The sequence below is a fragment of the Thunnus maccoyii genome, chromosome 6 (assembly GCF_910596095.1).
Source record: "Thunnus maccoyii chromosome 6, fThuMac1.1, whole genome shotgun sequence".
Lineage (NCBI taxonomy): Eukaryota > Metazoa > Chordata > Actinopteri > Scombriformes > Scombridae > Thunnus > Thunnus maccoyii.
This window is the reverse complement of record NC_056538.1, coordinates 15,396,876-15,468,964: the sequence shown is the minus strand read 5'-3', so window position 1 is coordinate 15,468,964 and position 72,089 is coordinate 15,396,876. Positions and strand designations below refer to the sequence as shown.

General features: G+C 38.4%; 2 long non-coding RNA genes across 3 annotated transcripts; both read right to left on the bottom strand.

Moving 5' to 3' along the window:
- Positions 1-11,623: 11,623 nt before the first annotated feature.
- Positions 11,624-15,040, bottom strand: LOC121899563. Its single transcript, XR_006096753.1, has 3 exons — positions 13,337-15,040; positions 13,181-13,251; positions 11,624-12,584 (listed from the first exon to the last, which is right to left on the bottom strand). It is a non-coding gene; the product is annotated as an uncharacterized LOC121899563 (long non-coding RNA).
- Positions 15,041-28,336: 13,296 nt separating this feature from the next.
- Positions 28,337-60,291, bottom strand: LOC121899562. 2 transcript variants are annotated; one of them, XR_006096752.1, is made up of 3 exons: positions 60,253-60,291; positions 28,862-32,106; positions 28,337-28,714 (listed from the first exon to the last, which is right to left on the bottom strand). It is a non-coding gene; the product is annotated as an uncharacterized LOC121899562 (long non-coding RNA). The 2 variants fall into 2 exon arrangements; XR_006096751.1 differs by lacking the exon at positions 60,253-60,291 and having other exon boundaries at positions 28,862-34,516.
- Positions 60,292-72,089: the final 11,798 nt, after the last annotated feature.

Here is a 72,089-nt window from a genome sequence, read left to right as displayed (position 1 = left end):
GAGAAAACAAAGACAAAATCTCCAGGAGCTATTGTGACTTGCTAGCGCTAGCTCAGCTAGGTCACCTAGCGAGTTAGTAGTTAGCTTGCCAGCTACAGCAGTTCACCAACTAGTGGTAGCAAGTAGTCACTACGTTCCCAAGCTTCTGGACCTATCTATGTACGTAAGAGTCTAAAGTAACACTAGCAGCTCCTTGAGGCTGTACTTAAGCATAGTGGTGTCAGCAGTATGATGCCACTAGCATTACAAAATAGAACTGATACAGCCACAGTAGACAAATTAAACTATCAGTACTGAACTGTCCAGGGATTCCAGTGTCAGAGCTCTATACAGCCAATTATCACAATAACATGCAAGATGTGAAGTGTATATCTATTCTTCTAATTAACGAAAAGGGATCTAGTTATTTATAGAGAGGCTGCAGAGAAAAGTTTTAAGAGAGAGAGCTTGGGGAATTAGTTCATGTAAGAAGCAGGGCTGTGTGTGAATTTAGGAATACTAAGGTCATGGCTCCAAAGCTCCTTAACAGAAAAACCCCCCTCAGGAAAATCTGACCGGGAATATATTTTTTTTAATTTTAGGTTGTCGACTTTAAATATATTAAGTAAAAAAAATATTGAAATACAGATGTCAAACTAAGAAATGGTCATTTTTAACTGGTCTGTGTGAATCAATGCTATTCAACTTGTTGTAACACTTACAATATGATTTCATGTGCAAAGTAGGTTTGTCCTGAGCATATGTCAGTGTGTACAACGTGTCGTGATATGTAGTTTGCATCCACTTTACATTCTGCTGCTGGAACCTTTTGTTTTGAAAGTCTAATCTATCAAAGGACACAGAAGGGTTTTCATTTCATGAGTAGCTCCTTCGTTCCTTTCAGGCAATAACTTTGATAAATGCCAGTGAGGTCTTGAACAAGCAACATTACAATGAAAGCAAAGGAATAGTCTAGTTTATAGTAGTGCTGATAGATGTAAACAGGATTTGATACTGAAATTTTTAGTTTTTTTCTCTTAAAACCACTGTATATTTAACTCACACAGATATGGGAGATTTTATTATTAGCTTGTTTTAACGTTGGCAGTATCAAAGTAAACTGGAACACTTTTGCATCTGGGAGCTTTTTACCCCTGCTGTGCTCCCTGTTTGCATCATTTCAGCATCTAAAGTGTTTTTCTGCTCACATGGTTATCTTTATCTCATATCAAACCACAATTGGCTGAGAAACATTTAGTACTCATTCATAATGCCAAGAATGTTAAAATGTTATATTTCAGATATTGAAACATTGCTTACTATATCAGTATGGCAACCTTATGATAAACTTTCAAGTTGCTGTTTTAGTGGCAAACATATTCCTCTCAGCCTTTTAACTGATAATCTGATGCTTCCTACTACATGAAATTTGCACCAATTTAACACTTACTGATCATATTGTATACAAAGAGAAAACTGCTTTATTATTTGCAAATTCCTAAAAAGCCATAACAGTATAGTTAAAATGACACAGTCACAGCAGTCAGCTAATTTTGGTGATGTATGCTTTGAAGGATCACAATATAATAACAGTGTAGTGCAGCTGATGGCATGTTGTAACACTGCTTTGTGAGATATAAAGGCTTATGTGGTAATGTCAGTTGTTAATGGAAGTCTTGGGTCTTGTGGTTCACTTTCTTATATTCCAGATTTAAGTGAGAGTCAAATGGAAATCTCTTGTTGTTTATCCAAAGCTGTGGCAGGGATTTTAGATTTTCTGAGAAGTAGACTGATACTGCAGAGTGCAGTATCAGTCGGAAGAAATACAATACCATACAAAGTTCAACTGTGGGAACCCTGAAATAATTAATTATTTAATAATTAATAGAATTAATGATCCTTTCTATGTTAGAAAGCAAACAAAATTGACTTTAAAAAGCAAAAGATAAATAAATAAATAAATAAATAAATAAATAAGAGAAAAAGAAAAGAAAATATTTTCAAATACTAATGAGGCAAATTATACAGAAATGAAATACAATTCATGTTTCTTACATGATTATGAATGATTTTCCTTTTTACGTTGGCCACATCATTTTATGCATCATACACTCAGTGTCAATAAAGTCCTTTCAGCAGGCAATTTCCCATAAGTATCCTATATCATATGCTGGTTTCATTGATTGTGTTAAATTCTTTAATGGGATTTGAAATTGCAAATTTGCATAAATGTAAAAATCTATACAGAGTACCCAGTTGCTAATACTGCACATGATCTCATTTTGCAATTTATTTAAAAAACAACAACAAAAAAACCCAGTAGCAAAATGGAATAAAAACAAAAATGGGGAATGCATTCACAATTATTTAGTGACATCCTCCTGCATTATGTCTCTCTAGCCCCCTTTACACTGCTTGTTCAAGTTGGGAATGTTGCGCTGTTATTCTGCCCTGCCATTCTGTATAAAAGGTCACATTGCCGGATCAATGTCTGTGTAAAAGGGACAGCCAGCATGGTGGGACAGTCAACACTAGACGCCGACACTGTTGTGTTACACATCACACCTCTTGTTACATTGTATTTGGTTACCCATCAGATTCTGTGACCTGCAGTGTTGGAAGAAGTACTCAGATCCTTTACTTAAGTAAAAGTAGGCTATCAATCACACAATGTAAAAATACTTCATTACAAGTAAAATCCTGCATTTAAAATCCTACTTAAGTAAAAGTATACGTTTTACCAGCTAAATTTACTTAAAGTAGCCTACTAAAGTAAAAGTACTATTTTTTCCACAAAATTAGTACTTTTACCTTAGTACTTTAAGTAGGATTTTAAATGCAGGATTTTTACTTGTAATGGAGTATTTTTACATTGTGGTATTGATACTGTGATTGATGATGTAACACACCAGCATGCTATCTAAAATCACACACAGGGGCAGCATTATGCTGGCTTTGTTTGGTTCAATGTAAAAAAGCAAAACCGGCATAATGACGGGTTTTCTTTATGGCAATACTGCAGGATCTCTGTATAAAAGGGGCTTCTGTCAAATGCCTGCTTGGTGTATTTAAAATGTTCCTTTTGTTCAATCAATTTGAACAGTTATTTTTGTTGTGATATAAATTGTGTAATTGTCTGATTTTTCTAGTAACTGTGTACTCATTAAGTGTAATCATTTGAGACTTCACCTGCTACTCTCTCTCTCGCTCTCTTTGCTTTAAATAATTTATTATCTCACAGTGGGTGGGGTCCCTGCTCTCTACTGAAAGGCTGATATACTCTGGATAGATATAACATCTCTTGTGAATGTTGATGTTCTACATAATTTATTGTAATTTATTGAAAACTGTCTGGTACAGGATATAAATCCTTCAAATCAGACTACAACTCAAAACAAACAAACTATACAACAAAACAATACCACAGTATACTTGTTTAAAATAACAATAATTTAAAAAATAATCACAAATCAACTCTATAATCATACAAAATATCATTTGTTGACCACAATTTATCCATTTATTTATTTTTAAAAGAGTTAACTGAAGTGCCTGCACTACATCCTCTGGAAGCTCGTCCCATGCTTTTACAACACGAAGTGCGAAGAAGTTTTTTTTTTCTCACACTTCAGTGGGAATAATTTTGAGGAGTTCCCTCTTAACTCATACCTATTATTCCAAGAGTGGATGACAGGCTCAGATGTGATATTATATATTCTGTGAACCTCAATTACGTCTCTTCTACAGTATGTCTCCTGTATACTAGAGTTGGTAATTGTAATTTTCACATGACCTCTCTTTAGTTTAGTAGCTCTTCTCTGAACCCTCTCAATTTTTTCTATATATTTTATTTTATAAGGACACCAGACTGAACTTGCAAATTCAAGATGAAATCTCATCAATGATATAATGGTAAAACAATTTCCTTGCATACATTTTGAAAAGTTCTACTGATTATTGGCAGCATAGAGCTTGCTTTTTTTGATTTTTTTGTGTGGAATTTAAATGAACTATCAACCACTACACCTATATCCTTTTCCTCTTCCACTCGCTGAACCAATTCTCCAACTGTATAATTAACTATGTTATCATTTGATTTCCCGTTGTGTAAATGTTTACATGTGTCTGTATTTAATTTCAGTGACCACCAATCTCACCAATTATTCATGCTATGGGGATCTTGCAGATGGGCTGTGTCAGTGTCCTTAGTAATTTTTCCAAATATTTTTGTGTTGTCCACAAAAAGACATGCATCAGATTGTATCACACTTGGTAAATCATATACACAGACAAGCAAGAATACAGGGCCCAGCACAGATCCCTGTGGAACTCCAGAGTTCACTGGTTTCCAGTCTGAAGTGGCACCATCTACCACCACTGTGCACCTGTTTCCTATTGCGTAAAACCTCCTGTATCCAGTCTGTAACTCTGTCGTCTATGGAGGAGTTAGTTAGTAGTCTTTCATAAGGAACTATAACAAAAGCTTTTTGGAAGTCCATATATACGCAATCAACTGACTGTCCTCTATCCAAAGCTGCTGACCACTTATCAGAACTGTGAGAAGATGAAGTGTAGTGGATCTTCCAGATATGAATCCATATTGCTTATTGCTGAAAAGTCTGTTTGACTTCAGATGGTCAACAATATACTGATTAGATTTTCCATTGTCTTAGATACTACAGATGCCTATAGTTTCCTGCTAATGATTTGTTTCCTTTTTTGAAAATTGCACTGATTTGTGCCTCTTTCCATTCAGGGGTAAAATTGATTATTCTAACGATTGATTATATAATACTGTTAGAGGTTTAGCAATCACAAAAGCCAATTACTTTAAAATCCTAGGATGTATCGCATCTAGCCTTGGTGATTTATAGACGTTAATATTCTGCAGAAGCAGTTTTTTTATCCTCAGTAGTTATCATAAAACATTATATTTGCTGAACTTCCAATCATGGCAATTTAGGTTCACAAATACATTGCCGAAATGTTCTGACAATATTTCTGCCTTTTCAATATATTTGTCTGTTTGGGGGGAGTTAGTATTATTCTGATTGGTATATAAGTCTCCTACTGATGTTTGAATTTTTGTCCTCTTATTGATATAATAACCTTTGGTTTCTGTTAAGATTGTCTTGCTAAGTCTTCCTCGTGTATTTTTCTTAAATATCATGCTCTTATTCTCACATAGTTTCTATCTCTCCGATACCCCTGTTGTTCCTCTGGCTTTTTACTTCTTATTGCCTTTCTTGCAAGATTATTCTTTAAATTTCCTTTTTGCAATACTGTCCAAGGGGATGTTATGTTTTTTATTCAGAGGCCTGATGTTGCTGATTGGTACAAACTTGTCCTCTACTTCGTTCAACTTAGCTTTAATTAGTCTCCATTTGTTGTCAACATCATAATTAGATGCGTATTGTATCCAATCAAGCTTTTCCAATTCCCTACATGCTTCCTCAAAATTAGCCTTGTTGTAATTTTTCATTAATTTCTCAACGTTATTGTATAACAAATGACGTTAAACAACAAGACACAATGATCACTTTTACCAAAAGGGCTTAAATACTGAACATCAACTATCATGTGTCCTCTTAATAAAGTCACAGTAAAGTTATTACAGTGTGCGGTGGTTAATTTTGATTTTCACCTTATATGTTCCTGCGACCGACCAGCACCTGTCTGAAAATACTGGCTGTGCATGGGGAGTTCTGTCCTTTTATATCATGTTTCCTCAATTGTAACTACAAGATTCAACACATGTGGTGTGTCGCCACCTCGCCACCTTTACTGGTTCTTGTACAATACAGTCCAGAAACCTATTATCTAATGATGTAATAATTATTCCTCTTTGCATTGGTTAAATTCAAATCTGTATTTGGCAAATTAAAAACTAAAAACACCTATAATTAATTTCTGTGAGTACTTTTTAGTTGACACATACTCTATTAGAACCAAAAGATTATCATTGTTAGTCTATATATTGCTATCAGACCTTAAATTAAAGTCACCATCAAAAACTCTTAGTTATTGCATTTAATCTCCACAAAATATTCTCTTGAAACTCTGCCACTGTTACAACTTCTTTAACTTCTCATGATTTATGAATATAAAGCAATAATGCTCTACCTATATCATTATCTATAGTCCTTAAATATGTAATAACATTCTAAATCATCCAAATTAAATTCTGCTGGGATCATTTTCTGTTTCTGATTTATGGACTTAACTTCTTATAATATGACTATATGACTAACTATAATATGAATGAGTGGGAGTGCTTTCAGATGGGCAATAAATTCATGCATTTTGTTATGGAGTTGATCTGCATTTGTACATAAACAAACCTCTAAAGGTGGAGATTTACGTTCATGTTGTGATTTAACAGAGGCAAGCTAATGTTCAAGTCACTGAGTTTTGGGGATTCTCACCACTCTCCTTGCCCAGGAGGGGCCACAGAATTTATAGGTGAATTCCCCCCCAATGATTATCTCTGCTTCCTTTGCTTCTTCATACAGCTCTCTCTCTTTGTCTCTCTCAGTCGTCGTAAGATCGTTCACAATTCTTACGTTTTTACACTTATCTATTTGATGCAGTGCAGATATCTTCCTAAACAAATTGGCCTTTAACTCCATGCTTTGCTGTTTAGCCAGAACAATCTCCCTGATCTTGCTGAATCCTCCATGCCTTCCTCCTGTTGTATTTTCCGAGCCAGGCCACCGTCACAGATGAGTCTGCGGCCGTACAGACTTTGCATGTTTTAAATATGTCTTTTACAGCAAATCCTTTTGATGTCGCTCTTCTCTGTTGTCCAAATTGTGCTCCTTTATTCCAAACAATACAATATTCCATTGTCTTTATTTCCTTTCGTCTAATTAAAGGCAAGTGTATTTTCTTTTAGGTCGGCGTATTTCACTACATCAACCCAACTTGGCATGCCTTTTTCTGTTGTTCTTTCAGCTGCTTCTGTATGATTTCAACAACTCTCTTCTCATCACACTTATTCTCCGGCTTTGATTCCAACTCCCGCATTCCTTGTTCAAATAATTGGATAATAAGCTGGCATTTCTCTTCAATCATCTGCTCTGTCTCAATGCTCTTTTCCACAGTTTCTTCACAATATGAACAAAAACCACATTATGCCTGTGTCTCGTGTCTGTAGGATCACATATTCCACTTCATCTTTTTTTTAGGCATTTTATGCAGTAGTTCTTCTTATACCCTTTGCAAATCAATATCTTTGTTTCCAAACTGCCCAGTTTGGCACACTTGACATGCACTTTCTTTGCCCACCTCTGAGCCACAGCTGATCGGTGTTTTATCACTCTCCACCATGTTGATCCCAACATTACTTGTTCTTATTCCAACATATCTCATACTCTCATCTCCTTTAGTATCTGCCATAATTGTCCTCCAGTTCTAATAAGTGCTATGTTTTTTTTTATCAGTTCTTAATACTAACTATGAACATAAGGAATGGTTTCTGTGACCTCAAAGACATTACACACAGTATATTGTTATCGGTGATTATCACACACCCTCTCAATTACACATTTTGTATATGCCTGTGCCTTTGTAGAAACATCTGCACATGAATGCAAACACAAAAGTGGCTCTCCCAGATTACAATGAAACCCAGTGGTTATATTATACATATGCTGACATACTCAGATCAGTATGTCAGCGTAACGTTGCAGTGTGACAGAGTGTGGGTAGATAATTGCCCAAGTCAGAAAGCTTAACGTATCTACAGCAACAAACACCTATTATCAGCTGTCAGCTTGTTATCCACATATCCAATTATGGGTTGTCATGTTATGGTGGGTAATCAAACAAAATGATATGCGATTGCTCCCACACATACATGCTTGTTGTTGACACATATCACCCTCTGACATGGACTTTCATTTATTTTGCCATCACACAGAACTAAACCAGTCCAAACCTGGATAAATATAGCATAAGTGTTGCTATAATTGCTAGAATCTTGTTGCATTTGACACTTTTCCTCTCCCTGAAGAGTTAAACTTGGTTACAGCACATGGTGCATTTTAAGGAAAAGGACACATTTAGGTTACTAATAGCGCTTACATGAATACATATCAATGATTACGGACACAATTCAGAGGGTTATGTATCATTAATTGTGATGAATGCTGAAAATTCCACAGTGCTTATGCATGGATATCTTCATTTCCAACAAAGAAAGTTGGTTCTACAATGAATCAAGTGTTTAGTTCCTCTGCAACGGGACAGATGCTATCACACTTGTGTCATTAAAACCTCAACCTGATTGCTGCACTGTGCCCCCTTCATCTTTGAATTGTTGATCAAGCTTTGTTTTTGTTTCGTATTCAGTGGGGTGCAGCTTTCAAAGTAGCCAAGGCATGCAGTTAGGAGTGTTTGTACACCCCAGACCTTGAAAACATCCCAAACAGCTTGTGCATGCAAGTTTGTGTTGACTGTGGTAAAATGTTGATACCACAGGAAGATGAAAAATTCATTAATTTGGTTTTTAACAATGTAGATATTACATAACTACCAGCCCTGACATCCTCTCATGAGGCAAAAAAGACATTGTTGTTAGACAGAACAAATGTAGCTCAGTATTTCCTTACTCAGCCAAGAACCCTGCTCTTTAAGTGATTGCAGATTGGGGCTTAACCCATCATATGCCTAAATTAATTATCATTTAATCATGACATACAGCTTGGTTTTGTCTCTTTCCTTTAGGGTAGTGAGCCTCTCTCTTTCCATCTGTGCTTACTTTGCCATTTTTCTTGTTTTAAGTTGTTCTTTGTCTCTCAGGTGCTGGAGTGTTGGCTCCCTTCACCATAGGTGGTCCGCTCATGTCATTCATAATAAATGACCACAGGTTTACTTCCTCCTTAACCTGCGTGACTTTCACTCTATTTATATCTGGACTGCCATTTCACAATCATTCACACACACACACACACACACACACACACACACACAGTACACACACAATATGTCTACAGTTGTACCGGCTGCTAGTAAGGATTCAAGTGACATTGCTCAACAAAGACGAATATTCAGCAGATCTACCTTGTTCTACAATGCTGTTGCTGTCCTCTCATGCCGTTACAGTAAAATCAACACACTACATGTATTCCTAATTCCCTCTTACTCTTATCAACAGTGTGACACCCAGAGTAATCAATGCTAATATGTACAATACAAAAGGAGACACTCAGAATTTCTTGAACTGATCACAGATGGGTATCATGATTTCCTAAATAATCAAAGACATTGCTCATTTATTAGAAAGAAAAAAAAAGCGTAATATGCTTTCTTTGTCAGTACAATAACCCAATCTCTATTTCTCTCCTTTGGCTATTGATAAGAGTTTAACAAAAATAGTCAAAGCAGCAGAACAGTAAAGTCAGAATTATAGAAAAATTCTCCATATTTATTGTTCTTCTGTCCTCCATGTAGTTGTGTCTGTTCATTAGATAAGAAACAGCAAAACTAGACCAAACAACAAACATTAGTGCCAAAAGTCTGTAAAGAGAATAAACTGATTAGTTGTGGTGTGTGTATTCTTATCTCAAACTAAGCTAATGTTCTTTTTCCCACTTTTCCTCACACTCTACTCTTTTATTCGTATTAGTTCAATAGATAAACCAAATTAACAAACAAAGAAGTCCAAAAAGTCTCTCACTGGAGGCCTTTTAAAGATTGCTTCTTTAACTGTCTCTGCATCTAATTCTTATTGACTCTTACTCACTAAAGTTGTTAATATAAAACTGGAGAAAATGGAAAAACAGGAACGTCTTCAGCATACACACACTGATAATATAAATTTAAATAAAGCTTTGTATTTACATACATAAATCGTAATTTAGCCAATGATGATAGATAGGTAGATAGATACATATTGACTTTTTTGTTTTATTTTTGTTTTGATAAACACAGATCTTTTTTAAATGTATTGCTATAAATTAATGCTGGTCAAAAATTCCAATAAACTCTTAATATCTAAATGACCTGAATGAGCATTTTGCTGATCATTGGAAGGATACAGACACACGAGTAGTGCTTGTTAATACTGAATGTTAAAAATGTTAATACTGAATGTTTTCTGGAAAAGTATTCATTTGTTTTCCTTTGATATCTGCTTGTGGAAACCAATGCATGACTGATGTTCATGTTTCCATGGTTATGTGTAGGCAACTCTTGGTTAAGGTTAGGGAAAGATGCAAGTCTTTGTATTAGTCACAGTCTGCACAGTCTTAACCAAAGTGCTTTTGTAGCCCTGACCTAACCCCCGAACACAAACCTCTGTCTCTGGTGTCAAAGTCCTGCAGTCTAAAAATAAACTTACAAGAATACAACACTTTCTGGGCTGGAAAAAACATTCTTGGTGAACATAATCCAGGCAGCAATTACGTTTCCACCAAAACGTATTTGCGCATTTAGCAGTATATCAACTTTACTTTAAGGAGACAGGGTTGTTTGGTGAGTGTTTAGTGGAGCATTTCTCTAATATTCCACAAAAAGAAAACAAAACTTCATGCATTGATTTTGTTGAGGCAGATTAACATGTACATGCATATCTCACATGCAGATACATGTGTTCCTGTGTTTCTGTGCATGAGGTATGCAGGTTAATTTGCTGAAACATTTACTTCCCTCTTCCTTTTGTTTCCTTGGAAAACAACACATAGCAGTGAGTGTAAGATGTCATAACACACGCACATACACGTGTTCATGAGCTCACACACATTTGCAGGCAGGGACATACACACACGCATGCATAGGCCAAGCCTACATGACACTTATAAGCACAACACAGTCTGATTACAGCCATAAGGGATGAGCTTATTAATTATTCATGATGAGAGGGGTTTGTTATGTTTTATCTTGTTTTTGTTTTTAGCACAATTGCTTAACTTGATATATAAGAGCATTCAGAGGACAAAGCGCCTTAAAGGATAACTCGCTAAATTTCTGTATGAATTGAAACATGTGGTACAGCTATATTTAAAAATATGCTTAAATCACATATTTCTTTCTTGTTATTGGTTTAAAGTTTAAAACAAGGCTATAGTCCACAGAGGGTTGGATATAGCTCCCAGCAGGAGCCACTGGTTGTCAGCCTTGGTCAAAGCAACAGCTTCGAAAGCTACAGTATGAACTCTGCTGCTCTTGTAGTGTAGTTATCTAGCTGCGCTGCCTCATTGACAGTGGGGGTCAGGGGGGCTGAATCACCTTCATCACCATCTTTGATAAATGTACTTGCCAATGAATTATGTGCCTTTTCCATGTTGGAAACTAATATGAATTTGTTCATGTACGGTAACAATAGTTTGAACTTTTATAAAGGTACATTCAGTTGCCAGTTTATAATGTACACATAGTCCAATACAAGAGCCCTGCAATCATTTCTACCTTCATGAAGTGTGACAAAGATTCCGTCTGTGATTGTGGACGGCACACGGTAAAGAAGACACTCAGTAGTATACTCACAAATGGTCATCCCGATACACATTGTTCCCCTCTGTCATTGTGGTGACTGCACAAACCACAAGAAAATCTACAGTCACAACTTTACATGCATCCACTGCAGTAATATAGTATGTTCGGAAGCAAAAAAAAAAACACACTTTGTCACAGTTTACTTGGATCGATTTATTAATACTCATCTCACGAGGAAGTGTTTTGCTCAGCAGTCCGAAACAGGGCCGATGCATAGTGCTGTTTTAAATAGAGGCTATAGTGGTCACGTGCATGTGTGCCGATGGCGGAAGATACCATGTTTAACTAGATCATAGTGTAGCACTCGGCTCCTAACACTACTATTTAGTAAGGATTGTAATAATTCTGGACCAGAATCAGATGATACCAGATTCGGACAGGAGGCAGAAATGGATATTTGCAACATTAAATGACCACACGAGACAAGAAGCTGTAAACTGGTACCGTGTATTATTTTTGAAAATAAACAAAATAAATTAAATAACTTTAAGTTCAGCAAATAGTTAAATTCCACAAAGATATCGCAGTTTCAATTCAGCAACAAATGATTTCTTCTGTCACCCCTTCTTTTGGTTTTGAACCACTGAGTTTTACTACTACTTCTCTGTTTTGACTGGGTGAACCCTTCTATAGGTAATCTCAATTCTCAATATTTCGATGTGATGAACCACATCATGTTCAATATTATCACTTCACAACACACTTCAACCTTACAACAGTTCACTTTTCACTGCTCCAGCAATAACAAATGAATACTTTGTCCACTCATTTTAACCAGTGCTGGTCATGGCTCAGTTCTTCCACAGGCACAGGGAATGCGTTTGAAGAAGAATGAAGAAGGTAAGTGTCTTTTCCAAGTCGAGTCAAAAAATAGAGAGTTAAGTCAGAGTCTGGGATTTTGGATTGTGCAAGTGGGGCTGGGGGTTGAGCATGAAAGTGGTGCTGGCCTTGTGCAGTTAAGATGTTTGCCCTACCACTGTGGCAGGAGAGAGGTAAAGTTGACAGTTCTCGGCTCTGGGCTCTCGGTTCAGGGATCTTCAATCCAGGGATCTAATGGTCTCGTCTGGTTTGGCTCGCCATCAACTTCAAATCAACTCAAAAAACCTGACCTGCAGTCATTGACATGGCCAGAAATGATCATTAATCAACTGCCATTCTGATTCATCAAGAATGATTAATTCTTTAAACCTCAACAAAATATATACATATAATGTAAACAATCAACACATTTTAAATAACCCTTACAGTAAATGAATTTAGGAGTAAAATGAACTAAATTACTATTTTTATCTTATACTGGTACTTTTAAATTAAAACAATATTACATGAATTACAGTGCGAACTTTACACACTATATTCTTATGTCTTCTGTTCTTTAAATCAGATTCACTATACCAATGAAATATAATACCCGACAAAACATAACTTAGTATGTTGCTTCAGTATTAAACAGTTCAGTAGCTTTACCAGCCACAGAAACACTGAGCAATTAAATACTCCACATGTCACATCTTTATATTTTTTCCAGTTGAGTTGTCAAACAGTTTTAGTTTATTTGAGCTCTACAACAATCGGCTAATTGCACTGTTCAGCACTAAATGCTAATTTTTGTTAGCTCTAGGCTCATTCACTTGAACTAGCCGGCTTAGCCTTGCATCGAGTGGCGCAGAATCTAATTTAATTGTTTACTTTTACTACAACTCACCAATGCGGGATTTCCTCTGTGTCACTCGGCAGGTTTCAGTGAGCAGCATCTCACACACACACATCTACAAGCTTACATCAAAGTACAGGCTGTTACCGTTCTGTTTTGACAACTTTATATGGTGTTTTTACTGTTTTATCTGAGTTATCTGTTTACCGTTCAGCAGTGGGTCCTCTCTCAACAGTGTCACCCAGCGTCTGACTAGCGTACGCTGTGTAGCTTGCCTACGGTGCTGCGGACCTGCGCTCTGATTGGCTGAGGCACTTCCATGTTGTTAACTCTTTGTTACCCGGGTTACAATAGATTATGTTACCTTATTGATGAAATTGTGTCAGAGTTTTGGGCTTTATTTAAGGTATTTGACTAGGAAGTGATGATCCCTTTAATGAGTTATATTTGTTCAATGTAAGAACTGGCAGTAAAATTGCTGATTGTGTAAACTGGAAGATAAGCCATGCCGGTGATTACCACCCCATTTAAATGGATTGCAATGGACATTGTGGGGCCCCTGGAAAAAAGCTCAGCAAGATATCAGTATATTCGTGTTGTATGTCAATACGCTACTGGATTCCCTGAAGCTTTTCCTCTGTAGTCGGTAACCACTCTAAAATTGCTCAGTGCTCTTGTCCAGCTCTTTTCTCACGTAGGCATCCCAGAGGAGATCCTGACCGACCAGGGAATCAACTTTACATCCCGCCTGATGAGACAGCTGTATAAGGAGTTGGGCATTACCGCTATCAGGACATCTCCTTATCACCCAGACACAGATGGCCTGGTAGAGAGGTACGGTAGACATGCTTCCGAGCACCAGAACGTTTGGTGGAGGTGCTGAAGGGGGAGATCCGTTTGATATTGGTGACACACATTATTCCCCTCTGGATGTCCAAGTTTTAGTTTCCTCACTGTATTTATCTATTTTTGCAACTCAAGCCATCTTGTTATCTTTTCCAAGACAGTTGACCCACCGTTTTTTGGGTTTTTTTTTACATGAATGTTATAATATTCAGTATTTTTTGCTAGTCACTGCATAGCATGAATGTAATGGTTTAGATGACTTGGCTTCATGGCTGTCACAATGGTGGATATAAAAATACCTTTTGATATAATGCAATCCAGAAACCACTAACCCCAGCTTCAAATGCTATAATTGAATGAAATATTCTCTATAACAGTCACAGCAACAACTAAACTCACAAATGAATGCAATGCAGAATTGTTTTATTGGATGATATTACTTTATACAGTGTTGTTTTTTTCTGTTTACTGAGTGTACAATGTAGTAGTTTTCTTGATTTAACTTTTACTAAGCTCCTTTTAAACAAATGGATGGTTTTCAGATCCCGCTCATATCACTTGCACTAACTTGGCATAAACAATCAAGTTGCCACAAAATTGCCAAAATCTTGCTAAAGTAGTTTACAGTTTAGTTTAGTTTTAATTCTAATTATCTGGGAACCTGTTATCATGTATTTTCCACTTAACCTGTTAACATACAAGTTTCAGTCATCATTTAAAAGGCTCAATAATAAAAACAAATGCATTACTTTGAAATTGCAGCAAGAATAAATACAAAATGGAACACAAAAGCTGTGTGGAATCTGAAATAGAGAAAGTCTGTCATGAGCGCCTCTTTATACTTATCTTGTACAGCTAAACATAGAAATTGTCATATATTACACACACGCTCACACTAATGCATTAACCATGTTCTTTGTATTTGAAGGTTATTGCTGCATATTTAATCTTAAAATAGACAGACAGAAGCGCTTCAACTGAAACTCCATCTTCAGTGGCAAACTCTTGAGCGCATTTGTATGTTACAAAAAAGTGGGTGAGTGTTAAAGGATGACTGAATGTGTGTGTCAGACGGCCATAAAAAAAAAAAAAAACACAGAGACTGCTCACTGATGGGACAGGAGCAGGGTGTGGTAATCTCACACTATTTTCTTTAAATATTTGAAGTTTAAAATGCATACACATTCATATTGTTTCAGAATTGCTGTGAAACTGCACTTCTGGAAAGAAAAATCTACTAGCAGTACTTCTGAGGAAGATTACAGATGTCTTTTTTATTTCAGTTAAAAATGGTCACATGAAATGGATGATGATCCATATGCTAAGCTAATTCTAAGCATACACACTACCACTACTACCACCACTGTGACTACTACTGGTAATAAAATTTAAGTTAAATGGTTTAGGCCATATGAAGCACACATCAATGTTCAAGAAGCCAGAACGGGCACCTTACGAATGTGAACAATAGAACATTTAAGTGATACTCCACTTGAAATTGTATGATACAGTAGAACATTTGTGTTTTGCTTCGCTGCAGGGGAAGAAAGCAGCTTGGATCCTTGTCAGTTAAAGATATCAGTACCTTACATATACTTTCAGTGCTCTGAGAAGGAATCAGTGTAGAGGTCTTCACATACCTGCAGTGTACGCACAGATCTGCTCCTGTGCTTAAAGGATTTGGCTGATGATTTTCCATAGTTTGTTTTTTTGTCAACAAAGCTCATGTGAAAAGCCAAACCAACAAAGAATTCGTCCTTCTGTACTTGCAAGTATTGTGTGTGTATACAAAACCCTCCATTGTTGTCCAAAAACGATTAAAAACATGTCATTGAGCCACACCGTTGCACTGGGTGACATGTTCCATCGTCCTTGAAGAGAGTGATTACCATAGTTATTTTAGAAATGGCTCCAAAGAATAAAAACAGCAATAAGATAGTAACCCTCATGAGTGAGGTTCCTAGTATAGCAGACAAAACTGCCTTATTGCTGTTTTTACTCTTTGGAGCCTTTTCTAAACAAGCTAACCATTAACCATTCTCTTCAGGGATGAACGAACATGTCACTCGGTGCAACAGTGTGGCTCATTGACATGGTTTTAATTGCTTTTGGACAACAACGGAGGAATACAATATATCAATCAGGCTGTGGATACACGCACAATACCTGTAAGTATTATTGGTTTGGCTCTGCACATGAGATTTGATGACAATAAGAAAAATATAGCCAGCCAAATCCTTTAACACACTTGAACACATGAGCAGGCCTTCTGCTCTTCCATTGGTTAATCCATCATGCAACTAATGAATGAGCAACGATAAAGCAGTTTGGACAGTTCCAAAATAGTTACTATCAAGCAATCAGAATTTTTAACTTAGATCTTATATACTTAATTCTTAACACATATATTTCATGTATTAAATAATAAAAACTATAAACACCAACATACACACATACAGTATGTACACTCACATGTACAGACAACCACAAATAAACAGACTGTTTGACCCTGTATAGTTGAAACCAATGTAATGAGACCTCACAGGCTTTAATGTAGAATTATACTCAGGTCACCCACCGCCATATCAGACGAAATTAGCCTTCCCCTTCATGCATGCAGCCCTGCTTTATCCATTCCCTGTCAAAACAAGGCTCAAAGGCTTGCTCCATACTCCTTCATTAGGCATACACACACACACACACACACATATACATACACACAACTTTTTACTGCTGCGGGGAGCTTGATTATAGCCATTACCAGTGTGACAGCAGTGCCACAGTTAATGATATCTGTGTTATATACGGAGGAGAGCTTTGTGGTGAGTTATTAATGCTAAGATGCTTCGTCTTTTATGGCCTTATCAATAAAGGCTGTTCTGCAAGTCGATGCAGCTGCTTCACACCAACAACTATTCATCCACAACACAAATCGACCCAGCATGATCTGTGTCAGCACGCGTCTGTGTGTGGGAGACTGTAAAAAATGCATATACATATTATATTTTGCAACACCTCACAAATTGCACCTTTTTTTTTTTTTTTTTTTTTTTTTTACAGGTGATGTCTTAATGAAATGCCTACTTTTGTTTCTGTCTGTTGGCATGAGTGTCTTCCTAAATCTCAATAATATGTGTGTCTGTAAGGACTCTGAATTATGAGGAGCCTGAATATTTTTAAATGCACACTTTGCTTAACATGGTAAATAAACAGTTAAAATACCCAACAACTGTTCTTTTCACAGCCATTTAAATCATCTCTGATCACACTGACTGTAAATAAATCCTCAGTTTTATCATATCTATTTGGAAGATATTAAATCTCAGAAAACAAAGGCAAGCATTAAATGTATATATCACCCAATCTGTCCATTATAAATAACCATTTTGCAGACTGCTGCAATAATAATTATATAATATTTAAAGTAGGTGGCATTTAAGAGATAGGAAGAAGAGGTAGGAGAAATTTGTCTGCAAGGGAAGCAAAGATTTGGAGAATGATTGATGAGATTGATGAATGATGAGAATGAAGAGACTTTGTGCAGGAAGGGGAGTGTGAAAAAAACAAGAACATGAAGCAATGCACAGAAAAAAATGTAAGAAAGTCAGACAGGTGAGCTGTACAGAGATGAGTGAAAATGACAGCAGGTGAAAAGAGCAGGAAGGACCAAGGTAGGTAAACTTCAAATATAAGTCAGTGTACTTTAAAAGCGAAGAAGGGGATATTGCAACATTTAAAAAAGATTACTGAGAAGAAAGAAACATAAAGGGAATCAATAAAAATGTGATTTATTAAAAGAAAGAAAAAATACAAGACAAATGGAATGCCTTGGATGCCATTGTAGTGACTAACATGGATTAGATGGGCTAAACTGCAAGGGATTCATTCTCACTGAACAGTAATCCAAACCCACAAACCCACCTATGTGTCAGCACTGGCCTGTTATGTCTCTCGCTGGTAAAAATAATGGTGTGTTTAAGTCTCAAGAAACTGGGGAGCCTTTGCTTCTCCAGTCTCTCTGGGAAGTTTGTGTTAAAATGAAGGATCTGTGTGGGCACAAATTCAGAGTGAGTCACCTAATGCCACAACTTCTAAGACCAGATAGTATCACATACTACTTTTGTCACTGGTGTGCACAGGGAGTTACCCACCTCTGCCCATTTGTCTTGAGTGCAAAACTTTTCCACCCACACATATTGCCTTTATCTATCATCTGGCCAAAGACCAAACTCTAATTTAGCCAAAAAGACACATCTGTGCTCTGTGTACCATGGACCCTCCTCTGGACCTCAGTTGCTCTCCATAAGTCAGAGTCCTCTCTGCTCTAAATTGGGATGTGTATTTTCTTGTTCACCCCTACCAATGAAAGTTTCTGTGCATGCTACTGCCTCTCACTCCAGCTCAAAGTTTTGATCATGTACTTGACTCCATCAAAATTGCTTTTGTTAAATATTTCATCGCTCTATTATCAGTACTAAATTTGTTCACCTTTAAGCACTTCTGGCTAATCATCATTTACATCTTTGTAAAAAAAAATGGTTTTGTCTGATATACAACTTTGTGGATATACAATCTATTAAATTTGCACACTTGTTCTGAAAAAGTAGGGTCCAGTCAATAGTTTTATGATCACAGATTAGGCTCACTTAGTCACAGTAACTATTAACTCTCAACATGTTACTAAATGTCATGGTTGTAAATACAGCTGCAGTTTCGGTGCAGTTTACATAACACGAGAGCTTAACTGTCTCTTGCTGCTTTTTATTTTCTTAGTGGATTATGGTGCAGGAGTAGCTTGAAAAAGTCCAGAAATAAAAGTACATTTTCTTTTTGTCTTGTACAGAATACATATCTTCTCTGTAAATCACTTGCCCTGTGTTTTCCTTTGAGAAAAAAATAGAAACCAAAAGAAATATATATTTTATAGTTTTTGGTTTCATAATGGCTCCCCCTAGCTGCATGAATTCGACAGAATGCTGTTAGTTATCCATCTACCTATCTTGAGAGATGTTTCCATACAGTCAATCAAATCTTGGCGTAAAGCATTAATGTCCGCGTTCGATCAGGTAGCAGCCTGCTATACAACACAAGAGCTATAGACTCTGAACAACTCACATTTGCTTTCCTGCTAAAGTTCCCTTCTTATCTAACTTACAAACATGAAAACATGTCTTGTCCTTCACCTTAGCATGTTGAAACCAAACAAACATTCATTTGGGAAAAGCCGGTTTTCAGGCTAGATAGCTAATTAGCTTCTCAGCTGCAGCACATTAAACAGCATGTAAGCATATCTGAAAATGTGTCTTTGGTCCGTTGAGATGCTGGTGTGGTCCTTACTCTTCAAAATCCCTGCTGACAACACAATGTCTGCCCTGACTTTTAGCTATAGCATAAGCTTATTTACTTTGTCTTGTGTTTCCTGCAGTGTAACACTGTCACTCAGCCTGCAAGTAGCTGTCAATCAAACACAGACACCAACACATCCCTCCAGCCAACTGGGACAAAAAGTAACTTTTCTTATATTTCCCCAAGGACCTTTTTTTCTTCCTTTTAAATATAAAAAGCTATTAAAAATACATTTAAAAGAAGCATGTTGACTTTATTTGTGACTGAAAAAGGGATGGCTACTGTAAATTTGATTCCAGTTGGACTTTAAGACCCCAGGTCACAATTAGAATTTACCAACAAGTATATGACAAAGCAAATCATTGATCCATGCACATGCATGTGTGTTTAATGATGTGACAATGTTATAGTTATGGTTTGGTTAGGTTATGGCGCAAAAACAACTTGGTTAGATTTAGAGAAGAATCATAGTTTGGGTTAAATTTACGACTTGTTAAGTTAGGGAAACCTTCATCATCATGGTTACAATAGCAACAATGTGGTTAAGGTTCAGGGGCGATTGTGGTCATGGCTGGAGAAAAAAAAATATTGACTCACGGTTGGAAATGAGAAATGAACAGCAGTCTCTCAAATTTAAAAATTTAAAGTCTGATGATTTGTTGACCCCGACCTCCTCCCTATGCGGACTTTGATGCTCTATAATAATGTCACACTGTTTCCTCCAATTGCTCCCGACAGAGTCATAATTACTACAGCTGCTAGAGGGCTTTGTCACTTGAACGTAAAACAATAAAAACTGTTACAAGTCCAAACTGACTAAAGCTGCCCTTTTCTGTGAAGGAGGAAGCATCAACATTTTTAACGCCATCTCTGGTGATAGAATCTCAGTGTAAAGAACAGATTATAAGGACAAGAAACACTCAAAACCAAGCCATATACTGTATGCCCCCCCCCCATTCTTAACAATTTCTTCCTCACCCACCCCACCTAATTATCTCTGGTTCTGTAGGTGTTGAATATTGTCTTGTACAAGATAAGATTGTTTCCTGCCTTCCCCTAGTGCTTATGTGCACTGTATGAGTGTGTGTTTGTGTATGCATTTCTATCCACTTGCAGGATTGTTCATGTTTTCCCTCCCCGCAGCTTACACTGATATAAATATCCAGCTAATTAATAACTGCGAAGACCTTAGCATCTCAGATGGGATTTCCACTGGGCTCATTCACTCTCATTCAATTTTCACCTCCCAGCGCAGATGGAGAGACATTCTGGTCTCCTACATTATGGTTGCATGTGCTACATACCCATGAACCGCTCAACCTCCACCACCTTTCTGACTTGCTACACAAAGTGCACACTATATCCAGCGTTGCTACTGAATGTTGGCTCTGGACATGAAGGTGTGGAATAGTCCATTATGTATAATTTCTTGGACCAGTCCCTGATAGTTGGATAGTTATAATGCATGGACTACTTCTAACTGGTATTTCTAACTATTGAACTATTATTTATAACTCCTTAACTTACCCAGGTTATGTCATTCAACACACCTGCCTAACCTTTTGATTTATTAGGGTACATTAAGCTGAGTTTATACATCAGCGAAAATGTGGTGAAAGTACTTTCCACATTGTAACTATAGCAACGGAAGGACGAGCCAAGCTTAAGTATGTTTATAGTTTGCTGAAGAAATTACAGCACAAATGTTTGACATTTTGGATGAGGATGAAATTGTCTTTTATTTATATAATCTTCAACTTTCTTATTGGCAAATGAGTCACGTAAATCATGGCAGTCACCACAGTGCGGTGGATATTTCACAGCGACTCCCCCCTCCATAGTCTCACAAGGGTTTTTAAAAATGTATTATTCCACATTCAATCACAGCAAAACAGCTAAAATATAACAAATCTACTACTTTATAGAACATAAAGCCAGGTGTGCCAAGACGCTATGTCAGCTTTGTGTCAAATTGTTGACTTTGCAAAATGTTTTAATCTCATTCTTTTGGCTTTTTCACTGTCAATTTTGATCACCACTCACAGTAACTCAGATGCAGCAGATTGTCACTGTGTAGTGGAGTAATGAATGATAATCCAATTTTAGTGAGTTCATGTAAAGCGGCTGATTACAGAAATCTAGTTTGGATATTAGAGTGTGAAAGAGAGCTAGGGCATCTTACTGGGCCTATTAAGTGGGCACATCGTCTCACAGATGTTTGACTGAATTAAAAGAACAGACGAATAAATGCATTAAAATTACACACAACAGCAGATGTTTGAGCAGACTCCCGAGGACCCACATGTGCTGTAGAAGATCGACGTCCTCATTACTGACTGACTTTTTCAGCTACATCGAATGTTTGTACTTTTTTTGTAAAAATGGTCTGTTAGGACCAGATTAATCATGCCTGTCACATTGTGGGCATGAAATGAAACTGAAATTGTATTTTCACTGTCCGTGGCAACTGACAGAAAAAAAATACCTCCCTGTTATTGCGCCCGGCGGCTTCAGCCTGCCTTTCTTTGTGGACAAGAATCAGGTCGTTTACTATGCAACGCTACAGATTGTTCCACGACTGCTGCAGTCAAATGTGTTATCAGCCTGAAGGAGTGTACACCCCAGACATTTTAATATGCTACAACTGTAGAATGTAGATTACATCAAATTGCCTTCACTTTTTTTTCTCTGCTGATCAGCTGATTTTGTAGAATGGCCACATAAGTAAATATATCGGTTACATCTATTTGGTGTCTGTGTGAGAGAGAGAGAATATGTCACCACAGTTTCTATCACTAACTTTACCTTTTCTATTTTCTTTCTGTTTGTACGATAATTCTTCATCCATGAATCATCTCAAAGGTAAGCTTTTTTTTTTCTCTGCAGGCTTTTGAGATTTACGTTTTTAAAAAATGTTTTTCCACTTCCCCTCCTGTGATGAGACACATACCTCTTACTTTATTCTCCAACCACCTTGAACTTCAGCATTTTCTATTAACTTCCTCCCCACATTGTATGGCTCATCTTTCATTCATCTCTACTTTTCTTTAGTTCTCCGTTACATCTTTCACACCCCTCACTAGTTTGTAACTTTCCCTTTGATCACAGCAAATGTCACGTCTGTTTTTTTTGGCCTCAATAGCATGTTTTCATTAATTGTGTAGTTTTATCTGCAACTACAGTGATTGAGCGAGGATAGTCGTGAGCTTTCATTTGATGTCACAGCTCTTTGTTGCAGCTGGTTTTGGGGATCATGCCTTCCCTGTAAGCCAGAATATAATTAAACTAACCTTAAACTAACCTTACTGCACAGAGAAAATTACCATATAAGCATCAGTAACATTATTTGATCTCTTAGGGCTTATAAAACCAAGTTTTTGTAGGTTCTCTCTTTACATAACATGGCACTATCACCAAGGTATCATTCTAGCTGTAATGCTCCTGCTTGTTCCATTGTTACTTTCATGTAAAATATTAGCTGATGACTCCTATGGGTGCAACAGTTGAATTTAATTCACATTGTTATTAAAGCAGTCAGTGGTGAGGCCAAAGAGCATAAATAATACACTGCACACACTCTTGTTCCTGAAATATTTATTGATGATAATGAAAAAATCAATAAAACCAAGAGCACACAGTGAATTAATCCTTTGACTTCACCTGCTGTTACAATAAATACACTTTCAATACAACTTAATCTGAAGCCCAAAATAACGCAATCAAAAAATCACCTAAAGCGCAACCATCTCTGTGACTGCTAGTTGTGTACACACTCCGCTTCACAAGGTCTCTTGTTTTTTTCATACGACTCTGACTTTGTCAAGGTGCAGAGTGCTGGCATCTCTTCATCTGCCACACTGTTCTCTCTCTTGAGCTTTACTCTTCTTGCTTTCATTCGTTTTTGATCTTTCCATTCAATGCTTTTGTCACCCATTCTTTTACTCTGCCTCTTGTCTCATTCTCCTTTTGTCAGTGTCCCATTACATTTCTTCTCAGTGAAAATGAAATTTTCAGTTTGTTCCCCTTTTTTTTTGCCTTTGGCATTGTTATGTCTTACAGTCTTTCTGCACTCTTTGTTGTCTTTTGTTCATTTTTCTGTCTTTGTATGTACAAATAATAACCTTTGCAAAAACTGGGGAAAATGCCTTTCCTTTTTTCAGTTATGACAGGATTTTTTGGCTATGTTGCTTTTTACGTTATTAATGATTGATTTTAATGGATTTTGTTTAAACAGAAAAGACAAACACTCATTCTTGTGTGTATGTGTGTATACAGGCCACTCCTCCTCCTTAAATGTCAGTCACTGTCTCATCTTTAGAATACTCTGTCCTCTCCCCTTTTTAGCTCTCTCTATTGCAGCAGCTCTTTTTAAAACTTCCCTTTGTCACACTATATCACTCTCCTCCTCTCTCTTTCTAAGATTTTAACCCTGAGGGGTTCAAGGATTGCAGCACGATGGCCATATAACAGTGTGGAAGATTCTCCGGCACATGCATACACATACATACAAAATAACACAAGGCGTACACATACATAGAGGGGAATAAATAGGCTGTCTTAAAATTGAACACACACACAAACACACAAGCGAATGGTGGACAGAGTAAAATGAATAGATACATTCAGTGTAGTATAAGCACTCAGTAGAGCACAAACCTATCATCACTGAACACTTCACCAGCTCACAAAGCTGCAGCATGCATAACAGTATAGTAGAGTTACCGGTTTATTAGGGACATTTACATATAACTGTAATGTGATCCAACAGAGCCCTGCTATAAATTCTATTTCTGTGTCATCATAATAATAATAATATGTTTTGTTAAAACATTCATGGTGCTGTTGAATTGGATTGCATCCTGCTCATTCTCATTCACACTTTCCACTTGTTAGTTGTTTACTGTTTATTCCGTGACCTCCTACTTTCTTCTTTCTCTCAAAAAAAATAATTTCCCCTCACTTAAATTCTGTCTTCTCTTCACCAGTGTCACTATCTATCTTTCACTCTCATACTTCTCCGCTCTCTCACACTAATTGCCTCCCTCAGCGTCAGCCTCTCCCTTGCCGCTTAGCCACCTTTTTCCTCTCTCTCTCTTTCTCAGAGGAGGTTGACAGAGTGCTAACATATGTGTGCCATCACATGTTGTATGTGTCACATTCTGTATCTTTGTGCACCCGTGACTATCGTCTCATGCTCCAGTGCTCCTATGTGTACTAATTTTCTCATTCACTCTTCACTCTAGTTGTCAGATTTTGCGACAGCTGGAGTAGGTTTGGGAATATCTTTTTTCATCTATTTTTTTCAGCTGATGACATGTTTCTTGGCAACACACATTCGGCTCTCACTTTCAGTAAATTAATATTTGGAGATGAGCTACACAAAAATTAACTGTCAGTAGCTATGTTTACATAATTCAAAACTAACTAATAAGAGACAAACAAACCTGAAACTCCAAATCCAAATAATGTTCTGCTTAACGTGATGTTTTGTCTTAAAGGAGACATATTATGATTTTTCTGTTTTTTTTGTTATTTATATACTGTTATGATGTTGGATATCTATTAGGGATGTGCAGAGGGCCCAGTATTTGTATTTGTATCTGTATTTGTTGAGGCAGCAAATTTATTTGTATTTGTGTTTGAATAAAAGTGGAAAGACGCTTAAAAATCCTGTTTTTGTTTTTATTACACTTTTAATTTTAGACATTTACAGTGTTACAATAAGTCTTCATGAATAAACTACTTTATGAAGGAGGTCCCCACACCGGGTCTCAAACTGGAGTCTCTCAGATCATTGACGACTGCGCTGACTACTGAGCTAAAACTTTACTCATCGCCTCATTGCAGACAGATTTCTCCCTATTTATACACCAATAACACAGAGACAGCAAAACGTGTAACGTGTAGGGAAGAACTTGCTATCACTATTCTTGCTTTGCACTTTTCATTTATTGCCTATTTTTTACGACCTCACTTTGTGGAAAGGAGAAGGGAAACAACAGGTTATGGAGAGTCCCTTGGGAGCACTTTGCGTGTGTCAGTAGCTCAGCTTTATCTGAGGGGAACACCCCCAACTCTGGGAGTGATGTCCAAATTAGGAAATGTGTGTCATGTTGACTCCCTTCACTTAGATCTGCTAAGAGACTGAGATAGCGATGTAACCAGCCTGTGCCCTGGTATTTCACATATTTTTTGTTTTTCTTCCCTAAAACAAATAATTTTTAAAAATATTTGTATATTTGTGCTTTGCATACCCCTGATATCTATGTTAAACATGGTAAAAGTGGTAAAATGCTCCCTGCAAGTCAAAAGCCCAGGCTTCAACCTGCTCTGAATGCTTTGTTTTGCAATGTTTATTTTTTCTACTTTGTCGACAAGATGATGTCAGCTCATCGTGCATGCCTATAAATGGCCATCTATTCCATAGCCTTGGTTGCTAAGGTTGTTGCTAAGGTTTTTCCACAGGTTGTTTGTGTTGTCCACTCATATTTCAGATCCGATTCTGGCTCAAAGATGTATGAATGTATTTGAGAAGTTGACATTTCGAGTAAAGAACAAGAAAAAGAAGTGAAATCATTTCATGGTTTGTCTACATAGCCTCTGGTGCTGGTGGAAGTCTGCCAAGGGGCAGCCTCTGAGAGCTGGCCAATCAGAACAGACTGGGCTCATTGGTTGCTAAAACGGCCTGTTTCAGACAGAGGCTGACTTGAGGGGCTACATAAAGAGCCAATATAAGATAAATGAGGAGTTTTTGAACTGTAATCATGATATTCCATAGAGCCCCTGATTTAAAACATACACCTGGAAATGTGCATGATGTTCCCTTTAAATGTGTCATGGTAATAATTGTGAGATCAGATAGCTCCAAACATTTAGCAACAGCATTTTGCTGTGTTCATTTCTTAACTATGCACCAAGGTTCACATCAAATACGCAGGGGGCAAAGATGAACATCCCTGCTATTGACAGATCATCATCTATTGACAAATAGACTGAATGTAACCATCTATTTATGACATCATCCCGTGCAGACACAAATAAACACACGTAGGGTATGACAAAGTGCAGACACATTTGTTCAGTACAATATTATTTCTTCGTCCTAACAGTTGTTGGTTTTATTTTGTTTGTCTTGTCTGTTCTCTGATACTGGCTGTATTTGTTTTTCCCCATGTGATCTTGTGATTATAGTTTTCGTGAACATTATTATTTTGGCCTTTTTCTTGCTTTTTTCATTTTATGTCAAATACGATGAGGTATCTGTGACTCTAGCCTACTTGTTTCGCTCTCTCATTCTCTGCCTGTCTCATTTTTCTTTCCTCTATCAATGAGGAAGACTTCAGAGGGAATGCACATTTCAGCCATTTTCCCCTTCTCTCTTCCTCTCAATTCTCCTTTCCTCCTCTCTTCCCTCCACTCAGAGCTGGGGAACGACAATGCTTGTTATTAACTTTCTCATACCATTTATCTCCCTTTTCACACGCCATTTGTTTCAGTCTCATCAGTATTCTCCCTATCTTGCAGACCCCACCTTCATACCTCACTATCCCAATACATCATTCTATCTCCTGATTGTAAGTGCAGCACTGTCCCTGTCATCGTTGTCAGTGTGGTCATTTGATCTGCTCGAGATCACAGTGCAGCCGGAAAAAGCGTTTGACCACAGAACATAAAGGCATTATCATCAAAATCAAATTTAGCCTGTGGAATGGCATATCAGGTGCACTGGTATTTTAGTCCCTTGCAATGTCTGTCAGATGGAAAGGATTTGATCAATTCTGATTTCATTAACATTCTCCCCATGAGTTTGATCCTTTGATTCTTTTCTCATAAATTGTTAGAGGGAGATGTTTAAGAGTTTTTAATAGCATTTATTTAGTGTTGCTTCTTACTTACTCTACTTCTCTTGTAAAAAAAACAACAAAAAAAAACCCACAGTGCCCCAGAGCACCTGTTCTATATTTCACTATGGTGCCTAAGAGCACCCATCATTTTAATTTTTTTTCCAGTGTATCAAAAAGGGAAAGTAAAGTCATGAGCTTTGTAGATACTTTAAGTTGTCATTGATGAACCGGAACTGGAAATATATATCGAAATGTTGAGATCTGTGATTTTTTTTTTGAAACCCATGAAAATGGGTGAAAATGATCTACAAAATGGCTCCGCCATCTAAGCATCCCCGTCTTTATAATGTTATGGAAGCTGTACAATTGTATTGTGAGAGCGATCCTGACCCCCAATGCATCATGGAAAGCAACAATGACATTGTAAGGTTGAGTTTTCTGCCTGAAATCACATAATCACCATCACTAAACAGCAGGACCTACCTGGCTTTCACTGCTGGAACCGGATGCTGTTTTCCACGAGGCAGTGTGCCGAAGAGTCAGCCGGTCAGTAGGGAGGACTGACCGGCTTGCAGCGACTTTTCCCCATATAAGTTCAGCAATTTTTTTCCATATTAGTGTGACAACTATTGTTGTCTGCTCTTATAACATTACTGTGTGGGTTGAATTGTGGGACGTTTTCTATCCAATGAAGGATCTGTTTTGTTGTCAGACTCTGAACGTTGACTCAGGAAGCAGACGGAGAGAAATGTATTTGTTATAAAAGTGACCTGAGGTTACTGTTCTCTTCTTTTAGATAGACTCAGATACATTTCTCATTGAATGTTTTGATTGTTTGGCATAATTATATATTGATTTCATGTACATCTAATTAAAACTAGGGTGCAATTATAGGCTATGATTTGTTGACACTAGGAAGCAGATGGAGAGAAATGTTGTAGATCACATTCTCATTGTAAAATTGACCTGGAGTTATTTTATTATAGCCATAAGCCCCGCGAGGCTGTGGTTTACAATGATTTTAGAACAGCTAAACAGGGTTTTAGGCCAAACAACTCCCCTTAGCTGTTCTAAAATCACTGTAAACCACAGCCTCGCGGGGCTTATTGCATTTATAAAACAGTTACTACATATACCTGGCAAGGTTTCATAAAATAAACACACAGCAACAAAAAATGCAATAATTAATTGATAAAAAATAATCATTCTTCCACCAAGCAATATCTTCAGTGACATTTAGCAGAATAGTTACCAAGCAACACACAGACACAGTGGAAAACATGCTTAAAGATGGGCTGATTATTAACATTTATCTGGATATCGACATTAATTGTGCAATTGTTGAAGTGTTCAATTATGAACACTTTGCTGGTACAAGGATGTTTGACTCTCTTTCTCTTGCCTCTATGCCAGCATCAGAGAGTTTCTGTACAGTGGTGCTTTGCAAGCAGTTGTTGGTGTAGACTGTCTCAGTGCCGGATGCTTTTCAAATGCGTGGCAACATGGAGCCAAGGAAGTTCACCCCCATGGGCTCTCTAGTATACCTAACCTTTGGAGAAAGAAAAATAAAGTGTTGCCATCATGTTGCAGTTACATTATAACCACATATGTGTCACTTTCCAGCCATATAATTTTTGTTACAGTGTAGATTAACCAAGCTACACTGTAACAAAAAAAAGTTACATCATTAACTTACCATAGATCAACGGTGTAGTTTGTCTGCTTTGGATGGAGATAAAAGGCCGCTGGAAAGCAACGAGAGGTATTTCTCCAACGAAGCGACTGGCTTCGCAAACATAAATCCCTGTAGGCTCTCTTTGTTTCTTTCACCGGCATCTTTGTGGTTTTTTGTGCATTCGTTGAATGACAGCATTGCATATTTCTGACCGTTCTCGTCCTGGAGGATGATAAATGATTCAGGCTTCAGTTGGCAGTTGCCCTCTTTAGCTCAGTGTCCCATATAGTGCTGCAAATCAAACCAGACTTTGTTGACAAGACCCTCAGGTGTGTTTGGATTCAGTGCCTGAGAGTGCTTGATTTTCTGAAAGTCTGCTTCCATTAATGCAGGGTGGTGGGATGTTTTGTCGCATGCTTCTCGGCAAAGTTTTTTCACTACTCCAACGAAAATGAAGTTGCTAGTGATAAACTCAGGATCTTTCAACAACCAGGATCGGCTGATCAGTGGATCATTGATGTACTGGTAAAGCCCTGCACGTAGGCCAAGATAACTGCTGAAACCATCGAGTTCACCTTTCCTATTTTTCACAGTGGCATAAAACTGATGGAAAGCCTGGTTTAGCTCCATTTTGGTGATTGATTTAAAATCAATAGCCAGATCTCTCTTGGTACACCAGGTCTGAAAATAGCGAACAGACCACATCGTCTATTTAATGGTCCTACCTTCATATCTTGACTTTTCCAGCTTTTCAATGTCTCTCTCATTAATTTCAGCATTTCTCCTTTCTTTTTTATCATCCTCCTCCATCCTGTCCATCTCTTTCCACCACTCATCCAGGCGAAGCCCACTCAGTAAATCAACAAAATCTGACATTTTGTTTGGTGCAATAATAGTGTTGTAATGTGTTCACAGATGTGTGTTTATAAAGTATCTTATGAAGGCTTCAAACGCAGCTCAGCCAATTAAAATTAAGGACCAGAGCTATCCATTTTATAACTTCTTTTAGAATCTATTGGATCTCTCATTGTATGTTTTGGTTGTTTGGCACCATTACATTTAGGCTATTAATTTCATATTATGTACACCTATGTAATAATAGGATGTTACTAAGGGCAGTTACTTGCTGACTTTGAGATTTTACTTCTTGTAACTGTGTACAGTTTGTATAGAGTGTAAAGTTTTTCCAAAGAAAAAAAAATGCTGTGTATGTGTGAGGAAGATTGTTATGTTTCATACTGTAGAAACTGGTCAGTGCCTCATCACATAAATGTTATCTTGAGGGTAGGTGGGGTTATAAGAGAGTGTAGGTTTATAGTGATAATTACTTGATTTTTCTGCTACACATGCCACATATTGATACCAAATTAAAGAGGAAGTTGTGTTTTTTTTTAAATGACAACAACTTTTGATTGTCAATTTCTTTCTGTTTTTGAGATAGAGCTGTTTGTTTGGATTGAGTAGGAAAATGCTAATTTAAATGAGGCACCTCAGTGAACTGCAGCATCATTCTAGAAATCTACCAGGGTCGAGAGGGTTAAATTTAGAGTTATTCATTAAACTGCTTTATGTGTTTCCCTCAGGCCTGACAAACGTGATGAATACATTCCTTAATAAAACGCTTGTGGAGCCATCATTTTTATATTTCCACTGTATCCTTGCCTTTGTTGGTGCGTTACTACATTTCTTTGTACATTAACCGCTGCCAACTGTCAATCAGTAGAATAACATGAAACTGGTATCACATCCTCCCTTTATACAAAAAAAAACAAAAAAACAGGGATGAAATGGATGAAATTGCCTTAACGTAAAGGGTGACATATGCTGTTCAAATTGTAAAGCTCTTTGAGGTAAATTTGAGATTTGGGATTTTAGTCTATATAAAAAAATGACTTGACTTAAGGAAATGAACAAAAATACTCAAGCACAGAGTCTTGAGTTTTAATTCCTGGCAGCAGTGCCTCTAGCTTTGTCAGGAATCCAACTCTCTAAGTATTTGCATATGGCAAGCCAGTGAGGGATCATCTCTCTTCTCTTCTCTTCTTCTCTCGTCTTTTAAATTCTGTTATAGGTAGGGGTGTAATGCACTATTGTGATACAAAAACAACAATATAAATTGTGAAGCTAAAAAATTGATTGCAGTATCAACAAAATCTTATATGAGCAACGGAGTAGGAGAGGGGCACCTTTTGGCTTTTTTCAGAATCCAAGGATTGTGTTCTTTCTCTTGCCAAGATAACAAGCAAGCAGCATTTAAATACAAAGTTAATTTTGAGCACACACTGATAGCTGTTTGTCTTTGGCCAAAAACAGCTAACAGACTAGCTTCCAACTACTGTGAAAACAGGAAGCAACTCTGTGTGTTACAACTCAAGCAGACTGATTTCCAAACTTATTAGAAAATCAAAGAACTAAATCTGCCTCTAAATATAGCTTGCATTGAAAATGCGACTGACTAGGATCTTTAACCACCTTAGTTTTGGAAATTCTTGTTTTTAGCTATTAATATCCATTCAAGTTTACATTAGTTCATGCACATGAGGACATTTTGGTAGGCGATTTTTACTCATTAGTTACAATTCTACGTTTTTCCCCTTTTAAGTTAAGAGAGGTTTTTTGCTCTTTGAAAGAAGGTCTTTAAGAAAATATATGAAAAAATATGTTTAAACTGAACACACTGCTTGCACTTTACTTAATCACACTAAGTAAAGTTATAACTTCCATAAGTCTAAAATTGACAAATACAGTTGCATCTTGCTTGAAAGTTACAATTGTTGTTCTATTTTTATAATTTTTTTTTTTTTTTTTTTTTTTTGACGTCCCTACGATGTGAAACATTCTGGAAAAAGAACATTAAAAATGTAACTTTATAGAGTTCCTGCTGAAAACCAACCAGCTGGGACTCTACATAAATACCTTGATTTGAGAGTGTGTGTGTGTTTGTGTGTGTGTGTTCATTTGAATGTATTTGATATATGTGCACATTCCTGCTGCTGCTCTCTCCCATGCCCTGAGGAATTTCCTGGAGTTCCCTGTTTCCTGATCACCTGTTATCATCCCCAATAATATGCCCACACACACATACACATACATGTTCGGTCAGGCAGCATGATGATCTATTAAAGGAACCCATCCCTTTCCTGATTAAAGGTGTGTGTGTGTTTATGTGCACTGTATGTACGTACATGAATGTTCATGCTCCAACCAGGAGGTCAGAGTCTGTCCTTGATGACTCCTGAACACCTTTCAGCCAACAGGAAAGGAAACTGAAATAAAGAGACAGAAAAAAAAGTGAGTACAGAGAGTTAAGCAATGGAAAGAAAAGTAGGTTAAGGCTGCATCATAATGAATGCTATTGAATGTAATTAAATTATATGGGAAATTAGATTCAGGCCACCACAGTGAGCTGAATAGTGGCAAAATGGTTATTAGTCAGTAGCGTACCAGACTGATCTTCCTCACACATTGTATATTTAATAAAAATGTTCATTTTCCAATTTGCAATTGCACTGTGTAAGCCCGTCTGAGCGATAATCCGTTATGCTTGATTCTAGTTGTGATGTTCACATCCCGCATCTATGCACATGATCCTTTTTCTCATCTGCATTCCCTTGCTTAGGAATTGTTTAGCGGTTTCTGAAGATATTAAAAAACAAATTTGATGACGAGAGAATACATGAAACACATGATAGGAAAGGTGAGAAGTAGAGAAAAAAAAATGTTATCAAAGACAAAGCACGAAAAGGTACTTGTGCTAGAGGCTATAGATAACAAAAGAAAAAGCTTGAGTGTGATACAAGAGGAGGAATGAAGAAGAATGAATAACTAGACTATGAAACCTTTTCAGAAATGCTGAAACATATGAAAAGGAATTCACAGGTCAGCTCTCATGTTGTCAGAACCAGGCATCTACAGTAAAGGAGGTGAGGAAGGGAGAGGTGAACTTAAGGTGAAAAGAGAGTTAGAAGAGCGGAGTGGAAGTGAAGGATGAAAAAGAGGGGCTGTGGAGGAAAAGAGAAGATGGTCAGACGTGAAGCAGATGTGTTCATGTAGTATCCAAAGGTGATAAAAGAACTGTTGCCTGACAGCGAGCTCTCCTTAAAGTTTAATGGCACAGCACTGATCCCCTACCAATGCTGGATAACGGTTTTAACAGCTGAGAAAAGCCCTGTGCGTGTCATTTGTGTCTTTTCCTACCTCAGCATGTTTGTTCTCTCTTGAGTCTTTATGCATCTGCTATTCTTTTCCACAGCCTCAGTGAGTGTTTCTGTGTGTGTGTCTGTGTGTGTGTGTGTGTGTGTGTGTGTTTCCTGCAATTGTAACTCATTTCAGCTTCCACTGAGTGCTCACACAAATGTGTCTGTGTGTGTGTGTGCGCCAGATGAACCTTTGTATCTTAGGTGCCAACACTTTCCATGATGGGGTCATGACTCTTTGCCATGGGTCAATGCAGGCTATGTGTTAAATGCCCAGGGGGTCTTGTTTTTAAAGCATATTGTCCTTTGATTTCAGCATTTATGAGTATAATTATCATGAAAACATTTTCTAGTTGTGAATACAAAAGGCGCCAAGTGGGAAAAACATGCAAGTGACAAATGGCTGGATACATTGCCTTAAATGTAATACTAGCATCTACATGATACTGTGCTGTATAACACAATATTACTAAAAATTGTATAAATTGTATTACTACCTTTTCTTCTGCAGGTTTGGCTGATCTGTAAGTATCTCTTTTTTTTACTATTACAGCACATTATCTCAAATAATGGCATTCTATTGCTTTCTTAATATCACTTTATAAGCTCGTAAAGAATGCAGTTGTATCAGCAAAACTGAAGGTCAGTTCCAGCAAGCCTGAAGGGGAAAAAAATCCGGTTGGTGCTGCAGTGAGTGTTGCCTTCCAATTTCATTTAGCCTTTTCACTGCCACCACAAGCTCTTCACAGAGTGCAGTAATGGATAAGGGAAAATTAGCCCAGTTAGAGGTGATAAATGATTAGGTCTTGTTAAGAAAATCTGTAATGGTGGATTTCATTAGTGAGTGAAATGAGCATGTCTCTGCCAGTTGTGTGGATTTGTAAAAGTAATGGATTTGTATTGGGGTTTTTTTTTTTTTTTAAGATGAATGTGAGGAATGGCATTGAACTGAATGGCATCCTTCTGTGAATTGAGAGATCCTGTGCAGCTAACCACCATCTTCACTGATTTTTTAAACCTTTTGACCTTTTAATTCCAATACCATAGAAGATATCAGCAACTGGATACAATAATTATAGACCAATTGGATGATGTAAACAAAGTCTGAAAGTCTGAATGAGATCAGAGAAATGAGCAGGAAGGAAATTAAAGAACTGGAGTTAAGTTTGTAAATCGGTCAGTCTTAGCTGTCACACACAATCCTTGCTCATTACCGCAAATATCAGACCCATAGCTCTTCTGTGATTGGTTATGGATGATGTATTCACTGGATACAACATGACAAAGTCAGCCAATGCTAATTTGTGTTGCCGATTTAATTTTCCCAGTGGCTAACTGTGGTACTACAACAGAATATTGCCAGTGACTCAGAGAGCATTTTCCCCACAGACTGTCATTATAAAAGACACGTTATAAAAAGGCTGAAAGAACACCTCAACACAGCAAGTTAAAAGGTACAAACCCAGAAAGACACAGTAATGTGAATGTGTCATGGGCTGCACTAAAGCCAACTGGGAAGAGTGTGAATTTGTAGCCATTTTGCCCTACCATCCACCAGTGGGTAATCTAGTGTCCTTACATTTTCTGCAAAAAATGTTTTGAGTCATACCACCTACTAAAAGTCTTGCTCAAAGGACACTTCAGTTTGAAAGATGTCTTCTTTCACCATGCACTTTTCTGCCCTTCTTTTCAGAGACGGTTGGTAAAATCTCTGCTGGACATTTAAAATATGGATGGTAGCACTATGTGTGCACAAAAAAGACACACACGAAATATGAGAGGTTCCTAATGGAAAAAACAGGTTATTATTTGGAAACAAGTGTATTTGGCCCGCATTCCATCTTCTAATGCATCTATTACACCTGATATGTCATAATGAATCTCTTGGAAGGAGGGGTAGATGGATAGAGGGAGTGGTACAAGATAAGGATGAGACACTTGAGTATAAACTGTATGTGGCAGATGGGGAAAAATGTCCAAGGTGACAGGAGAAATGCTGTTCAGGGTAAAATGCTTTAGAAACATTCCTCCTATCCAGCAAGGCTAAATATAGGCTCATTAAAAATCTAAAGAGCCCATCGAGGGGGGAGGGGCAGGGGTGTAGATGGGAAAAGAGTTTGCCAGAAACACAGAGAAAGTGAGATTAGAGGGAGAGACGGACAGGAAAGAGAGATTTAAGAGGGGGTAGCGGTGATGAGAGACAGGAAGTAGTGTTTGAAATAATGAAAAATGGAGGGACTCATAGAGAATAGGGCGTTTTTGGTTTTGTACCTCACAGGAGAGAATAGCGTGTCACTTCCATCACGTAGCAGCCACCAGCTTGCCCGCTTATCCTCTTTACAGTATTCTCTGCTCTCATCCAGTATTCAATAGCCTGCTACTATTCGGCCAGCAGAAATAGAAAAATGCCTCATTGTCATATTTTACTTCCATTCCTTCTCTAATTGAAAAGTGAGGAGGAGGAGTAAGAGGTGGCTGATGAAAGAGACCGAGAGAAAAAGAGAGTGACGACGGAGATTGAGAACTAAAAGAGGGTTTCATCAAAGGATTGATCATTTTAAAACTATACATTTAGAATTCATGCATAGCTGAATACCTTTTGATGTGTTTTATTGAGAACTAATAGAAACACAAAAAGCAAGGTAGAAAATTTAACATGCACTCAAAGACTATGCTGGTTATTCTCAACTGGTAAGCCATTAACCTCCTGATCACATTTGCGTTCCTGATTTGCTTTTTTAGTCCCGGTAGTGAAATAGCTCTTGGTCCGTTCTTTGGTCCATCACTTTGGTCCAGGTTGAAATATCCCAACAACTATTGTATGGATTAACATGAAATTGTGTACAGACATTCATGGTCCCCAGAGGCAGAATTGTATTGACTTTAACCCCTGACTTTTCCTCTAGTGCCACCATGAGGTTGACCTTTTTTATTTTAATATCTCCAGAACTATTGATGGATTGCCATAACATCCTTGGTGCCCAGAGTATTTATTAATGGTATTTGTTTATTTAACAGGGATAGTACAGATAGACACTGTTAGGGAGAAGCAATGCAATAGATGTGATGTATATATAATAAGGTGTTTAGCTGAAGCTAATTTGCAGTTCCGATCCCTGATTAAGCTTTTAAATGTTAAATTCATTCAGGATGATTCGTAAGTAGTATAGGATCCAGCGAAATATCTCAAAAGATGCTTAATGGATTGGCCAAAATTTTTGTACAGACAGTCATGGTTCCCTGATGATGTATTCTAATGACTGGTGATCCTCTGACTTTTCTTCTAGTATCACTATGATGTTTACTTTTGTGTTTATGAGTGAAATGTTTGGAGACATTAATGTTCTCCTAAGGATGAATTATAATAACTTTGGTCATCCTTTAACTTCTCTTCTTGTGTCATCATCAGGTCAAATTTTGAATTTGTCCAGTGTTTTGGTTTATGGCCAAATACCTTGAAAAAATAATGACATTCCCACCAGCTTCGGCTGTGCTTTGTGTTTAGTGCTAATTAGCAACTGTTGGCATGCTAACACACTAAACTAAGATGAATGTGAACATGGTGTAATTACTACATTAAGCAAAATGAAAAGGTTTGGTCATTGTTGGTGCATTTGCAGACAACAGAGGAGTTGGGTTTAGGAGCAGCAGTAACACAGGGCTGTTGTTGCCAATCTATCAATCACAGGTAGCTACAACAGACATTTTAAATATGAATGTTAATTGGCTTGGAGAGGCTGTCAAGTTATTTCAAGTCAAAGTGAAGTCACAGGTGTGTTTTAATTTTTGAAGTCTTGTCAGAAGGCATCAGACTTGGGACATGAGTCTGACTCATATCTTAATCATGTAACTTGAACCTACACCTCTGTAATGGACAGTGGGTGGAAAAGGAACTTGAAAGGAAAAATCCCGATAATGGCTGAATTCTTTTGTGGAAAGAGATAAGTCATTGGAATCTAGAGAAAGTAGATGCAAGTTTGTATGGTGTAATGAGGTCTGAGAGCAAGTAAGGTGCAAGTCCATGTGGATTCCTTTATGGAGTAGACGCAAGTGCGTGAACCAGTGAATGACACCAAATGAGATTTGAAGAGAAAAAAGAGAAACAGACAGAAAGAGAGATAGGTCTTGCGAGGAATGGGAGCAGAAGACGAGAAAGAGCCTTTGAGGAGAGAGCAGCTGTTCAGTGGAACAGCCGCAGGGCAAATTTCAGAATGCATGACAAGGGGAACCTCTGAGGCCTGGGTACATACACTGACACACACACACATACACACAAACACACATCCAAGATGAGATATGATTCGTACCACCACATATACACACACATGCATGTACACATGCATTAACACAAGTGTATGTATGCATGTTCATGATTCTTGCAACTTGCCTTTATCTAACAGAGCTACGGAGAGACTAGATGAAGCCAGTCAAACTGCCTGCCCAGACTATTAATATCATTCAGTGGTACATGAATAGGCAAAAGAGGCATCTTGAACAGACAGCATATGGAAGGAGATCACTTAGCATTTAAGCAGCATTCTCCTTGAGAACTGTGCAATGATTTAGGCAAATGGGTTTTTTTTGTTTTTATTTAATTAAATTCTTTTTAATTTTATTTAAAACTGATTACAAAAAAGCACATTGCAAGCAACCAATATCATGGGCTCACCCTCACAAAGCAGTGATCTACAGTCTTTATGAATGCAGGCCAAGGTTAGCCTTAGCGTCATGTTCTTATTACTAGACTCTTTGTGTCAAATGCATGAGGTGTACTGTGACGGCCACAGTCACACATGGTAATATTCACTCAATTTACACTCTCCCACCTCATTTGTTTGCTTTCCTACACAGGTTTATTTCATTTGCACCTGAACAACAAGTTTGATTGATCTGAGATATTCAATCACACGTTTAGCCTTACATTTCTGTAGCATACATTTTAACACTATAGGATTACACATGTTCTGTTAGATTAATCATGTGTTTCTTTGTTTTTGAATTACAGTGGTTGTTGGGGCATGTCCTTTCTGGTGGAGAAAAAGGTGTGGCTGAAGTTTGTGAAATCTTAAATGCTAAAGACAGCTCCCCAGGCCAAACCATGTGCTGCCATGTCATGGGGGGTTTAATTAGTTTTGCTTTGTATTTAGCTGTAGTTAGTGTCCATATTGTCTACCCCCTTGTATGCTATGTAGGGAAGTAGGGAAGTAGTAGGGAATAGGGAATCGATTGATGAACCTGAGAGGACGCTGTGGATGACACCGGGAGATCTGAGGTGAGGGGTCTCTTTGGCTGGCATGGGGAAACCCGACAGAACGGTGAGAACTACGGCGGGTAGGCACAGCTATATCGTAAATGGTCCTCAGTGGGGAGATTCAGAGGGAATCATGAGTCAGGATAGTATGGAAATTAATCAGGAGAATGAACGAATAAGTAGGAACAGGAGCGAGAAAAATCAGGAAAGTGATGAGTAGCTCTGAAGGAAGAAGTGGTGAAACGGGGGTCGACAAAAATGAATTTAAGGTAATACCCAGATTTAACGAAGAGAGTTCATACTATGAGCTCAGTGAAGTTAACTACGATATTAAAAAAAAATCAAGCTGGTGAGATAAAATGGCCAAAGTTTTGAGAGATGGGAATCAGTTAAACATATGTGGAAATGAAGAGCAGAGAGGAAGGGCATGTAGGATGAGTGATGCAGGAAAGCGTAAAGTGATAAGTGCAAGCCGTGTGGAGAAAGGAAGCAGATGGAATAAAAGTGATTTGGGGAACACCAGTTGAGGTCACCATGGATGAAGTGAAGACAAATCTGAAAAGTGGGAGACTGAAGGATGCAAGGATGACATGTCTTCAGAGAAGCAATGAGGAAAGACAGCGAAAGTATATTGTTAGAATTTGAGAAAGAAATTCTCCCAAAGAAAGTTGTACTAGGATACATGACCTACTCTGTGAGGGAAACCCATAACCATAAAAAAAAAACCCATAAGATGTTTTAACTGTCAAAGATTTGGACATATTGCTCTGACATGTAAAGGAAGAAGAAGGTGCGCTAGATGTGGGGAGCACCATGAGTATGAGCACTGCGGGAAAGGGATGCAACCAAAATGTTGTAATTACGGAGGCAACCATAGTGTCGCATATGGAGGATGTGAAGTAATGGAAAGGGAAGTAGAGATTCAACAGGTCAAGGTACAAAAGACCACATATGCAAAAGCTGTCAAGATGGTGAGCCAGAGGAGAGGGAGAGATACAGGAAGCACAAATGAAAGGCACTTTAACAAACAGCAGGAACAGCCAAAAGAGAGTAAAGTGTAGATTGATTTAAAGAGATTAGTCACTTTCATAGCAGGAGTCACAAATGACTGCAATGGAAATAAAATCAAAAACAGAAAGAATACAAATAATAGTTAAAGCGGCAGCAAATCATCTGAACATTAAATAACATGGGAGGAGGTGAGAAATGATCTCAGTGCTCAGGCAAGCCAAGAGTCATTATGGGTTGGTTAGCAATATTATGGTTCTTCTGTTACAATGGAATGCAAGAAGCTTGGTGGCAAAAGGACAAGAGCTTTAAAATGTAACTACAATGGTAGTTGTTTGTGTGCAAGAAAAATTATTGAAACCAAATCTGGATTTTAGAATCTTTAAATATATTGCTGTTACGTGTGATAGGGAGGAGGGGGTAAGTGTGCTACATTTACCAAGGAGAATATGCCATTCAGAGTTATCTGTAAGGGTAAAGAGGAAGACTATATAGTTGTAAAAATAGGGACAAATGAAGGACAGTTCACCATCATAAATTATTATAACCCATGCAGATATCAACAAATTAAGGCAGATTCAAGGACAGACTAGAAGTTGTATCTTTTGGTGTGGGGATTTCAATTCACATAGCATGTTATTGGAAATTGGTAACTTGGACAAGGATAGATGTGCACACAGGTAACACTTCAGCACTAGATTTTACACTGGTATCAAGAGAGGTGGCAGGGTTATGTGAGTGGGAATTATGTGAAGACTCTACAGTCTGTAGTGATCATTACCCAATATTTAGTAAAACACATGTAGACAGGGAAATAAGGGTAGAGGAAAGAGAATCAAAGTGGATATTTAGTAAAGCAAAATGGGATCGATTTGAGTATTTGTGTGAGCTGGAAGGTAGGGAAATAGACCTAAAACTAGAGAGGCATATCCAGGTGTTTTACAAAGACAAGAGTGTACAAGTGGTGCGATGGATGCACGTTTTACAATACAAGAAATGAGGAGAAAAGGAAAAGACCAAATTTAAGTTCAGACAGAAATCAAACTTCCCATCCCCTGAAGTCAGCAACCTGGGTGTCATCCTGGACTCTACCCTCTCCTTCTAGTCACACATCAAATCCGTCACCAAATCCACCTTTTTCCACCTCAAGAACATCTCCCGACTCCGGCTGTCACTCTGCAACACTGTTGCTCACACTTTGATCCATAGCTTCATTTCAAATCGTCTGGACTACTGCAATGGAGTCCTGTTCGGGGTTCCCAGTAAAACCCTGGACAGGCTCCAATATGTCCAAAACTCTGCTGCCAGGGTTCTTACCCACACCAAACCCTGGCAGCACATCACCCCCACTCTCATTCACCTACACTGGCTCCCTGTGAAACACCGCATCTCCTACAAACTCCTCCTCCTCACCTACAAATCCCTCCACTCCCTGGCCCCCCAGTACCTTTCTGACCTCCTCCACTGACCCACACTTTCCCGAAGCCTGCGGTCCTCAGACTCACGACTGCTCTCCGTCCCCCACACCTGCCAAAGCACTTCTGGAGACAGAGCTTTCAGCGTGGCAGCCCCCACCCTCTGGAGCTCTCTCCCTTACGAAATACGCTATGCTCCTACCCTGGACTCATTCCAATCAGCCCTCAAAACCTACCTGTTTACTCAGGCTTTTGGCCCACAGTTAACCTGTTGACCTCTCAGTTGTTTATTATTTAAGTTTGGCTTAGTTTTCTTTTTTCTCTTCCGGCGGTATATAAATCTAATTTATCATTATTATTATCATTATTATTATTATTTTAGGGATATATAATCAAGTATGGGAAGAAAGAAGATTACCTACCAGTTGGAAAGATTAAGTTGTTATACCGATAATAAAACCGGGAAAGGAGTCCAACAAGTCCAACAAGTCCACCAATTACATTTGCTTTACATGTTGGGAAAATAATGGAAAGGATGATTACAGAGAGCATGACATGCTATACAGAAAGAGGATTATTTTCCCCTTGCCTGAGTGGATTTAGGAAAGGGCGGGGAAAAATAGATCCCGTAATTTGTTTGGAGACAGATATTAGAAAAGCCCAAATTAATAAAGAATCCATAATGGCAGTGTTCTTTGATGTAGAGAAAGCTTATGATATGGTATGGAAAGAGGGATTAATGATTAAATTAGATAAAATGGGAGTAACAAGAAGAACTTTTAATTGGATTAAAACATTTTTTTATTTGATAGATCTGCTCAGATTAAGATCGGAACAGCATTATCTACTAGATGTAAGGTAGATAATACAACTCCTCAGCGCAGTGTGATCAGCTCAATACTTGTTTTAAAAAATTATGATTAATGATGTGTCTGACATAAGTTGTGGTACTGGAAAGTCATTATTTGATGATGACGGGACCTTATGGAAAAGGGGGAAGAATTTAACACTAATTCAAGGGAAGATACAACAAGCAGTTAGGGTGGTTGAGAAATGGTCATACTTATAGGGATTTATGTTTTCAGTAGAAAAGACAAATGTAGTGGTATTTACTAGTAGGAAGAAGATAAGAGAGGCTGGTGTAAAGATATATGGGAAACAGATAGAGCAGTAAGCACTCGATTTCTGGGAGTTTTATTTGATACAAAGTTGACCTGAAGTGATCATATAAATAAGATGGATAGAAAATGCAATATGGTTCCAAATGTAATGAGACGTCTGACAGGGTCTGAAGGGAGAGCATGTAGAAGTACTTTGAGGATTATTTATGTTGCTTTAATAAGATCAGTGATTGATTATGGAAGTGTGGTGTACAGGTCAGCAGCAAAAACATTACTAAAGAAGCTGGAAGTGATACAAACTCTGGCACTGAGATTATGCGCTGGGGCTACTGAGACTTCTCCAGCTATAGCAATCCAAGTAGAGATGGGAGAAATATCATTGAATCTAAAATAAAAGCAGCTATAATGGTGAATTACTGGACAAGTCTACTGGGGCACAAGGAAGACGACCATCCAACTGTAAAGGCCCTTAGACCATGCTGGGAAAGTGGGAAAGCAAAGGGAGAATGTTTCCTTTGGGCGGCAAGTAAAATGGCAAAAGAAATGGGATTACAAGATAAGATACAGTTCCACAGCATCTTACCCAGTGACTCTGACTCTATGGTTATTCTCCCCTGTGTCCTTAGATTTGGATATTCAAGAGAAAATAAATAATAGATAGATAAAGGAAAAGGAAATTGGGCAGATATAGTTAATGAAAGACTAAGAACAATACATAAAACATGTATTTCAATATATACAGATGGATCAAAGGAGCCTAATAATGGAAATAGTGGCTTTGGTTTTGTTGTCCCAGATTTAAATATAAACATTAGGAAAGAACACCAGATCACTTAATAGTATATACTGTTGAGATGTTAGCTATTTTAATGACATTTCAGTGAATAGTGCAAAATAAGCTAAACAAGGTCATATTATGCTCAGATTCATTATCAATGCTGGTATCACTGCAGTCAATGTAGTCCCAAAACAGACCAGATATACTCTATGAAATATATGAAACAATATTCAGACAACAGAAATAGCAGTCAGGTTTATGTGAATCCCAGCTCATAGGGGTGTCGTGGGGAATGACATGGCAGACTTACTGGCTAAACAAGCTCTGAAACAGGATAGAATTATGGAGGTAGCTTTCAGTAAAGCTGAGGCTAAAGCAGTAATACAGAGGAATATTGTGACTGCCTGGCAAAAGCATTGAGATGAAGGAAACAAAGGGCGTCATCTATGTGAAATAAAGCAAAAAGTGGGAGGAATAAAAACAATAGGAAAAAAATCCAGAGAGCAAACAATCATATCAAGGCTGAGGTTAGGACACACAGAGTTAATGCACTTAACATCCATCAGGTCTATGTGAACGTGGATTAGAGGAAGAAACGGTTGTACATGTTATCTGTCACTGCCAGAAACACATAGGGAAAAGCTAAAGAAGGAACTAAAGGAATGTGGGGTGGGAGTATTGAATCTTAAGAATGTATTTAGCATTGAGAAAGGAAAATATAAAGCCTGGTTTGAGTTTTAGGGTTATGAAGAGAATTTGTTTTTGTTTTGTTTTTTCCCTCCTAGTCCTAATGGAAACAAGGGACTCTGTCCCGCACTCCAGCATAGTAGGTGGTGGTAATCAACCCAATCTCCAGAACAAAACGTTGGCATTTAACGTTTCTGCAAACCACAGAAACGTTGAATATCTATGTTTCAATAATTCATAGCTGTAATACATTGCATATTAACATTTCAACAAAACGTATCATCTCAACATTTCTACAAAACGTAGCATATTAACATTTCTATCCACTGAATAATGATGTTTTATGGTGTGACAAAGCCGTGGTTAAGGTCTGGTTGGGTTTGGGCACAAAGACCACTTGGTTAGGGGTAGGGAGAGATCATGGTTTGGGTTAAAATAAAATAAAAAATAAAATAAATGTCCCAATGTCTCACTAAAAACACCCAGTTTTCTTGACAGCAAAACGGCTGCAAATGTCCTGACATCTCGCTAAAAACAACCACTCGCTTTCATCGGTTGAAACGGGAAGCAGGCATTGGTTTCAAGGTGGTCTCAAACCGTGCTCTGCTGATTTCCAACTTTCTACCAAGAACCTTCCTAACTATCCACCAACCCCTCCTCTCATAATAGGAAAATCAGCTCATACAGATTACATGTGAACTACGTCACTTTACAAATGTTGAGATGATACGTATTTTGGAAATGTTGATATGATACGTTTTGTTGAAATGTTAATATGCTATGTATTACACGTGTTGAAACGTAGATATTCAATGTTTCTGTGGTTTGCAGAAACGTACAATGCTGAAGTTTTATTCTGGCGACCAGGCTGCGGTAATGCACCTTAAACGTTAGTTACCACCCGCTGTTAAACAAAAGAAGAAGAAGAAGAAGTGGAAGAAGAAGAAGAAGAAGAAGAATGTGTTTGTTCAGTTCACATCTTATTTAGTTGTTATTATATGAAGTATAGTTATATTTCTATAAGCCTTGCTATCATATTCTTGGTTTGTATTGTTTTTTTCATTTATGGGTTAAAAAAATGATCTACAACTCTTGTTTCCCCATTGTCTCACTGCTTGGTCCCTGACATGTACAAAAGCATAAATTTGTGTCTACCAAACAATTATTTTGTGGAAAACCTTAATATATTGATTAAAGCCCACCCACACAGGTGTTTTCAGTTACATTAGCTGTTTACATTCTCAGAACTGTGTTGGTGTTTATAGACTGTGATTGATTGATAACTCCCTGACTGTACTGTTACTTTTGTTGCACCTGTTAGGGTTGGGAAATGTCTTTCTTATGAGTATGTTTAGTACATGGAATTTTGTGACCTCATCGATTCTTAGTGAACAGTAGATGCACCAAACATAAACAGAGTTTTAATCAGTCAAATTAGTCAAAATAAGCTAAAACATTTGTGAGGTTGTGTGGGATATTTGAAGTGAAATGTTTCTAATGTAGCATCATTAAAAAACAATAAAAATGTATGTAACTTGAGCAAAATCCTGCTTTGTTTATTCTCGTCTTCCTTTCTTTTTGTTGTTTTTAATGAATCATTTGAAAAAAATGTTTGTAATTCAGAATGGTTTACAGTCCTGCTCCATCCACTCTGAGAGAGGCATCTCTAATTGCCCTAGTTTAATTTATTCTTTCCTTCATCCCTCCTTCTTTCTTTCACTCACTCCATCCCCTCTCACCTTCTGTCCCTCTCTTTCTCTAGGGGCTGTGAGGGCAATTAGGTTGTTTTACTGCTGCTCTAGTTTTACTGGCTGGGGAGCAACGCTATAAACAGTAATTAACACACACACACACACACACACAGTTCGCTCATAAAGGTACTCTCATTAATAAAAAGTACAATGAAACACCTGATATTAGTAATGTTACCCCTCCACCACACACACACACATAGTAATAAATTAGTGTATAATTAAAAGCATGAATTAAAAACATATCTTAATGTCAAGAAGTGTTGTTAAAAGCTTCTGTGACTCAAGCTCATTGAACAGCCTGGCAGCATTACAGAAACATTCCCTTCTCAAGTTTTTAAGCAATCCTCGCCCTTCTAATAAGAGAAGGCCACAAGTCAGAGTGTGAGCTCATGGCTGCATTAGCTGAATACACACACACACACACACACACACGCGCGCGCACGCACACGCGCACACACACACAGAGTACTGCTTGAAAGTATGTGAGCCTCTTGAGCATCTTGGAGTTTTCTGTTGTTTTACCATTATTTCTTTATTTAATCAGAACCAGTATTTTTATATGAAATAACAGGTGTATGTTTAAACGCGGAGCTTCATTGCTCAAAACGAGCAGGTAAATACATTCATGTGGGACAAAATTGGTGGCCAAATTCACCAATGAAATGGACCAATGAAATGAGAGATCTTTAGGGAAGAAATTGGGCAGCACTGATTAAAAACAGAGATCAAACAAGGTCAGTTTAGTCTTACCAAAGTGAACCCATACAGGTCAATCATGCATAGAGTAAAAGAAATCTCAGGGGACCTCAGGAAGAGGGTAGTGACAGAACATTTGTCTGGAGAAAGTTATAATTTCATTTCAAAAAAGTTTGAGCTCCATAGGTCCACTGTGAGGCAGATCATCTACAAATGGAGAGCACTGAAAATGACTGCAGCTCTGCCTAGAAGTGGACAACCATCTAAAATATCTGCAAGAAATATGATAATTCAGGTAAAAGCCAACCGACACATAACATCTAGAGATTTGCAGACTTCTCTTGCTGCATCTGGGACACATGTGCATGCTTCCACAATAAGAAGAAAACTCAATCAACATGGCTTACATGGGAGGGTTGTTAGGAAGAAGCCAGAACAAATCTGCCCGTCTCAACCTTGCCAGAGAGCACCTGGAGAAACCTGAAGCTTCCTGGAAGTCCATTCTGTGGACAGATGAGTCCAAAATTGAACTGTTTGGTCACAACCAAAACCGCCATGTTTGGCAAAAAGTCAACACCGCATACCACCAAAAGAACCTTCTCCCAACAGTGAAGCATGGTGGTGGGAACGTTAAGATCTGGACTTGCTTTTCTTCCTCGGGACCTGGACAACTCCACATAGTCCAGAAAATCATGAATTCAGAGGAATATTGTAAAATCCTGGAAAATAACCTAAAGCCATCAGTTGTGAAGTTAAAGCTTGGCCGAAAATGGATCATGCAACATGATAATGATCTGAAGCATTCCAGCAAAAAGACCAAGGAATGGCTGACGTAGAAGGAGATTTGTGTTCTGGATAGGCCCAGTCAAAGTCCAGACCTGGATTCGATTGAAATGCTGTGGCGGGGCCTTAAGCGGGCAGTTCGTGCCAGACGCCCATCCAACCTCACTCAACTGGCTGCGTTCTGCGAGGAGGAGTGGGCAAAAATCCCCCAAAGTAGATGTGAGACTGATTAGTCATTACAGAAACCGCTTGGTTAAGGTTATTGCTGCGAAAGGAGATGCAATACCCTATTAACTGAAGGGGTTCACATATTTTTGCACGCATGAAATCTGAATTTTTGTTAAATAAACAATGGAAATATATCTTTTTTTTTTGTTTGAGTCCATTATTTGGAATATCAGTATTCTGAATTGGGGTATAGATTAACATTTTATATGGTTATTTTAATGTTTTTCTTCCAAAAATATTGACTATCTCTAGGGTTCACAAACTTTCAAGCAGCACTGTAGGTAGGTTTTCCAAGCATCATGGACAGCTTGCCACAGTTCTTCTGTGGATTTAGTCTCAGTTGCTTCTGTCTCTTCGTGTAATCCCAGACTGACTCCATGATGTTGAGATCAGGGCTCTGTGGGGGCCAAACCATCTGTTGCAGGACTCCTTGTTCTTCTTGTCACCGAAGATGACTAGCTGTATGTTTGGCCTGACCAATCAGATACCTCCTTGCTGGTATTGCGTAATGGATAAGAATCTAAACATCTACAGTGCCTAAAACACTTGCACAATACTGTATATTGGTGTGTACGCACAGACAAAAATGCACACATGGTTTCTCTCTCTAAATATATATTTTACATATATCTAAAAACACACTTTTACATCACAGCTATTAATGCACATGTTTCATTCTCTTGCACACAGGACAGGCTTTGTGAGCAATAAAGTTCAGTACAGTTTAGCCTGTTGGGCTTAAATAATGAGTAACAGGCCTATCAGGATGCTTCAAGCTATTCCTAATGCAGCAGCTAATTAACATTAGCCATATCAGCAGTGGAGAGCTGTGCCACTAGCAATTCAACACAAGTGGTGAGGAAGCAAAGCAAAGACACACCTGTGTATCAGCGAGTCTGTATATGTGTGTGTGTGTGTGTGTGGGTTTGATTGGCAGGTACAGTATTGATCCACTAAGGTGTCTCAGAATGATGACTGGTGCACTGCACACCATCATGCAGTATAGATGAACGTGTGCTCAGAGACAGATGCATGTAGACACATCTGCAGCTAAAAGCAGAGCCTGTCGACACACAGCAGAACATTCTCTGTCTCTCACAAAGAGACACGCGCACAAAGACCTTCACAAGACAAAATGAAACTAAAGAGAATTAAAGAGAGATTCGGTCCACAGGCTCTTTCCATAGACATGAATTTCAACCACGAGTCTTTTCATTTCTGTAACTGCAGGAGAATGCTATGATGATTAATGTCTTTGTCTGATAAAGCTAAAAAGAAAGCCTTGACTGTTTTGTTGTTCCTAAAGTAACAGTGACCTTCCTGAAGAATGGAGGGCTAAAAATTGACATTCACAGACAGTGTGTCACGTCACATTCTTAGTCTCCTTCATAAGAAGCAACTCTGCAGTATTTGCTAAAGAGATATGTATGTGTGCACATGTGTGTGAGTATTTTTGGTATCATTAGTGACATTTGTATTTGAATATTTATGAACTCTGTGTGCATCTTTGCAAACTTTTTTTTAAAAATGCATGCCGGATTTCAAGGATGACAACTTGAAAGTGTAAAATTTAAATATTTGTGTGTTTTGGTGTGTGTGTGTGTGTGTATTGAGAGAGACAGACAGACTGACTGAGGCTGAAGGTAAGTGTTTGATAGAGGCAGTGTTGTAGCTGATGGATAGATAGAGATGAAGAGACAGAGAGAGCATTTGTTTCGTCTTTGTGAACTGTAGCTTAATGAGCTTCTTCAGCTAATCTTCCTCTGCTGCTGCTCCAAAACCTGCTTTTACTTGACTATATACACACACACACACACACACACACACACACACACAATACACTCAAAATGGGAAAGAAATTTGCCACCACGTGAAAACGATGATGGCAATTTCAACAGAATTTTTTGAAATAATTGCATGAAGGAGGGTTTGAAAAGACTTTTTGGGACAAACACACATACATGGGTAGGATGTGTATTGTTTACAACACACAAAGTATGAGCCAATAAGCGGTGTAGAGGAGAAGGAAAGTGAGATCGGCCTTCTAAGCTTCTCATGACGAGATCGCTGTAGAGTTGCAGACCTGTGTGTGTCAAGTTTGATAAAGCCAGTTTTGCTCCTCTTATTGTGCTCTGGCAAGGTCATGGATGAATTTATGACATATGTCATTTAAAAGCTGCACAATAGATGTTTGACAGCTGTCTCCATCACTGAGACATCACAACAGGAACCCTTTCTAAGTGACCGGATGAATGCTTGCGATTTTCAAACTTCACAAACATGGAAGCTCCTCTGGAAAGACCCCCCGTTACTCTGAAACAGTATTCATTGGAACTATTTTCATATACAGGAAACAGATATTAATATAATGAATAACAGACACTGATACATGAAATAGATTCCCTTTGTGTCTATTGTGTCCGGGTGGTGGCAGTAATCTTAGCACCTGAGCAAATGAAGCCAACGCGATCTGCATGAATAGATAGCTCTGGAGGCAATTGAGACAGACCCTTTAAATCTTATAAACCAATCTTGCGAGGTGGAGTCTGGCACCACCGCTCTACCAAGAAAAAGAGATTATTCGATTGTGGGAAAGACAATTTGTTTGTGTTGTTACCGACTACATATGTCCATTTATATGTGTGTGTCTACATGTGTTTCCTGACGGTAATTTTTCTGCAAATTGGACGGCATACCTTGGAAACAGAGAGATTGGAGTCATTTAGCAGAGGAACAGAGTCATTTCACTGCCATTTTCACCATATTGTTAGACTTTGTAGCTCTAAACAGACTCCACTATTTCACTGAGTCTGTTTTGACAGCAGAAACATATCAGTATACTACCTAACAGTGCTCATCAAAGGGACGTTGAATTTGAATAAGTACAAAAGTACACAAACATACAAATACACAAAGTAGCCATGCTTCTCAATAATACGCTGTGCCAGGCTTCAAGGCTGTATGAGAGATGCAAGGAAAGAACAGCCCTGAAGAGAATTGCTTAAGTTTGAACAGCACTGTGTAGCTGGAATTAATATCTGGGTCTGTGTGTGTGTGTTTGTGTGTGTGTAAACAGGATTTATCCACCCCTGCTCTAGTAATAGCTGCTCTTTTATTGGCTTCAGAGGGCATATCAGCAGGCAGACACTGGGGCGTGCACGTACACAGACATAATATACCACACAAGTGCACGCAGATGCACACCTACACATATTACACAAACCAGAGGCCAGACAGACGCTCTCTCTCTCTCTCTCCGACTCAAATTAACGCATCACTAACCTAATCTGCGGGACCACTTAATCAGCTGCAAATGAACAGACAGAGAGAAAAGAGAGGAGGGAAAGGAGAAAGGTGTAATATGGCGCTGCGGGGAACGAAGGATAATTTGTCCAGTCAACAATCATGAACGGGAAAATACACTCACTACAATCATGGAAAAGTTAACTTGCTGTCCAAGAATATCCCACAGTTTTTCTTCACACGCTCGGTTCAAAGAGTTTAGCGGAGAAGACAATCATGTTATACTTATTAAGTATAAATCATGTGGAAGAAAACGAACCATGGCCAGCAAAGATGAGACAAAGAGTGTGTTATTATTGGCATCACCAGGCCATCAATTAATGAGAAAACTATGAGACTGATGTTTCTTCTCTATTTTTCTAAATGCCAGCCGCTCACTCAGTGTGAATCACAGTATGTGTAATGATAAACAGAAGCACAGATTTAGCATTTGAAGGTGTGCGTAGGCGTTTGCAGGGAACAGCAGGAAAGGTTTGTAGATGAGAAACTGATTGAAATGAGAAAAGTGAGAAGTGCAACTCAAGTAAACTTGAGAAAAAGTAAGTGTTGGAGAGGTGAGGAGGGGAGGGGTTCACGAATGATAAACTCAATCTGAGAACATTCGCATATTTTACTCGAGCGTTTCCCTGCTCGGCTTCGTATAACAAAGTTTGCAGTTGTTTCACACACCAGAAAGTCACAACATGATTATGCTCAAAATATAACGTATCCGCAAAGTGCATGTCATGATCAGGTCTGGCTTTGTTGTTTATTGCAGAAAGCACAGCTGTTGCAGTTGTATACCACAGTAACTGCCTGCTGGGCAAGAAACAGGAAAGGACAAATTCATGTTTATTCACGCCACCATTAAGAGAAATAACACACACAAATAATGTGCGTGAATTTAATGTGTTTGCATGTGCACTGAATACATATACACACAGAAAGCGCTTAATATGCTTAAGGCATAAAATTTGGCCCATATGAACGCTAAGATACATGCACTCTGCTGGAAAACTGGAAGATAACAAGAGTTTGATGACCAATGCAGGATGTTATAATGCTCGCTCCCTCACACACATACACAAACACACACAAACATATCCCTCCCAGGAGAGCTATGTTTATATTCTGTCCTATGCTGGGTAGAAGCCGCACACATTTCATCTAATCTAAATAAGGTTTTATCACTAATCTGCAGTAGCTGCAGTCGAAATGCAGAATTAGATTGGATAGAGAGTGAACTTTCTTGTCGGATGTGATAATCTCGTGTGGTACAAGTTGGATTAAATGTATTTTTGAGTTTGGCTAACTGCACATTGGGAATGTGAAATTGACTATATTATAAGGTTTTTTTTCTTTGTTGTTTTTTGCTGTACGGCAATATGACTCAACATCTGTACAGTAGGTATCTGATATTCTTTTCAAATTTAGAAATTAAACCAAACCATGCTGTTCACACTTTGGGTTAGATATCAGTTTAAATGAGGAGTTTATCACAGTTGTGATTGGCCTTGTTCTTCCCACGCACCACTTAAAGACCACTTTCCGTGAGTCATAATTCCCTCTTTTTACTACTGGCTTTTTACCCGATTAATTGGGATTACTTTAAGCCTTTACTTGAAGATGATACTGTAACAAGAATAACTGTTGTCGTTATTGTGCTTGTCAATCTGCTATATTGATGCTCAAAAAGCCTTTACTCAGCTTAAACTAGATCATTTAGACTTTGTAATATATCCTCTAAAGCCCCAATATGACCCAACAGCTGTGTCAGGAGAGTTCTAATGGGTTTGATCTGTGTGTTACAGAAATAGCTGTGAATCAAAAACCGTGGTTGACAATGATTGAAATATTTGTATTTGTATAAATGATTAAGATGGTATGATGTTTATAAAGACGGGGGATAGATTTACACTTAAATGAAACACCTGAACACATTATATCACCAACCAATATTACCAACACCCTCTGATATTCACAACCGCAGCACACCACCAACACCGCGACAACAACAACAACAACAGGAGGTAAGGGCAGCTCAAATATTAATTACTTGACATTACTCTTGCTCTCCTATAAGAATAGTAACATAATTCCTTCCCCAGAGCCAGTGTTTGACAAAGTGTATGTGTGTATTAATATTTCAAAACAATACAATCACATTTCCAATGCGCTGATTTACATTTGTTAGGTGCCAGCATATGTTCACAAAAGAGTTCGCTCACATAAAACAAGGCAAACATAAAACAATGAAATGGCATTTCTGAATAAATAGCATTGCCCTTACGTGGTCATGGGTGTGCATGGGTGGCTGTGTGTATGTACGTGGGGTTCCTTTTGTGCATGTACACCATTAGCAGGGTAGAGAGTGGCCTTCCTAATCTGCCTACTCCTAATTAAAAGCCTGTGACTAAATGGACCAGCACTGGTGCTGTCTGCTGGGGAAATTAAAAAACGAGAGATGATTAGAGGACAGGGGAAAGAAGGAGGTGGCGAAGCACCGAGGAGTGGAGGGACGAAGGATGAAAGGCATTGAGGATGGAGTGTAACAATGGGAGGGGAGGGAGAGGGAGGTAAACGATGATGAGAGGTAGCAGGTGTGAGAGAGAGAGGGAGTAGAAGCAGATAGGAAGAGGCATGAGGGGACAAAAGAAGGAAGAGGAAACAGATGAATAGAGGAGGGAAGGGTAGAGCGAAAAGGATGATGTTGAAAGAGTTGTGGGGTTAGGTAACAGAATAAAGGAAAAATCAATATATGGAAAGAGGAAGAATGAAGAGTCGAATCAAGGAAAAGGTGGAAAAGTCAGACAGTGAGTCAACAAGATTACAGCCACGCTTGCAGCTCTGTGAGGCTGTACTGCAGAGCTTTAAGATAAATGCCAACACAGAATGACAATGCTAACATGCTGATGTTTAGCAGGTAAGAATTAACAATTACCTTGGTTTAGCCTGCTAGCAAATTTCATGACAATCTATTGGATAGTTGTCAAGATATTTCACTGGGAACCACATGGCAACTTCATGGTGAGGCATGAGCATGGCAATCCAATCTACAATATTGAAATATGTTGAGTTTAAACCAAAGTGATGGATCAACACCGGCGTTGCCATCCCAATAAACGGCTGCATTTATATAGCACTTTTATCCAAAGTGCTATTTCTAGTTATTACACCGCTAGTTTAGCTAAAAAATATCAAGTGCTTCATCAGTCAGTGGAGGAGACATTGGTGATAATATAGACAAACGCAAAAGTTTTCTGACTTTTTCAGATATGTGAACTCTTGAAGAGAGAGAAGACTGTGAGACAAAAAAAGGTAAAATGTTGCAGAATCTTATTGTCATTTTAATAACTACCTCCACAACTAAAACAGACTGATAAGTAGATGATTGAAGTATTCGAATTTTGATTGGATCAAATACTGCAGAGAAGTTTTGCCCTGCAGCATATAAATCTAAATTCTGGAGGATGCTGTCTTATGCCCCACTAAGCTTTGCAGGCATGAAAAACACGGATAGAGTGGATAAGAAAAAAAAAAGAGGGGTGGGGGGTGGAAAGACAGGGGTGGAAGAAAACAGAGTAAGAGGAAAGAGACAGAGATGAAAAGACAGAATAGATAAAGACAAAGTGTGCATGCAAGACAAGACAAGAGTGTTTGATCATCTCAGCTGAATCAGCGGTATACTTTGGCTGAATGTAGATAGACTTGACTTTGCATTTCATTTATATGTATCGCTCCCTCCTTTTCTCTCTCACTCAGACACAACTTGTCTTTTTCCACTTCTCCTTCTGTCTGTAAATGCCTTTCTCTCTCTCTCTCTCTCTCTCTCCGCTACTAACACATGCCCATCTTCTCCCTTTTGTCAATGAAAACCACCCAGATGTGGTTACTTACTCCCCTTAGTATGAAAATGTGCCAAAAAGTCTTTACCCTCGAGGCCTTGACTGTAAGAATAAGAAAATATACTGTAAAATGTTATACACACTAAGTGAATGTAAGTGGGTTCTTTTATTCAGAGTGCCTGAAGGCGCAGTGAGTGAAATAGCGGTAACAGCCTGACACTAGCATTCAAACTGGCGAGCAATACATCTCTTTTAGCTGAATGTGACTTGCTTGTAAGAAGGATTTCACCATCTTTATTTACAGTATGTATTTATTTTGTGTCAATCATATTGCTCTACAAGCCGGAGGGGAATGAATAATTAGTTGCTGAATAATTGGAATATGAACACTAGCAGTTGTTGCCCAGTTAGTTTGTCTCCGAGGTGGCACAAAGCAAAACAATATCAATCTTTCCCATTATTCAGCAACAGTACGGGTATGGGCCAAGGGAAAAAAAAGTCATTGATATTACTCTCAATTTCCAGGAAATGACAGTATTCTACATAAAGTACATCCATCCATTTCTTACACCCTGTGTGTACAGTATGTGTCTTGAGAAAAATGGAAAAATTAACTTTTTATGCCCCCCAAGAAATTTGTCTTTCATAAAACTGGAATGCAACAATTAAAGTATCCATTATTAAATAACACTAAAAGTATTACATAAATTCTACTTGACATCCAAAGTACCAGCTGCTGTACTAATTGAGAGAATGACTGTATGTTTTGCTTCATCAAAAATCTGGCTCAATTAAAAGATAGTTCTTGTGTTCCTCTGCAGAAAAATCAGATTGTCTGACTCACTAGTAACTCATTATCTCTGAAATAAATGCAAATCATTTTCCAGATACAACATTTTTTTAGGGTGAATTCAGCATTTGGCACTGCTGCCTTAGAGAGACACAGACCCTAGTTTGATTCCTTGGTCTGTCCGTGTGGAGTTTCTCCCTCACTGCTTCCTCATTGTATAGAGACATGTGTTACACGTCGGGTGGATAAGAGACTATAAATTACAGTGTGAGTATACACTATAAGTGCTTACTAACTTGTCCAAGATGTTTCCCCAACAGTATCATGTGAGACAAAGTGAGACTGTCCTTCCCCAAAAAATGAGAGCATCTGTTGTTTCAGCAAATACCCCAAAATGACACACTGTATGTTTGTGTTCACAAAGCCCTCTGGTGAGTGACAAAGTCCTCGTAATAAGGAGGGTGGGGTGGATGGATGGGCCAACAAAATGTCATCTTGTAACACTGCAAAGGAGAACGCTGTTTGTTTTGTGTTTCCTATCAACAGTCAACACTGGTTTCTTTTAACCATGCCTGCAGCCACACACTGACCTTAAACAAGTGTTTATTATTGTAACCAGGATGACGAAGGTCCCCTAACTCTAATGAAGCAGTGATTTAAATCCAAATCATGATGTTCCCCAAACTTTAACTAAATAGTGATTTAATGCAAACTGTGATCTTTCCCTGACCCCAACCAAGTTGATTTTGTGCCTAAACACAACCAAACTTTAAACAAACAAAAAATAAAAGTGTTTTCAGATCATAAAATGCTTTTATTATTGTAATGGGAATTGTAATCCTGTTGTCAATGATATATCTTGTTGTGTGAGTCAGAGGACTTGTTGGGGGAAAAAAAATGATTACTAAACATCCATGGCTCAGTGTGTGGTGCTCTAATTGTGCACTGTGTAACTGACATTTTTTGAACAAGAAAGAGGGATGTGCAAATTCAAAAACCTCATTCACAATCATCAAATGTATACTTGCAATAATGGTGGGCGTAATGTAGTTAAAACCATTGAAGACATAGGGAAAAGCAGGACATAATATATCACTCTGTTCATTATCAACTTACTTTTGCATGGTTGCATTTGTCCAGATTTAATCCGTTTTAAGGGTGGTGATGTGTGTGTTGTGTGTGTAAGCACTGACTGAAACTTTTATAATCAAGACAGTTTCACATTCTGAGAGAAACTGAAACACTTTCTTGATGGTGAACCCCAGAAATTACCATATTAATTCCCAAACACAGTTCAATGTCAGCCTTCACCTGCAGTTTTCAACTAGAAGTTGTTAATGTATAACGAGAGGTTATCTAACCATTTACTGCATATAACCATGAGCGCTGGCCGGAAGTTCTCTATCAATTTGGGTAGCGGTGACCTAAATGTGAGAGAAGAAGGCTTTTTGAGAAGAGGATCATCCGTTTGATCCCATGAATTGGCAAAAACAAGCACAGACAAAACAAGGCACTTAAACCCAAACCGCCTCAATGGAGCAGCTCAGAGGTCAATATTAAGTCCCTGTTGATGCTGAATATACAAAATGTAAGTTTATCAATGTGAAGAAGGGCAGAAAAGACTTTCCCTTGATGAATAAAGTTTAGAAGAAATATTAAACTAAATGCAAAATAGGTCGCTGGCTGTTTCCACAGAGCCCCAAAAGAGGAAAAAATGATTCAAAGGAGTTATTTTATTTAGAGTTTCATCACTCTTCTATCTATTAAGCTCAAAAATCTTCTGTGAAATTCAACATTCAGCAGTAATTAAATTCAACAATCAGGTATTCAGTTGCTTATAATATTCAAATCATTATGCTATTATTTGCTTCCATAATGATGCTCATTTAAACTCACCAGAGAACCCCCTCTTCATAACCCATTATTTTACAGGACCTTGATTTCCCAGTAATTTCTTAGGAGGTTTCCTGAAAAGGACAATGTAATTTAATAGGCTACTAATCATAGAGACGGTAGACATTTCTTTGACAGAAAAGCTCCATTTAAACCTGGGTAAATATTCATTATTATGCATTTTGTTATTCACAACTAAATTGTTCATATATGTGGACAAAAAGTCCCAAACTGCATTTCCTTTCTAGGAAAGTCTTGGAAATGAAGGACCTGCTGTATGTGTTGTGTCTGCACTGTGTGAATAAATTGTATTGTGACAGGAAGAGTGATACCAGGTTGAAGACACTGCCTGAAGGTGACTCAAAGGACTGACTGACTGAAAGGTTTGGGAATAAAAAAATAAGCAAACAAACAAAAGAATAGAATCACTTTTCACAAGCAGTGGTGCATTTCCATGAAGAGAAAAGCTATATGGTTATTTGGAATCAGAGGAAAACCAATCAGCTTTGTCTGGATTTTGGGAATCTATACATCAGGAAATCCTAGACACCATATAATCCTGACTTCAAGCTCCCTCTGACGCATTTACAGTTAACAAAACTGTACACAGCTCTATAGATCTAGATATAAAAGAGAGAAGTGGAAAATGAGTCCTTGTATGAATGCATGTCCTTGTCTGAGCCAGCTCAGTGTGTGTGTGTGTGCATGTGAGCATCAGGCTATCCTGTCACGTAACATGCTAAATATCTCTGCAGACCGCCACCAGTGAAGCACAGGGATTAATGGGCCATTTGAGACTACTTGACATTTCTGACGCCTATGTCTTCTGCAGGGAATGAGAAACACAAACCTGCCCACACACACACACACACCCAAACACACCCACACCACACAAACAGGCAAACAGCACAAAAATCCTCATAAATATGCTTGCATAATGTGCTGCAGGTGTGTAAACATAAAAATATCTTAGACATTTTTGCAAACCCAAGATGTTTTCGCAATCTCAATACATATTCTACTGTGTCAATTCCCCACCCACACCCCCCCTTCCACACACACACACACACACACACACACACACACAGACACACACACCCGACCCATACACATTGTAGGAAAATACAATAATAGAGCAGAGACGGAACATGTGTAAATAAAGATGGTGGATGGTGGACAGTGGACCAATTATTCAACCTTCCAGCAACTTACTCTTATAGTTGCATAGACACACACACACACACACACACACACACTTGCACATAGTGTCCCATTTATTAATAAACTGTAGAAGTGAGCCAGTCTATCAGTTATAATGTCAACATCAGTTAGACACTCTTTCTATCCAGCTAAATTATGCACAGTGTGTGCACTTTATAAATCATGATGATACACTGGCAGAGTTAGAACAGACAAGTTAAACTTGTAATGGAACAAAACCTAAAGGATCATTCATACACATACATTCTTCAGCTTCATTCTTCAACTTCTCCTGGCATGCAAAATGGCTGGCCATTTATCTTTGCCATGACTCTTTAATCTGACTAGAATTTAACCTCAAGATCCTTTAAGCATTTAAAATACATATAATCTAAATAATGGGTCCTGTGACTAAGATAGTTTCAGCTTCAGAGCATCTATCAAAAGAGGGAAGAGAGGTCACTTAAACAGAGCTGTATCCTAGGCAAGTGGAACCCCTTTTTAGCAAAGGTTGCATTGCATTTTCATCATTTTTGGCCATAGCCTCTGGTGCCCCATAAATCAGTGCAAGTGGCGACATACAAGGGGGAAATATATGCAATAAAACTCAAATTTGGAAAGAAAAAGCAGATTCTCCCTTTTCAATATGTGCTGGCATTATCTTAGCTGTCATAGAAACATCTTTTGTGTGTTTTCCATAATCTCCTACACTGTAAAATATTAAGCTGTTTCAACTTTGAAATGTAAGATATTCTTGCTGCCTTGAAAGTGTAAATTAACTGAACTGAAGTTTAATAATTAGTTTGAAGTCATCTCATGAGTTTTGAAAATGTTAAACCCATGGTGTTAAATTAACTCAACTAAAGATCAGTTCAATTAACTTAAAGGACCAGTGTGTAGGATTTAGTGGCATCTAGCGGTGAGGTTGCACATCCCCTCATCTTCCCCTTCCAAGTGTGTAGGAGAACTCACGAAAAATGCAAAAGGCCCTCTCTAGGGGCCAGTGTTTGGTTTGTCCATTCCGGGGCTACTGTAGAAACATGGTGGTGCAACATAGCAGACCCACTACCTATGCAGATATAAAGGGCTCATCCTAAGCTAACGAAAACACAACAATTCATATTTTCACTACTACTACTATTTACACTCATGAAAACATACTTATGAATATTTTACTCCATTTTCGCCAATATTTCTGCCAATAGATGCCCTAAATCTTACACACTGTTCCTTTAATGTATTAAGTCGAACCTACAAATGTTCAGTCATACTGAGAAACATCAGTCACATTTGATTTCTGTTTATGTTTTCTGAAGTCTTTTTTCTTATGAAGTCAGTTCTTTATCTGTCACAAAAAACTTACAGCCGTGGCTGCTGTAACATTCACTGAAGACAACATGTGACACTGCTCTCAGTGATCTTGTTAAAGTATACAGGGGACTGAATTTGATACTAATCTTCATCATGGTTAGTGCTCCTTTTATCATTGTTTGCATTCATCTATATATATATAAGTGGTGGCTGGTGACTCAAAAAACTGGGGAGGACAGGAGGAAAACCAACATGGAATCTTACAACAAACCGCATCAAACTATATCATTGTCCACCAACTGATGAAATCGGAGGGGTGGGGGGCAATTTTATATGCCAATTAAACAATTTTCTTTCAAAAACAAAAACCCCTGAGTGATGAAAAGGCTGCTTCTTTAATGACATTTAGCATATACATATTGTTTCTAACCAAAGAAGTGCTCATTTTAGGCGTGTAGTGGTTCAGGATATGTCATTTTACCAACAAATGAAATTCAAATTTATAGTATTGTTCTATTTTGACAACAGATTTATGTTCTCATTAAAAACAGACAACATATCACATGTTTTACACGTGTTTCCTATCTATTTTCTTAGTATACAGAAATATATAAAGTAGCACAAAGCTTATAATCTGATACAGGTTCAGATCAGTGCTGAATACTAGAAAGACTGAACACTAAAGACATTCACAGATCTAAAAGTGTAGGTTCACATCAGAAAGTATTAATGCATGTATTAAATACATGACTTACACACTCTTATCTACATGCACAACATATAAAATATTGTCTACAAAACTGACATGTTAACATTTGTTATTCTACTTACTTTAAGCTTATTACTCAATATACGACTCAACTTAAAAACCAACAATGAAGAAATAGTCACAAGCAAGCAGCCAGACCTCCTGCACACTCATTAACTAATCACACAACATCAAGAGGTGACTGAGCAACCACTCAATTAAAAACAGGATCAATTCCAAATGAATGAGTCCAGACAGCTCACTGTAACTTCAACAAGTAAACTACCCACTGCACATTATATGATCTCTGCTGCATTCTTGTTAAGGAGATAAATTCACACAACAGCCACAGAGAGAGACATTTAACCATCAGAGATGAAATTAGCAACCAAAGAGACAGAGAGAAAGAAGCTGTATCTGACTCACGTTATCTGACGTCTTCTTCTTTCTTTCATGGAGATGAAGTATCCTTGTCATAACGTCCATTTGTGGCTGTTGGTCATCTTGTTTGTTAGGAAACAGAACTTTGTGGCTGCTGGTTAACCAGTCTGATATCATTAGCAACAATGACAAAAAAGCTAACTCTCCTAGTTGATTCTCCAGTTGCTTCTCTCTCCAGCCGTTCACAGGTGGCGTCCTGCTGCTGCCGCGCTGCACAATCCAGATCAAAGACTGTAAAAAATATGGACATTGTCACCGTGACATTACCCATTGATTTCTGAACTGCCGTTTTGAAGCCTCGAGTGTAGCGATTTGACCCTCGCCATCTTGGATTTGGCCGTCGCCATGTTTGATTTTTGGAGCCAGAAGTCACTATATTTGGACGAGAGGGTGGCGCTGACCATATCATTAACTGCTAGCTTGGTTAGCACGATGCATTTACAAGCCAGGGTTAACAGTGATAATGCTAATGCTAATTTTCGCTAGAGAAAAACAGGCCTAAAACCGTTAAAACAAAATATACTCACCGGAAAAACTGAGCATCCGACTCACTGATGGGTCTTTTATTATAACCAAACGCTGAACAAGACTTTTTTAGGCGACCACAATGTTACAATTAACTTTAGTGAACTGAAAACACACTGTGAAATAGCAGCAGCTACACCCATAAGCAATGGTTACGTTACGTAAGCAACGTTGTGGCTGAGGTGGTGACTTGTCAATTACAACGTAGCCACGCCCAAAAGCATACCCTGCTTTAACGTCTATTTTACTCTAAATGGGACCATAATTTACAAAATGAACACCATGCTGTATTGAACTAGCAATTGAGACCATAAACTCATTAGGAAACAGTTTACAGTGGTAATAAATCAAGTGAGAAGTAGGGTCATTTTCTCATAGACTTCCATACAATCGGACTTCTTTTTGCAGCCAGTGGAGTCGCCCCCTAATGGCTATTAGATAGAATACAGGTTTTTGGCACTTTCGCATTGGCTTCATTTTTCAGCCCCACAGGTTTCCACTTGGTCCAGATCCATTCTCCAGTTAGCTTAACAACAGTCCTTAACAGTCCCTCCATGGATGTATAAAGAGTCCTTCAGAGCTGCTACAACAAGCCAGCTGTTGTGTTGGCTAACGGAAGCAGCTGTCTACTGCTCCGTAAAAGAAGTGAAACATAATTTATCTTTATCTTACTGGTCTTCTTCTCTTACCAGTTTGTCACACTCACCTATGTTATAGACAGAGCTGGCTCTGGTTACAGTGGTAGAGAACTGAAGATGAAATCCGGAAACTATCATTGGACCAACACGATGTCAATATTGTATTCTGGTTGTTGATTGGTTAGGGAGGGCGTCCTCCCTTGGAGCGTCATTTTACGTGTCTTGGCCAATCATAGATTAGCATGAAAAAAAAGTGAAGTACATTAAATTGATGTAGGAGATCCCGCCCTGTGGAAGACAGCAGGAGCCCATCCTCCACTGCCCCCCACCACCACTTCACACACACTGCCCTTTCTCCTCTTGCCCTGTAGGTGTCACTGTTGAAGCATTTTAATGAGAATTTCAATTATGGATTTTTTCCAAAGAAGAGAGAAAAATATTTTATAAATAAGACCGAGATTTGGTAATGGTTTATTTCAACCCAATATTCTTTTTTAATATTTTGATCTCCCTCTTGCCTCTTAAAAAATAGAGGAGGAGCAACGTCCTCTGCCTCTATGGACCATCCTCCACTGATCTATATATATTTTTGTACAAACAAAGGTTCCATCATGTACTGGACTGGTACTGTATGTTTATGTCTCTGGACAGTTTTAACTTTCAAACAATGCATGCTGCATGCTGGGAAGTCTGCTAATATATTGATCATGTTTCTCTCATCACTTCATATCAAAAGACTTCAAGTAAAAGCTGAAAAAAAAAAAAAACTCTATTAACTCCAGCATCAATGGTTGAAAATCACAACAGATTTTTTTTTTTTTTTTGCAGGATTTATCCCATTTTGAAATGATTTGACAAAAATTAATTTAGAAAGATTTTGTCATATGTTCCCCTCTGATTATATATTATATATATATCCTTTAATATATTTTTTTCTGCTGTCCTCTTAAAATGATAGAGGATGGCTGGTTCAAGCCTAAAACTACTATTCTCCTCTCCTGCCCACACTGAAACCATTCACTAATTAGCAAGCTTTTAATTAACCCAATTACGTGCACCTGTGAGTGCTGCCTGCCATACGTGCTGCTGATGCCAGCACTCAACACCTCCCCCACTACCACCTGATCCCCACAGATGATGAGTAATGATGGCCATGCTGTAGGGGTATGTTGCTGAGCAATTCTAGGGTTCATCACAATAAACTGGCTGTATGCCCAGATTACGCCTGCACCAAACATTGAATCTATACTTTTCACCATCAGTTCCTTATCTTCTGACTGAGCTGACATTTGTTGTTGTACTTTGGTGCATGCAGGGCCACATGTGAACATTTTGGGGCCCTGAGCAACATCTTACAGTGGGGCCCCCTCAAACCTAAACCACTGCCATTTTAATATATTTGAATGAAAATGAATGACTATGTATATTTTATTATCAATAAAGCTTTTAATTAACAATTAAAGCACAATAAGAAAACAATAAATAACTATGTAGACAATGTTTTTCAGAAAATAAAATTCTTCATCAAACTTGTTACTCATAACAACATCATAATGAGCAACAGTGCTCACATAATTCAAACATGACTTGAAAGAAACTATCCCATTATAATGAGCAAGCAAACCAGGCATGTTGTTTAAACAGCAGCAGCAATCCCAAACCTTTTGTTATATCATTTCGCCTTTGGTCTCCGGCACATTGTTGACTGGTCTTTAATCCCAAAATGAGCTCCTCCCTGGCATACCATTGACAGCTGAAGATGTAGACCACTTCGCCCTATTCACTTTGTCACAACTAAGCTGACAGCACACGAGCAGACTCTGCTCTGCTGCTATATGCAAATTTGACCCTCACCATCAAATCTCAGCCTCTATTTGGTTAAACCACAAGTTATGCAGGACACTCGCTTGTTATCTGGAAATCACAGTTTGACGGAAGAATTAAGGTACTGGGTGATCTTTATGAAGGGAGCACTATTAGGTCTTTCAACAATCTAAAGGAGTCTTTTGCACTACCTCAATATAAGTTTTGGCGTTATTCACAATCTAGGCATCTGCGTGTTCAAACATTTGCATACACACCACCCCCCACTGCAGACATCCTCACGCAGATACTTAAGGTGTTTGGGCTAGGACATGGAGGTATTGATGTTATTCTGTGTTTATTTGAATTAATATTGCAAGTTAAGCTAAGTGTTTCCAACTGGCTTTCACGATATGTCACACTAACGGCAGAACAAGTGAGTATCCAACTTGCAAGTGCCAGGCCTCAAATATTCTATAGAAATAAAATTATTCCCCTTTGCTGGGGGTCGTTGTTTCTCTCCATACAAAGGATTTAATTAGTAATCAGTGCGGTCCCTCAAAAGAGCACCAAAGATCCTCCTTTTTCTTTCAAAACACACCTCCTAGGCTATAAAAAGTTTACAACTCTTTGTTTTTTTGCTTTTTGGCTTGCTCACTGGCTTGCTGACCGCTGCTGCTTCTTCTGTGTTCTTCTCGGCCCTGCCAGTCAGGATGGTATGGCATTTTGGGCGTTGTCCCTTTTTTTTATATGGCTGAGAACTGAAAGCTTCAGAAAAGAACTCTCACTAAGAAGAAAGACACCTAAAAGCCACAAGCCAAGTACCATTGGCCATTGTACACCGTTCGCTATTTGAATTATGTATTACTTTTTGTAATCTCCTATTTGTATATATTTGTATATATTTGTAGTTCAATGTTTTTTAGACTTTTCAAGACTTTTTGGTAGTTAGAGCTCCAGTTTGAACTCTCCAGCCTTTGAACACACCAAGATTTGGAACACACACCCCTGCTGTGTGTTTGCTGAGTGGCCAGCTCATCTGAGACTGTCCAGAACTCGATTCACTCTCCTTGGAAGTCTTGCACCAAAGTGCTCCACTCAACCAACCCAGTTCTCATCTGGCTGTCACCTCAGCCATCTTGAAGATCACAGAGTCTGCATCACCATGCTGCACTGTCTAGGGAGCTCGTCTCATCATCAGCCCTTCATGAAAAGACAGTAGGAACTAACCAACTTCCATGCATTCTGTTTGAGAGTTGATGCAAAGAGCTATTCAAAATTATTTTCTTTTTTTGCTTTACTTATTCTTGGTCCCCTCATTGCGCTTTTGACTCGTTTTTGATAACATACATTCATAAATTCATTCTGTCTGCAATAACTTGTTAATTTAGTTTACCTATTCATTCATGCATTAATTTATTCATCCATTCTAGTTTTATTTACAGTTTGTATATATACTTAGTGTTCCCTATTCTTCCCAGTCTCTAAATATCTTGCTTTATCGTGAAGTCATTGCATTTGTGTATTCCTTTACAACAGAGATGAGGATCCCTGTATTCAGAGTTCCTGACTTTTAGATATATACTTTCATTTGTTGTTCTTAATTTTTCTTCCAATTAATTAATTAATTGAGGTGGTGCCCCATATAATTTCACAAGTGCTTAATATTAATTTCCAAGTGTGTTAACCCCTACAATCTATTCGTTCAATCCACACAGATTGATATACAAGTTAATACTATTATTTGAGATCATATCATCCATTTTTAGATTTCAGGAGACAATTAGCTAACATTAAACAAGGTAGACTAAGCAAATAAGAATAAGTGAATGTCAAAGGTTCAACATGAATCACAACTATGTGAGCCAAAATTCTGCTGATGCTTTTAGCTATGTGTAGCCAATCATGTTGTGGGGATTTCTAACAGTAAATACTGTTGCCTATGTTAAAATTATGCTAATTTGCGGCTCTGGCTACTTATTAACATACAGTACAGCAATGTAACATTACCCAAGGGTAATTAAGGCTCCCTAACATAGACTCACTGTATTTCGGACACTTACTGCACTGAATTTGCCACTTAAAATATGAATTCACAAATCAAAAAAGGTAATAAATTCATTAACATTAATTATAATAGTATGTGTGTAAACCACAAAATTCGCAGTGCACCCAGTCATCCACCTCCGCCTCAGATCCTGGTGGTGTAATGTTCCTGCACACTGCACAGTGGCGGCTGTTTTTAGCAAGAGGATTTCTCTCTCTTTCTCTTTCTCTTCTCTTTTTCTCTTTCCTGTTCTTTTTTCCTCTTTTTCTTCATCTCTCCTTCTCTGCAGCATCCAAGTTTTGTAGGATGGCATTGTATTTGTCACTAGTGACAACCACTGCTTGCCAATGGTGGCTGTGACAAAGATCTTGGTGAGGAAAGGAGGGATGAGACCACTATCAAACAAATAATTTCTGTTGTCCCTTCTACATGTAGGACAAGTTTCTGGTGTCATAGGAGAATTTGACAAGGTTTCTGGGGATAGAGCTGCAGTGGAGGAGGTGGGCACTGCAGCAGATGTAGATGCTTCATCCTTGGGAGTGGAGGAAGGAGGCACAGCAGGTGGAGGCGCCGGAGCATGTGCGCTTGGCACTAGTTTCACAATCTGTTCAGGTAAAAAAGTGTTATTGCAATCCAAATACAGAATGGTTCACAGAATACATCATAATGATAATGATAAGTAAAATCTTACCTGTGTCATGTCAATAGCCTCTCTGGACAGGGGGTATATTCCTGCTTTCTTGAAGCCAGAGATGATATTGTCTGCAGTGACAACCTTTTCATGGGCGTGTTTCAGGGCAGAGGGGGACTGTTTCTTACCATCCAACCCAGTCTCACGGTAGTTTGTGAGACAGTCATGGGAATTTAATCTATAGATTCGTGTACATGGACACTATTTTTCCTTTTTTTTCATGACACTCAGCACGACTTTCAAACTAATGTAATTCAATTGGAATATCTTTCGTGCCTGCACCATGTACTGATATCTTTAACATTTCTCAACACAGAAACATGACTCAACAATACAATAGGTTGATGTTAAGGCCATCAGTTTTAATTATTTTTCCGTTGATTCAGAAAAATAAAGTTTTTTGTCAGTTTCTGATAGTGGAAGGCAACGGAAAGGCATTGTGTTGTGGGCAGATGTGGCGCGTTTAACTACTGTTTTGGGTTGTCTGCCGTCAGTGTGCTTCATTCCATTTCAAATTGCTGCCAGTCAGCCGCAACCCCAATCCAAACTATCTCTGTTTATACCCTGTGATTGTAAAATGTGAAGTTGCTCATTTAATTTTATATTTCCAAGAATATGTGGCTGAGGATGTTTAATATGAAATCATCTTTCTTAAAACATAGTCCTCCTCATTTAATATTGAGCCATGTCATCCAATAAAGCACTCCAACATTGTGTATGTGTGTGTGTGTGTGTGCATCAAATCTTGTACAATGGCCATATAAATGGCATGAAGACATTATCCAAATTGGACTTTACATTTCACATCTCTCATTTCCCTCCACTTGTCACTTTCATATATTTCATTAAACTGGACTTTACATTGTGCATTGGTTGTGTAAATATATTGTCAGCAGTACTGTAATCTCTGAAGGTGACTCACTTCCACTAAAAAAGAAAAAAACAAACAAACAAAAATCTTCATTTTATATGTTGGGCCTTCATAGTGCTCTCTGACCTGGGTTGGCTTGTGCCCATGAAATGAGAAAATTAAAAATTTGCTGTAGAGCTAAACCAAATACATCGTTGGAAAGGTCTCGACCCAGTTGTAATTTGGTATTTTTAAGCTTTTCACCAGGAACAAAACTGCTTTCATTTTATGAGATCACAGGAAGTACTCTCTCCCATTAGCACTAGCTCCACAGTGGAGCACTCAGGCCCAGTCAAAACAATACAGCTTAGCTGGCCTGCTGTGTTTATCTAGTGCCACCCGCATGATAGAAGCACACCCACTCACTTGCTGTGAATTCTCCTCGGGGTTGCAGTGCATGTGTGAAAGGGGCTCTAGAGAAAGCTGCTCAAAGAGCAGTGTAGTAAAAGTTTAAAAGTTTGTTATTATATTTACTTAAAAAAGCAGCCGCTCACCACTCCCCCAGGTCCCCAGCTATTTTCACCCAGCTGGACATTGTATGCACTAGTGGAAAACCCTGTCTCATGCCGGTCCATGATTAACAAGAGATGTCTTTCTTGAGGGGCATGTTTCACAAAATGGTCCAGCCATTTTAGAAAGAGCTCTATGGTCATGTATTCCCTCTCTGAATAGCCATACAGACTGTCTCTTGGACCATGCAGAGCGTACGCCACACTGGGAAGGCAGCGGGGATAGATGATGACGGACGGAATGCTGGTCCCTGTTGTACTGACGCAGTTATGTGCTCCCTGGTGGTCGTCTGCTGGCGGTAAACATGCCTCTTTACCTTCTGACACAGAACGTTCTCCTTGGATTTGGGCTTATCACTAAACCCTCTTTTACCACAATTCCATAAAAAGTGAGGTTTGTCACGAAGGCTGTGCATTTTAACAATATTTCCAGGAGTTGAAGAAGGTCTCTAAAGGCTTTGCTGTTGCCTCATGGATCCTGGCCCGATGTAGGGAGTCTGGTGTACTGCTGGTGAGCTCAGGGTGGTGACCTTTGAGACCAGCCCACCAGTTGCCTCTGAGGCCCTACTCCACATTCACAATTGTGTCAATGTTGCTGGTACAGCTTTTGATTATTTCCAAAGCCAGACATTTTATGGCGCTCCTTGTCAGAGGAAATCCATGGTCTGCCATCCACACAATGTAGTTCACAAAGGCATGATTGCCCTATTGGGATGAGGACCACAATCATGTTTCCCTGCCTTGTGGTCTGCCAAGGTGGATTTAGGTATCCCATCGGTCTCAAATACTGTCCTCACACTTCCCCTGATTTTACTCTCTGCACTGTATGACGACCCCTCCGCTCCACTAGGTGCTCCTGCGTTCTGTTTTGCTGGTTTCCTTTTTGTCTTGCAGGATCCGGGGCAGGGCGGAGGATCGTCATCGCCATCATGAGCCACACCTGGGCCCGGTGTGGTCATGACTCTAAAGCTTGTTTTTTTTTTTTTTTGGTTGCCGACACGCACACATCCACACATCCACACATGCCTACATTACTGATTACTGACTTCCACGTTTTTTTCCGTTCTCATTTATCATTTTGTAAATAAACGCTTATCCTAAGTTACAAAACTCGTCTGGTTTCCCATATTTTGTCGCAGCCTATGAGCCGGGCTGTGACAACTGCCAGAAGAAGTGTTTCCATGCTGTAAGCCTTTTCTCTTTTTCTTGACATTCTTCCCTAACAAAAAAAAACATGTTCCCAGAGTTACAAATTATTTATTGTTTTGATTATTGTAGTGTGACATCAATATTGTTTGTATTATTTTTTATTACAGTGGAGAAAAGACACCCAGGCAGGGAGAAAAATGCAGAATCTTAACTCCTAGTCCACCAGGGAAGACCCTCCAGAACTGAGAGGCTGCTTGTACTTAAGGAGCAGAAAAATGTGTGTGTGTGTGTGTGTGTGTGTGTGTGTGTGTGTGTGTGTGTGTGTGTGTGTGTGTGTGTTAAAATTAACATGAGTGAAAGTGGGTCCTCAAATGAATCATGTTTCATTATAAAATGTGATGGAACAGAAATCATTTTAATGTCAATCACACTAACATAAATAGAGCTATTAAATGGTTTACTATCAATTTAGCATTTGTTCATTTTTTGAAAGGAATGAAAAACACAAAATCAATTCTTTATTCTCTTATCTGTGGTGCCACACTGAGGTCAAATGTCATTTCTGCCTTCATGTGGTGGCAGCAATTTTTCATGTCTGACAGAATAATTTACAGTGAAATAGTTAAACTGGTAAAGTTTATAATTTAAGATCGAATAACTATAAAAGTAAATATTTTGACAATTTAAGAAAGTTTTTTTTGCATTTAATTTGCCCTCTCATGATTAAAATCACCTTGAAATGAGTATTTTGCCAACACAGGCCCCTCCGCACCCCTGGGTGTCCTCTCACAAAATCATACCCGTTCACCATGTTCGTGTAACTGCTTCTAGAGTGGGAGTAGATGGTAGAAGCATCTGGAGTAGATGCTTCTTGGACAGTCAGAAGATAAAAAGGAGTGAAAAATGATGACACAAATATATATTTGATTTGTTACCTGGAAGTATTTATTTGAATAATTTATGTCAAAAGGTCAAGTGTCCGGAACACCGTGATGTCTGAAATACTGTCAGTCTACGTTAGCCTATAACATTAAGCATGAATACTACTTAAATGTCCCCTAGTTGTCAACACTGAAAGTCTTCTTGGATAACAGTTTTACAGTCTAACCCAACCGTAGTAATACAAAAATTGAGTTGTCATTACACATTTATTATGTGTCTAAATGTTTTAGTCCAATACTGCATGAGCTAACATTAACATTAGGTAGCAATGTAGCAGCATTGTAATGTATGGTAGCTAGCCTTCCTAACATTAGCTAGCTGATAACAAATCTTTTTCATTTCAACTAACAGCATGTCAACAGCTCTTGTAAGGAAAAAAGGCTAAATCGTTGTAGATAGATAATTTCTTACCTGTATTTTTGGCCCATTTTTCTCTTTCTCTTTTCTGTTTTTCTGCTCCAGAGTGATATGAGCACTTCATCTTCCAGTTAGGTTATTGACTCTATATGTCTTATGCTTCGTCTGTGAGGTTTTACGTCAGTTGGTGTCCACAATGTTGCATTGCTGCCACCTTCAGGTTTTAATCTCCCTCAGTGTCCATTCATTTTAAAACCATCTTTCCAGTCTAGTCATCCTCAAAAAAGTAAATAACCATTTCCTCCCTTCAACACTGTCTCAACATTCTAATATACTTTTAACCTTGTCCTATTTTTCTTAATTGTGCTATCATTTCTTGTCTTTCATGCATAAATTTTTTGCATGTTAGAAGGATATGCTCAACTGTCTCAGCCTCATGGCATTGATTGTAAAGACCCCTTGGATGTTTTCCTATGATGAAAATTGTACTGTTAAGGTTGCTCCTTTTTCCAATTTCTCTGCTCCTGCATGTGCTGTGACCCACATGAATGTGACATTTTTCCCTTGTCTAACTATTTTTGAGTTGGTAAACAAGATTTCATAAAGCAGATCCTGATGACTTCTGGCTGTACTTGTCTTAATGCTTGCGAGGACTGACATGGAATCACTGCATATTAGTATTTTGCTGCAACTAACTTGTTCAATCCATTCTAATGCCATCCACATGACAAACAATTCAATCTCTGAATGTCATTACCGTTCACCAATGTTACCTTTGGATCACGCAAAATTTCATTCTTGTGTCAAACCACATGGGGGCGGCTGGGGCTCAGGAGATAGAGTGGGTCGTCCACTGATCACAGGGTTGGCAGTTCAATCCCCACCAATCGGCAACCTCCGGGGCTGAAAAATTAAACAAATGCCAAAAACTGCAGTTCCTCAAATGGCCACTTGAGGCTGGCTACAAAAGTAAATCCCCATAGACCCCCATGTTAAAATGCCCAACTTACAGACTGGTAAAAAAACGGTTTTGGTCTCTATAACTAATTTCCCCATGCATAACAACTGACAATTTTTATATAACTCATCCACTTAAATTTTATTTGGGCTTAAAGTTATACATAATTAAAGATGTGGCTGCTTCGAGTGACAGGTGGGTGCTGTCACAGGCAAGTCGCTACCACAGCGACAATGTTAGTAAGGTAACGTAACCATGGTGTGACCCCAGATTCACAGAATATAGGCATAGCCATAGCCATCACTATTTCAGTGTGTTTTCAGTTCATGAAAGTTAATTGCAACATTTTGGTTGCCTAAAAAAGTCCTGTTCCATGATTTGGTTGTAGTAAAAGACCCTAAGGATTCGGATGTTCAGTTTTTTCAGGTAAGTACATTTGAATTTAATGGGTTTAAGCCTGTTTTTTGCTAGCAAAAGTTAGCATTAGCATTATCATTGTTAATCACAGACTGTAAATCATGGATCATCACAATGTTAAATCTATGGGCCAAGAAAGAACTCGCGGGTGGGGCCAGCAGGGGAAACACTACTGCACATATTCAGTGGACCGCACAACATGGAAGGAAACCCAGAAGATAGAAACTTTTTTTGGCGTATGCACCAGCCAAGCAATTCCTATAGGACTGAATGGGCACCATTTTAAGTCCGGTATCCAGCTCTTATAATACATTCATGCTGTAAATGCGCCATGCTAACCAAGCTAGCAGCTAGTGTTAGGATTAGCTCCACCCTCTCATCCAAATATGGTCACTTCTGGCTACAAAAATCCAGGATGGCGACAGTCAAAATGCAAACTCGAGGCTTCAAAACAGGAGTCTACAAACCAATGGGTGACATCACAGTGGATATGTCCATTATTTTTTACAGTCTATGATCCCCAGCTTGTTGAAGGCCCTGGGTGCATGCATGTTTTATTAAAACCACTGCACCACTCATTAGCAGCCTTTTCAATGGATGAAGCTAACATATCTGCTCACCATTTTATGGGTTTGACTGACAACATAGATCATGATTACAATGCTGTAACACATTCAAAATCTAAGTCTTGTATGCTATGAGAGTAAAACCAGCGTCACTCACAAAAAGAGCAGATTGTCGCATTCATTCATTCATGAGTATCATGGCTTGGCCCAAAATGTTGACTGTGAGTGTTCCAACATGAGGCCACAAAAGTTTATGATAAAATGCAACTAGAATGAAATTTATTAGACACAGGGTAAAGAACATTGACAT